This window comes from Ornithorhynchus anatinus, unplaced genomic scaffold (genome assembly GCF_004115215.2).
Source record: "Ornithorhynchus anatinus isolate Pmale09 unplaced genomic scaffold, mOrnAna1.pri.v4 scaffold_77_arrow_ctg1, whole genome shotgun sequence".
Lineage (NCBI taxonomy): Eukaryota > Metazoa > Chordata > Mammalia > Monotremata > Ornithorhynchidae > Ornithorhynchus > Ornithorhynchus anatinus.
Genome location: NW_024396934.1, coordinates 130217 through 201908, shown reverse-complemented (window position 1 = coordinate 201908; position 71692 = coordinate 130217). Strand labels below are relative to the sequence as shown.

Below are 71692 nucleotides of genomic sequence, written 5' to 3'. Positions count from 1 at the left end.
GGGCTAGGCTGGCTGGAGTTGGCTGGGCTGTGTGGCCTGGCTTGGGCTGCAATTACTGTGGTAGGCTGGGTTGAGACCAGGCTGGCTGGAATGGGGTGGTCTGGGTGGCTGGGCTGGCTGTACTGGGCTGGATTTGCTTCGCTTGCCTGGACTGGAGAAAGTGGGCTTGACTGGCTGGAATGGGTTGTGCAGGCTGAACTGGGCTATGCTGGGCTGGCTGGAGTGGGCTGGGCTGTGCGGCCTGGGCTGGGCTGGCTGGACTGTACTGAGCTGGATGGAGTGGTTAAGTTAGCTGGAGTGGGCATAGATGACTTGACAGGGCTGGTCTGGGCTGACTGTATGGGTATGGGTTTCGTGGCTTAGTGGAAAGAGCCCGGGCTTGGGAGTTGGAGGTCATGGGTTCTAATCCCGACTCCACCATTTGTCAACTGTGTGACTTTGGGCAAGTCATTCAACCTCTCTGTGCCTCAGTTACCTCCTCTGTAAAATGAGGATCAAGACTGTGAGCCCCAAATTGGACACCTGATAACCTTGTATCTATTGCAGTGCTTAGAACAGTGCTTGGCACATGGTAAGCACTTAACAAATGCCATAATTATTAGTATTATAATTAATAATGATAATGTTGGTATTTGTTAAGCACTTACTATGTGCAGAGCACTGTTCTAAGCACTGGGGTAGATACAGGGTAATCAGGTTGTCCCACTTGAGGTTCACAGTTAATCCCCATTTTACAGATGAGGTAACTGAGGCACAGAGAAGTTAAGTGACTTACCCACAGTCACCCAGCTGACAAGTGGCAGAGCCGGGATTCGAACCCATGACCTCTGACTCCCAAGCCCGGGGTCTTTCCACTGAGCCACGCTGCTTCTCTAATTATTATTTCTTGGACTCCACTGGGCTGGCTCAGTCAGTCAGTCAATCATACTTACTGAATGCTTACCATGTGTAGAGCACTGAACTAACTGCTTGGGAGAATACAATACACCAATAATCAGACCCATTTGCTGCCCACAACAAGGTTACAGTCTAAAAGGAGGGATCTGGACTGCCTGGAGTGGGGCAGGCTGGCTACAATGCACTGTGAAGGCTGGACTGAGCCATGCTATCTGGACTGGGTTGGGATGGGCTGGCTGGACTGTGTCAAACTGAGCTGGGCAGGCTGGGCTGACTGCAGTGTGCTGGGCTGGGTGGACTAGGCTGGGCTTGCTGCAGTGTTCTGGGATGGCTGGACTGAGCTGGACTGGCTGGAGGGGGCTGGGCTGGCTGGATTGGGCTAGGATGGCTAGTTGGTTTTAGGCTGGGCTGACTGGTGTGGTCTGGGCCTTCTGGAGTAGACTGGGCTGATTTGAGTATGCTGGGCTGGCTGGACTGGGCTGGGATTGTTTGACTGGTCTGGGTACCCTGGGCTGATATTTGCTGTCTGGAGTGGGCTGGGCTAGGTGGAGAGAGTTAAGTTGGGCTAAAATGGCTAAAATGAGCTGGGCTGGGTGGCCTGAGCTAGGCCTGGCTAGGTGGAGTGGGCTGGCTTTCCTGGAGTGGGTTTTTCTGGGTAGAGTGCATTGGCCTGGATTGATTGTGCTGCATTAGTAGTATTGGTTTGGGCTGTGCTGTGCTGGCTCAAGTGGGCTGGGCTAGCTGGAGTGGGCTGGGTTGTCAGAACTGAGCTGGGAGGGCTGTACTCCGCTGGCCTAGTGAGATTGGCCTGGACTGACTGGAGAGGGCTGAGCTGGCTGTACTGAGTTGGGCTGGCTGAGTTGGACTGGGCTGGCTGAACTGGGCTGTGCTGCCTGGATTGCGAAGCACTGGCTGCACTGGGTTGGGCTGAGGTGGGTGGAGGGGCTGGGCTGGCTGAACTGGGCTTGCCTGGGCTGGCTGGAGTGGGCTGGGCTGGCTGGATTTGGCTTTTGGCTTGACTGATCTGGGCAGCCTGGAGTGCGCAGGCCTGGCTGAAGTGGGCCTGGTTGGCTGGAGTGGGCTGAGTTGAGCTGAACTGGCTGGCATGGATTGGGCTGGATGGACTGTGTTGTGTTGGTAGCATTGGTCTGGGTTGGGCTGATAGGAATGGAATGGCCTGGTGGGACTGGCATGGGCTGAGCTAGACTGGAGCAGGCTGGACTGGCTGGATGGAATGGACTGGGCTGGGCTGGCTGCCCTAGGCGTGGCTGGCTGGAGAGGTCTGCTTCATTCAATCACATTTATTGAGGGCTTACTATGTGCAGAGCACTCTACTAAGCGCTTGGAAGAGTACAATGTAAAAATAGACACATTCCCTGACTACAATGAGCTCAGTGTGCTGGGCTGGCTGGACTGGGCTGGACTAGAGTTGCTGGAATGGGCTGGGCTGGCTGGACTCTCCTGGGATGGCAGAATTCAACTGGGATGGCTGGGCTGGGTTGACTGGATGAGGCTAAACTGTGTGCTGGACTGGCCTGGACTAGAGTTGCTGGAATGGGCTGGGCTGGCTGGACTCTCCTGGGATGGCAGAATTCAGCTGGGATGGCTGGGCTGGGTTGACTGGATGAGGCCAAACTGGACTGGATGGATGGGGCTAGGCTGGGCTGGAGTGGACTGGGTTTGAGCTGAGTTGGGTGTGTTGCACTGGGCTGGGCTGGAATGGCTGGAGTGGTTGGAATGGGCTGGGCTAGCTGAAGTGAGCTGGATTGGGCTGGCTCAGCTGAAGTGAATTGGCCTGGATGGGCTGCACTGCCTTAGCAGTGTTGGTCTGGGTTGGGCTCGATTAGGCTGTGTGCTGAAGTGGTTTAAGTGGGCTGGGCTGGGCTGGCTGTACTGGGCTGGGATAGTTGGGGTGGGTAGGTTGGATGGGGCTAGGCTGGTCTGGCTGGACTGGTCTGGCTTGCCTGGTTGAGTGGGGCTGGTTGGACTGCACTGGGATACCGATACTGGGCTGGGCTGGCTGGACTGGGCTAGAATGGTTGGAATGGCTTGCAGTGGCTGGATGGGGATGGGCTGGGTGGATTGGGCTGGGAAGATGGGTGGGGTCTGGGCTGGCTGGACTGGGATAGGCTGACTGGACTAGATGGGGCTAGCTGGATGGTGCTGTGCTGCCTGGACTGGGCTGGGTTGTCTGGAGTGGACTGGGCTGTCCAAACTGGGCTGTGCTGTCTGTACTGCACTGGGCTTCCCAGACTGGGCTGAGCTAGGCTGGACTGGCTGGGGTGGGCTAGGCTGTCTGGACTGGGATGGGCTGGGTGGACTGGATTGGGATGGCCGGTGGGGACTGGACTGGCTGGACTGGGGTGAGTTGACTGTATGGGACTGGTTGGACTGTGGTGGGCTGTGCTATTTGGAGTGTCTGTCAGTCAGTCAATCATATTTATTGAGCGATGACTGTGTGCAGAGCACCGTACTAAGCACCTGGGAGGCTACAAGATAACAATATGGCAAGCACATTCCCCGCCCACAGCGAGCTTACAGTCTTGGGGCGGGAAACAGACACTAATTTATATAAATAAATTACAGATATGTAGTTGCTGTAGGACTGGGAAGGGGGATCAATGAAGGGAAAAAGTCAGAGTGATGCAGAAGGGAGAGGGAGAGGGAGAAGAGAAAAGGAGGGCCCTCTCAGGGAAGACCTTTTGGAGATGTGTCTCCAATAAGACTTTGATGGTGGGAGAGTAATTGTCTGTTGGATGTGAGGAGGGAGGGCAGTCCAGGCCAAAGGCTGAAAGTGGGTGAGAGGTCGGCGGCAAGATGGATGCGACTGAGGTACAGTGAGAAGGTTAGTATTAGAAGAGCGAAGTGTACAGGCTGGGTTGTAGTAAGAGAGTAGCAAGGTGAGGTAGCAGGGGGCAAAGTGAATGAGTGCTTTAAAGCCGGTGGTCAGGAGTTTCTGTTTCATGCTGAGGTGGACAGGCAACCACTGGAGGTTTCTGAGGAGAGGAGAAACATGGCCTGAACCTCTTTGTAGAAAAATGTTCTGGGCAGCGAAGGGAAGTATGGAAGTATGCAGTGGGGAGAGACAGGAGGCAAGGAGGTCAGCAAGGAGGCTAATGCAGTAATCAAGGCGAGTTAGGGTAAATGATTGGATTAACGTGGTAGCAGTTTGGATGGACAAGAAAGGATGGATGCTGTGAAAGTCGAACTGGCAGGATTTAGTGATGGATTGAATATGTGGGTTGAATGAGAGAGAGGAGTCAAGGATAAAGCCAAGGTTATGGGCTTGTGAGATGGGAAAGATGGTCTACAGTGATGGAAAAATCAGGAGTAGAACAGGTGTTTGGGTGGGAAGATAAGAAGTTTTGTTTTAGACATGTTAAGTTTGAGGTGATGGGAGGACATCCAAGTAGAGACGTTTTGAAGGCAGGAGGAAATGTGAGACTGCAGAGAGGGAAAGAGATCAGAGCTGGAGACGTAGATTTGGGTATAATCTGCATAGAACAAATGAGTTCTCCAAGGGAGTTGGTATAGATGGAGAATAGAAGGGGGCCAAAGGACTAAACCCTGAGGGACACCTATAGTTGAGGGGTGGAAGCTAGACGAGGAAGCCGAGAAAGAGACTAAGAATGAGCAGCCAGAGAGATAGAAGGAGAACCAGGATGGGACGGTGTCATTGAAGCTGAGGTTGTGTAATGTTTCCAGTAGAAGGGGCTGGTTGACAGTGTCAAAGGTAGCTGTGAGGTTGAGGAGGTTTAGGATGGAGTAGAGGCCATTGGATTTTGCAAGAAGGAGATCATTGGTGACCTTTGGAGGATGGTTTCTGTGGAGTGAAGGGGGTGGAAGCCAGATTGGAAGGTGTCAAGGAGAGATTTGGAGGAGAGGAACTTGAAACAGCAGGTGTAGACAACTCGCTCAAGGAGTTTGGAGAGGAACGGTAGGAGGGAGATGGGGTGATAGCTGAAGCGAACCGTGGGGTCAAAAGAGAGTTAGTTTTTAATTTTGGACAGGGGAGACATGGGCATGCTTGAAAGCAGTGGGGAAGAAGCCAATGGAGAATGAACAGTTGAAGATGGCAGTTAGGGAGGGAAGAAAGGAAGGGGCAAGAGTTTTTATAAGGTGTGAAGGAATGAGGTTGGATGCACAGGTGGAGGGGGTGGATTTTGAGAGAAATCAAAAGATATTCTCTAGAGATATTGCTAGGAAAGATGGGAGAGTTGAAGAAGGGGCAGGAGGGGAGAGTGCCTGGGGAAGGGCAGGGGAGATTTTAGGGAGATCGTGCCTGATAGTGTCAATTTTCTCAGTAAAGTAGGTGGCCAGGTCATTAGGGGCAAGGAACTGGGGAGGCGGAGGGACGGGTTTTGAGGAGGGAGTTAAACACCTGGAACAACAGGTGAGGGCAATGGGCATGGGTGTCAATAAAGTCGGACTAAGGGTAGAATAAGGAGTGGCTAAACTGGCTGGACTGGGCTAGGCCACCTGGAGAAATCTGGGCTGGGTGGATTAAGATGAGCTGGCTGCACTGTTATGGGCTTGCTGGGCTGGATAGAGTGGGCTGGGTGGGCTGGAATGGGCTGGAATGACTAGATGGGTTTAGGCTGGGTGGATTGGAGTGGGCTGGGCTGGCTGGAGAGTGCCTTGATGGGCTGGCGGGACTGGGCTGGGCTTGGCTGGGCTCGGTTGAGCTGGCTTGAGTGGGTGGAGCTGGCTGATTTACTGAGAGCTCACCTCCTCCAGGAGGCCTTCCCGGACTGAGCCCCACCTTTCCCTCTGCTCCCCCTTCCCCTCCCCTCAGCACTATGCTCATTTGTATATATTATTTATTACCCTATTTATTTTATTAATGAGGTGTATATCTCCTTGATTCTATTCATCTTGATGATGTTGCCTCGTTTTTGTTTAGTTCTTTTTTGGTTTGCTGTCTGTCTCCCCCGTTTAGACTGTGAGCCCGTCATTGAGCAGAGATTGTCTCTATCTGTTGCCGAATTGTACATTCCAAGTACTTAGTACAGTGCTCCGCACATAGTAAGCAGTCAGTCAATACTATTGAATGAATGAATGAATGAATGAATGAATGAATGAATGAATGACTTAGGCTGGGCTGGCTGGAGTGGGCAGGGCTGGCTGGACTGCTCCTGACTGCAATTGCTGAACTGGGCTGTAAATACTGGGCTGGTTTGGGCTGTGCTGGCTAGATTGGGCTATGTTAGTTGGAGAGGGCTAAACTGGCTGGACTGAGCTGGACAGGTTGGAATGTGCTGGGCTGGCTGAACTAGTCTGGGCTGTGCCGGTCGGAGTGGGCTGGAATGACTGGGCTGGATTGGGTTAGGTTGGACTGGCTGGATTGGGCTAGGCTGGCTTGAATGGGCTGGGCTGTCTGAACTGGGCTTTAATGGCTGGACTGGGAAGCCCTGGCTGGAGTGGTAAGGGCTGGGGTGTATTAAGTGGGCTGCGCTAGCTGGAATGGGTTTGGCTGGGCTGGCTGTAGTGGGCTGGGTTGGTTCATTCATTCATTCACTCAATCATATTCATTAAGTGCTTACTGTGTGCAGATCACTGTACTAAGTGCTTGGGAAAGTACAGTACAACAATAAAAAACAGTGACATTCCCTGACCACAGTGAGCTCACAGTCTGGAGTGGGGGAAAACAGACATCAATACAAATAAATTAAACTACAGATGTAGAGAAAAGTGCTGTGGGACTGGGAGGTGGGGGAAAAGCAAAGTGAGCAAGTCAGGGTGACGCAGAAGGGAGTGAGAGTTGAGGAAAGGTGGGGCTTAGTCTAGAAAGGACTCTTGGAGGAGATGTGCCTTCAATAAGGCTTTGAAGGGGGAGGGACCGTAATTGTCTGTCAGATTCGAAGAGGGAGGGCATTCCAGGACAGAGGCAAGACATGGGCCAGGGTTCGGCAGTGAGACGGGCGAGATGGAGGCACAGTGAGGTTAGCACTAGAGGAGCGAAGTATGCGGCCTGGGTTGTAGAAGAAGAGAAGTGAGGTAGGAGAGGGCAAGGTGATGGAGTGCTTTAAAGCCAATGGTGAGGAGTTTTTGTTTGATACAGAGGTGATTGGGCAATCACTGGAGATTTTTGAGGGGGGCGGGGTGACATATCCTGAATGCTTTTGTAGAAAGATGATCTGTTGCCCTGACTTGTTCCCTTTGTTTGTTCCCCCTCCCCAGTCCCACAGCACTTAAGTACATATCTGTAAGATATTCATTTATTTATATTAATGTCAGTCTCCTCCCCTAGGCTGTAAGCTCATGGTGGGCAGGGCATGTGTCTGTTTATTGTTGTATTGTACTCTCCCAAGTGCTTAACACAGTGCTCTGCACACAATAAGTGCTCAATAAATATGATTGAATGAATGAATGGCTGGACTGTTGTGGATTAGGCTGTGTGGAGAGGGTCGGGATGCCTGGACTGGGCCAGGCTGGCTGGAGTGTGCTGGGCTGGATGGACTAGGCTGGGCTGAGCGCCCTGTTCTGTGGTGGATGGACTAAACTGGGCTGGCTGGATTGTGCTGGGTTTGCTGGATGTGTTTGGCCTGGGCTAGCTGGAGTAGCGTGGGCTGCTGGAGTGGGCTGGCTGCCTGGGGTAGGCTGGGCTGGCTCGAGTGGGCTAGGCTGGCTGGACTGCTCTGGGCTGAAATTGCAGGAAAAGGCTGCAATTGCTGGGCTGGGGTGGGCTGGAATGGCTGGAGTGGGCTGGAAAAGACTGGGCTGGGTGTTTGTTTTATTGTACTTGTTAGGCGCTTACTATGTGTCAAACACCATTCCATGTGCTCAGGTCAATTAGGTCAGACACAGTCCCTGTCCCACATGGGGCTCACAGTCTTGGATGGGAGGGAGAACAGGTATTGAATCCTCATTTTACAGTTGAGGAAACAGGCACAGAGTAGTTAAGTGACTTGCCTAAGGTCCCACAGCTAGCAACTGGCAGAGCAATTGGCAGAGCCAGAATGAGAACCCAGGTCCTCTGATTCCCAAGCCCCTGCTCCTTCCACTGGGCCATGCTTCTTTTCCACTAGTCATACTAAAGATAACATGTGCTCTGTGGCATTTTGTCTTGAAGTCACTTTCTGGTTCAGGTAGCCTGTTAGGAAAGATCCTAGCTAGAATCGTGCTGTCAGTGAAAAGCAGTGAGATGTCTTTGTGGTTTCTCACCTTTCTTTCTCTAGGGATGATTTGGGCAGTGTCTCTATCATCTTACATAAAAACCTGCCCCAACTTCACATCTGCAAAGCACTCACCCAAACCTACCCTGAACCTCATCACCCACACACAAAAATAAAACAAACAGAAAAACAAAAAAAAAAAACATATTACCCTACTTGTCCAGCCCAACTTGAACTTTGGCAGTCAGTGCTCATGGGCAGGGCCAGCTGCATTTCAGGTATTGGAGGTTCTACCAATAAGGCGGTCATCTTTGCAACCCATTCTTTCCTTCAGCCAGAATACAGACAGCCACCCTGACCTCCTCTCCACAGGGCAGTCATGCTGAGGCCAAGGCCTATTGAGGAAGGGGTCATCAGGAGAAGAGAGGGTGAAGGGGGGATAAAAAAGAAGGGCAGACTTGGTAGAGCCACAGGAAAGCCCAGCAATGACTTACCCTGGGCATTTTACTAGTGGTGGGAGTAACTCTATTCATTCAACACAGCTCCAGTACTCAGGCCATAACCATGTTCTCCCTGCAGCTTTACTACAAGTAGGTCAGGTAACGTTGGGTGCTCAGGTAAACGGTGGGTGTCCAGTCTTGTGGCATTTCCTGAATGTTCCAGAGGTTGAGGAAGAGCTCATGCAAATATACGAGGATTAGATATTCTCCTTGCTTGTAGATTTTGGTAAGTAATGGGTGCTTTACTAAAGTTCCAGAGAAGATCACACCACCATTTGATTGTTTTTTTTCTATTGGGAAGTGCCTCCTCCTTGATGGTGAAAGGCAAGTTCAGAATCTGTACAGAATACGGTACTAAGTGCTTGGGAGAGTCAAACACAATTAGCAAAAGGGAAAAGCATTCTTACCATATGTGCAAGTTTCATTTTTGTTTGTGATGATGGTTCCATCTACATTTTCCCAGGGTAAGGTGGTAGTATATATCAGGGTATACTGCTTCTTTAGTGATGAGGACAAGTCGTTATTTTTGGTGGGGGCTGGCATAATTTTGGATATCTTTACCTTTGTCATCCCACTTTGCGGCATGCATGTTTCTTGCCTTGCTCTGTACACCCCGTCATAAGTCTCCATTGTGTTATAATCAGGAGTAGCTACAAGGTACTGTTGGAGTACAGGGAATGTGCTTACACTTCTTCATTCAATCATTCAAACATATTTATTGAGCACTTACTCTGTGCAGAACACTGTACAAAGTGCTTGGCAAAGTACAATTCAACAAGAAACAGTGACATACCCTGTCCACAACGAGCTCATAGTCTAGAGTTGGGGAGATAGACGGCAAGATAAATAAAATTACAAATATATACATAAGTGCTTGGGGACTGGGGGAGGGGCAAGTGGGAAATACAGATATGTACATAAGTGATTTGGGGCTGGAAAGGGGGAGAATGAAGGGAGCAAGACAGGGTGATGCAGAAGGGAGTTGGAGATAAGGAAAAGTGGGGCTTAGTCTGAGAAGACCTCTTCATTCATTCAATAGTATTTATTGAGCGCTTACTATGTGCAGAGCACTGTAATAAGTGCTTGGAATGTACAACTCAGCAACAGATAGAGACAATCCCTGCCCAATGACGGGCTCACAGTCTAAACGGGGGCGACAGCAAACCAAAACAGAACAAAACAAAAACAAGACAACATCATCAAGATAAATAGAATCAAGGGGATTTGCACCTCATTAACAAAATAAATAGGGTAATAAATAATATTCAACATTATTCAACAACATATAATTAACAATATATGTATATAATACATATGTATACATATATCCTCTTGGACGAGTTGTGCCTTCAATAAGGCTTTGAAACAGGGGAGAGTGGTTGTCTGTCAGATTAGAGGAGGAAGGGTGTTCCAGGCCAAAGACAGGAGGTGGTCTAGGATTTGGTGGTGAGACAGGTGAAATCGAGATATAGTGAGAAGGTTAGCACTGGAGGAACCAAGTGTGTTGGGCTGGGTTGTAGAAAGAGAGAAGAGAGGTGAGGTAGGAAGGGGCAAGGTGATGGAGTGCTTTAAAGCCAATGGAGAGGAGTTTTTGTTTGATACAGTGGTGGAAGAGAAACCACTGGAGTTTTTTGCAGAGTGGGGTGACATGTCCAGAACGTTTTCATAGAAAAATGATCTGGGCAGCAGAATGAAGTATGGACTGGAGTGAGGAAAAACGGGAGGCTGGAAGATCAGCAAGGAGGCTGATCTCCCTCCTGGAGATCATCCAGGAGGGATAGAATGAGTGATTGTATTAACGTGGTAACAGTATGGATGGAGAGGAAAGGGAGGATTTTAGCGATGTTGAGTAGTGGGACCGACAGGATTTGGTGACGGATTAAATATGTGGGTTGACAGAGAGGAGTCAAGCATAATGCCCAGGTCATGGGCTTGTGAGACAGGAAAGATGGTGGTGCCATATACAGCGATGGGAAGGTCATGAGGAGGACATGGTTTGGTTGGGAAGATAAGGACCTCTGTTTGGGACTTGTTAAGTTTGAGGTGATGGGAGGATATCCAAGTAGAGATGTCTTGAAGGCAAGGAGGAGATGCGAGACTGGAGAGAGGGAGAGAGATAAAGGGCTGGAGATATAGATTTGGGTGTCATCTGCATAGACATAGTAGTTGAAGCCATGGGAGCGAATTAGCTCTCCAAGGAAGTGGGTGTAGATGGAGAATAATAGAAGGGGACCCAGAACTGAACCTTGAGGGACCCCCACAGTTAGGGGGTGGGAGGCAGAGGAGCCTGCAAAGGAGACTGAGAATGAATGGCCAGAGAGATAAAAGTAGAACCAGGAGAGGACAGTGTCAGTGAAGCCAAGGTTGGATAATGTTTCCAGGAGAAGGGGGTGGTTGACAGTGCCGAAGGCATCTGAGAGGTTGAAGAGGATTAGGATGGAGCAGAGGCCATTGGATTTGTCAAGCAGGAGATTGTTGGTGACCTTTGAGAGAGTGTTTCTGTGGAGTGAAAGGCACGGAAGCAAGATTGGATGAGGTCAAAGAGAGAATTGGAAGAGAAGAATTTGAAACGGCAGGTGTAGACAACTCGTTCAAGGAATTTGGAAAGGAATGGTAGGAGGGAGGGGGGCGTTATCTGGAGGGATCCGTGGGGTCAAGGGAGGGGTTTTTTAGGGTGGGGAGACATGGGCAGGTTTGAAAGCAATGGGGAAGAAGCCATTGGAGAGCGGTCTTCCTGCCAGCCCTCCGGGGCCTGTCACAAAGACAGAGTTGGGCTGGCCAGGGCCTGACCAGTCACTTTCCACCTCTTGGATCTTGTCTTCCAAGCCTTACCCTCAGGAAACCATGTCTTCCCGACTTCTCTTCCAATAACACCAGCCTTGTAGTGGGAGGGGAGCAGTGCCATGGTGACATGACTGTAGGTGAGCAAGTTGGTCAGAGCACTGATGGAGGGAAGAGAATCGAGGTGGTGGGTGATGACCATGAACCAGGATGGAACATCTGTGGGAGAGGAAAGGGGGCATTTTAGCAAAGAACGGTCTGCAAAGCTCTGAGCTGAGCTCATTTTCCTGTTTGTCCTTCTTCATTTGTGCTTGGACCCAAGCGCACAAGCTTCCCAGGAAAAGAAAACTTATATACAAGTATAGCAGGATAACAATGATTTGGACCACAACTCAGAGGGTACCCTTTACTCACCCACCGATTCCTGGGATCAAGGATAAAAACAACTCCCCCAAGTCCCATTCCCAGTCCCTGGGGACCTGTGAGGCAGAGTTTTCAGGTTGTTCCTTAATTTTGTGGATGTCGGTTTCAATCTTTCCGGTCTGATTGGTGTAGGTATGTCCCAAGGTGACTCTGGGGTACTGACCATATCAAGGTCAAATGCTATCACGTGACCTCTTGAGCCAGCAGGCGGAACTCAAAAGCGAGGGTGTAATACTGCCCCCCAAACCGAAACTGCCATATTGACAGCCCAAGCTGGGAATACAGAAGAGTTTCATGCCAATCAAATTAGGGATGGAGGAGGGGGGGAGGGCAGAGATTGGATAAACTGAGGCCAGAAACTGGAATGGCCTAAGAGCACAGGTGATAAATACCTGCTGCCTCTAACTTTCTGTGCAGAGGAACGGGATTTGCAGCAGCTGGCTGCAGGTCGCCTCTGTCCAGGGTGTGAGAAGGCCGCTCTGCCTGCACCAAGTGAGGAGCCGTGGGATGGATGAGTGTCCCGTCCTGCTGAACGCTCGTGGTGTTGGAAGCCAGACGTTTCGCCATGGGTATGTAACATTCAAGTGGATTTGATGTCTAAGTGGGTGCCTCCCGAGTGGGACGTGAACATGGTGGGAGCTAGCTACCTCACCAAGTGCGAGAAGCACATAAGTGCATTTGATGCCTAGGTGGGTGCCTCCCGAGTGGGACATGAATATGGTGGGAGTTAGCCGCCTCATCACGTGTGAGTAGCACATAAGGGGATTTAACGCGTAAGTGGATGCCTCCCGAGTGGCACGTGAACTTGGTAGGAGCTAGCCACCTCACCATATGTGGGTTTAACACATAAGTGGGTTTAACGCATAAGTGGATTCCTCCTGAGTGGGACTAGCACATGGTGGGAGATAGCTGCCTCCCCAAGTGCGAGTAAACCTTAAGTGGGTTCTGCTTGGGTGGGCCCGGTGATCTGCCATGCGCGGGTAACATTCGCGCGGTGTATATTCCTCCCGTTGGGGAAGCCCTAACACCATGTTCCTCCTGAAAGGGAAGGTGGATTTGTTGTGCCTAAATAACCAAATAATTAAATTTGCCTCGCAGAATAAATTTTATACAAAACTCAGGCTTTCCATCATTGGCCTCTCTCTTTCTCACCAAGCCGATTCCAAACGAATCTGTCCCTGGTGACGGGTGACATAAATAATAATAATAATAATAATGTTGGTATTTGTTAAGGGCTTACTATGAGCAGAACACGGTTCTAAGCGCTGGGGTAGATACAGGGTAATCAGGTTGTCCCACGTGAGGCTCACAGTCTTCATCCCCATTTTACAGATGAGGTAACTGAGGCCCAGAGCAGTTAAGTGACTTGCCCACAGTCACACAGCTGACAAGTGGCAGAGCCTGGATTCAAACCCATGACCAAATAATAACGATGGCATTTGTTAAGCGCTTACTATGTGCCAAGCACTGTTCTAAGCGCTGGGGTAGATACAGGGCAATCAGTTTGTCCTACTTGAGGCTCACAGTCTTCATCCCCAATTTACAGATGAGGAAACTGAGGCACAGAGAAGTGAAGTGACTTGCCCAAGGTCACACAGCTGGCAATCAGCGGAGCCGGGATTAGAACCCATGACCTCTGACTCCCAAGCCCAGGCTCTTTCCGTTGAGCCACGCTGCTTCTCGGTAGTATTTGTTAAGTGCTTATTATGTGCCAAGTACTGTTCTAAATGCTCGGATAGATACAAGCTAATATATTCAATAGTATTTATTGAGCGCTTACTATGTGCAGAGCACTGTACTAAGCGCTTGGGATGAACAAGTCGGCAACAGATAGAGACAGTCCCTGCCGTTTGACGGGCTTACAGTCTAATCGGGGGAGACAGACAGACAAGAACAATGGCAATAAACAGCGTCAAGGGGAAGAACATCTCGTAAAAACAATGGCAACTAAATAGAATCAAGGCGATGTACAGTTCATTAACAAAATAAATAGGGTAACGAAAATATATACAGTTGAGCGGACGAGTACAGTGCTGTGGGGATGGGAAGGGAGAGGTGGAGGAGCAGAGGGAAAAGGGGAAAACGAGGCTTAAGCTGCGGAGAGGTAAAGGGGGGATGGCAGAGGGAGTAGAGGGGGAAGAGGAGCTCAGTCTGGGAATGCCTCTTGGAGGAGGTGATTTTTAAGTAAGGTTTTGAAGAGGGAAAGAGAATCAGTTTGGCGGAGGTGAGGAGGGAGGGCGTTCCAGGACCGCGGGAGGACGTGACCCAGGGGTCGACGGCGGGATAGGCGAGACCGAGGGACGGTAAGGAGGTGGGCGGCAGAGGAGCGGAGCGTGCGGGGTGGGCGGTAGAAAGAGAGAAGGGAGGAGAGGTAGGAAGGGGCAAGGTGATGGAGAGCCTTGAAGCCTAGAGTGAGGAGTTTTTGTTTGGAGCGGAGGTCGATAGGCAACCACTGGAGTTGTTTAAGAAGGGGAGTGACATGCCCAGATCGTTTCTGCAGGAAGATGAGCTGGGCAGCGGAGTGAAGAATAGACCGGAGCGGGGCGAGAGAGGAGGAAGGGAGGTCAGAGAGAAGGCTGACACAGTAGTCTAGCCGGGATATAACGAGAGCCCGTAACAGTAAGGTAGCCGTTTGGGTGGAGAGGAAAGGGCGGATCTTGGCGATATTGTAGAGGTGAAACCGGCAGGTCTTGGTAACGGTTGGTTGGACACAGTCCACGGTTGGACACAGTCCCTGTCCCACATGGGGGTCACAGTCTCAATCCCCATTTTACAGATGAGGTAATTGAGGCCTAGAGAAGTGAAGTGAGTTGACCATGGTCACACAGCTGACAAGTGAAGGAGCTGGGATTAGAACCCGGCGATGAGGGTGGGATCGGCCATAGGCGACAGAGAGCTGGGAGCCTGTTTGAATTCCTTGCGGATCAGGGATGAACAACCTCGAGGTTGGCCAGTCGGTCTGGAGGACGTGAGTCCACAAGAAAGCAGCTGCCTAGACTTGGGCCAAGGGGTGGACCTGACCCATACGCAGGGTCAAGATGGTGACGTCTGGACCTCGTGGCACACTTGTCTCCACCGGAGCCAGCAGGGAAGGATTAGTGCCCTCCGATGGACTAACCCCACTACATTAAACCAACGCTAACCAAGTTTATCTATTTTTAAGTTTCAGGCACCAAACTATTCTATGAATAATTCATTGAGAGATCAGCGTGTGCTGAAATCTGATTCTTAATGCCCTTGATGAAGAAGTTTCTGATGATGACCAGAAAACATCTCCGTTCTGTTTTAAAGTACCGAAAACATTGTGTGAATGTGGGATTGGGCACACCCTCCTCTTTGAGTAAGGATGTGAACGTGCAGAGTGTTCTGCATTAAGAGTTGAGATGATTGCATGAATGTGTCCCCCTCGTGTTTTGCGTGCATTGAATGGAGGATGTTCTGGAAAAGCCAAGTAGTTGGGATTTGAGATGATGCCTATGTATATGGATGTAGGTGAACAGGAACAAAGAAAGATTTAGGCGTTTTGTCCTGAAGTGGATGGAAATTGACATCTTGTTTGATATGGAGGAATTGGCTTTACCCCTGTGTCGGTGTGAATGTGTGTTTAGGATGAGTTATGTTTGATTGAATTGGCCAGTGTTGGGAAAACGTGTATTGTTCATTACAGAGAAATTCCTAGCTGCATATGGGTAGCTCCGCAGATTGAGAATCATCTTGTTGGCCTGGGGTTTTCATTCTTCTCCCTTCCCTCAGCTATCCATGAAGTCACCCAGTTACTTGCAAGAAAGTTGCAGTTAAGGCATGGGGGTAGTAAACTTAACCAATTTGCCTTCAGGGCCAGAGCTATCAGTTTAGAAGATCAAAAGGGAATTTCTTTGAGAAAGGACACCTCCCTCTAGCAAAGGGTTGCCTCCCTCAAATGAATGGTTGCCCTCCTCAATCTGAGGCACCTCCCTCTAGAAATTACAATAGCGGTAATTGGGTGTGAATTTGCCATTGTTCTCCCAGCCTAGGAATAACTGTAGGGGTGGTGATTTAAACATTATTTCTGAAATTTTACTGCATTAAACTTTGCTAAATTTGTAAAAGGTAAATAAGCAAATCAAATACAAAAAGTCATCTTGACATATTTGGAATATGTCTGGCAGGTATAAAGGAATATTGTTGGAGTAAAGGTAGTAAAGATTATAAGGGAAAACTTGGAATTAATGAATCTGGAGTTCCCTCTCCTTAAATGGATTTTTAAGAAGTTAACTAAAATAGGGTTAGGCTGAGAAACTTTGTCAGCCACTGATTTTAAGGAGTCTAATAAGGGGACAGCTGCATGCAAAGTACAGATTTAATTGCTGAATATTACAAATTGGATGTATTAAAAATAGGGTTTACTTGTTCATCCTTGCTCATTAAATTGCTTCAAGTGTCTTTAATGTAAAATCTCCGTTATGTTAAGGGTTAACAACGCAAGCTCTTTGTGTTGTCTCTGCTATAGCCTAGCTAAGGGGGCTAAAACAGATGTATGTTATTTGGTAGCATACCTATGTACAGATCTGAATGTCTACTTTGTCATTACGATTGTTTCCTTTTAAGGGATTGGGAAGGTTTAGTCATATCCCAAGGATTTGGAAAACAACAGAAGAATAATAATTGGAAAAATTGTTAAATTGTTATTAATATTTTTACAAATGAGTTAAGAATAATTGTTAATGTTAGGGAAAGCTATTATTTCAAACTTTATCAATCATACCAGCTATATGATGCTCCTGGGTACTTCTCTGCCTCCCAATTCTACGGTTAGGATTGCCTGACTTTCAGACAGGTATAGCAAAGGATTCATCGCTGAACTGCCTCCCAGAGATCCTGTCTTCAGCCTTAGCCATGACATGAGAGCATCAGGGAGGGGAACCTGTTTCTACCAGACCACCTGTTTCAACCTGACCGGTGACCCTCGCCCCTTCATCCCGGTGATTCTGGGCAATTGGACGGGATCATCTATGGCACTGTCCCATGCGGCTGACGAGGAGGCCACACCAAGGAAGGAATTTGGGACTGGTTTAAGGCCTCCTTTGAGAACTGAGTCACCTCCCTAATCCATGGGTTGCAAAACCCTTTTGCTATTAACTAAAGGCGTGCTAGTGGGGAAGGGGGTTTGTTTTCTGTCCCACTGGTGCACCGCTCAATCTGCATGCAGCGGACACTTCAACCATCCCTGGCCCCTTACCTCAGTGCAGTGCCTCAAACCCATGGTAGCCTACTAGTGACATTCCTTAACTCCATACCTCCTATTCGCCAGCCTTAATGGGGGCGGGGGAGCCACCTTCTGTTGGCCCTGGCCATGGGATAGGAACCGTCCTCTGCCCCGACCCATGGATTTGCTTTCCTGGTTCCTGTGGCAAGGCTGGGAAGTTATCAGTGTATGTGGTCAGGGGAGGGACAGCGCCGGAAGGCACGGCTTCCCGTGCCACCCCACCACCATGCGACCCGGAGAGGATGCAGGAAGGAGTGGGGTCAGGTGGGCACGTATAGTGAAAGCCAAGGGGTGGTATGTCCCTAGGTGACTCTGGGGTACCGACCATATCAAGGTCAAATGCTAACTCGTAACCTCCTGAGCGCCAGCAGGCGGAACTCGAAAGTGAAGGTGTAATACTGCCCCCACAACTGAAACTGACAGATTGACAACCCAAGCTGGGAATACAGGAGGTGCCCTTCACCCCCGTGCCAATCAAATTAGGGATGGAGGAAAGGGGGAGGACAGAGATTGGATAAACTGAGGCCAGAAGCTGGAATGGCCTAAGAGCACAGCTGATAAATACCTACCACCTCTAACCTTCTGTGCAGAGGAACGGGACTTGCAGCAGCCGGCTGCAGGTCGCCTCTGTCCAGAGCGTGAGAAGGCCGCTCTGCCTGCACCAAGAGAAGCCGTGGGGTGGGTGAGTGTCCTGTCCTGCTGAACGCTCGTGGGGTTGGAAGCCAGACGTTTTGCCATGGGTATGTAACGTTCAAGTGCATTTGATGTCTAAGTGGGTGCCTCCCGAGTGGGACGTGAACATGGTGGGAGCTAGCCACCTCACCAAGTGCAAGAAGCACATGAGTGGATTTGATGCCTAAGTGGGTGCCTCCCGAGTGAGACATGAATATGGTGGGAGCTAGCCACCTCACTACATGTGGGTTTAATGCATAAGTGGGTTTAACGTATAAGTGGATTCCTCCTAAGTGGGACTTGCATATGGTGAGAGCTAGCCGCCTCACCACGTGTGAGCAAACCAACCATAAGTGGGTTCCGCCTGAGGGGACCCGGGTGTTCTGCCACGTGAGAGTAACATACGAATATCTTCTTACCGTTAGGGAAGCCCTAGCACCATTGTCCTCCCTAAAGGGAAGGTCGATTTGTTGCGTCTAAATAACCAAATAATTCAATTCGCCCCGCGGAATAGATTTTGTACAAAACAATACAAAACTCAGGCATTGCGTCCCTGGCCTCTCTCTCTCTTGCCGCACCGATTCCCGAACAAACCCCTTCTTGGCGACGGGGGTGACAGGGTACAAACATGTTTGGTTTAGAATTACACATACTTCTCTCTGAGAGGCTAAGAGCACATCAAGGCCTATTTGGTTTTCAAGGATACTTGACGATTCTGTTGTAATACCTCAAGGGCATCTGCAGTGAGATTGACTATTTTTTCAGTAGTCCCTAGTAGATTCTAGACAGCCTTCTGCAATTCACTGACTCCCAGCAACGGGAACATGGCCCATACGAAGGCATGAAAGTCAGTGTTTGGGGAAGACAGGGGTTCCCTATCTCCCTCCTGCATCTCCAAACTCTAACATTACTGATGAGGGATACTCCTGTGTTTCTATATGCCTCCACACCTCCCCTTCCACTGGTATTAGAAGAACTCATATGTGTCCCTTCTGCATAGCCAGAAAAGTCCACTTTCCTTTCCCAGTGTGGTGGGGATGTGATTATTCCAAACTGGGTCATAGCCAGCCAATAGAAGGGAAAGGAAAAGTTCCCCTAGTCCAGGCTGTCAGTTATCCAGACCACAGTTTTGACAGACTATACCTGTCTCTTGAATTCTATAATCCCCAACCTCTGATGCAACACTGAATGCTGTTCCCAACAATAATAATTATGGTATTTGTTCAGCACTTACTATGTGCTGAGCCCTGTTCTAAGCGCTGGGGTAGATACCGGGTAATCAGATTGTCCCACGTGGGGCTCACATTTTTTAATCCCCATTTTTACAGATGAGGTAACTGAGGCACAGAGAAGTTAAGTGACTTGCCCAAGGTCACACAGCAGACAAGTGGTGGAGTCAGGATTAGAACCCACGACCTCTGACTCCCAAGCCCGTGCTCTTTCCACTAAGCCTTGCTGCTTCTCTAAGATGTCGTCATAACTCCCACCTGTTGATGGGTATAATTGAAGGTGATTTGACACTTGGGATAAATCCCCAGGTCTGGCCCCTGGTCCTCTGACTCATGGTGACATAGAGGGGCGGTCAATCTGGAAGTCTGGAAGTTTCCCTCTGAGGCTTCCTAAGGTTAGTGATTTCCTCAGTGCTGTGAGATGATAGATAGATAGATAGATAGATAGATAGATAGATAGATAGATAGATAGATAGATAGATAGATAGATAGATAGATAGATAAAAAGCCCTTCCGGGACCAGGGAGCCAAGAGCAAGGGGACAGAAATTACAGGGATTTCTTGCTCATGGCGGGCCAATCAGATGCGCATAGACCCAACAATAACTGTCCTTCCCCACCGTGATCACTTGCTAAGACACGTTAAAGTAGAGGTTCTGGTTTCAGAGCCCAGATGCAGAATTGGGAAACAAAATGCAAATTAACATCAGTTTTACCATCCTAAACTCTATATGTGTTCCTCCAGCAAGGAATGGCATTAATGGCAAAAGGGGGTAGCACTACAGAAATATAAATCAGATTAAGGGCAAGAAGGCCAGGGAGTATGAGTCCTTATGGGGCTTCCAGGAGGGTCAGCAATGGGACATCGGTCCAAGGCTGTCATGGGAAGTTTGGAACAGGAACGGATTTTCTCTCAGTGTTCCACGTTCCGGGGTGATTGATTTCTGTCAGGAGGTTCCTCTGTTATGTTTCAAATCCCTGGGATATGATGCCTAAGACTCCTCCCAGGCCCCTTAAAAGGAAACACAATTACAAAGACAAATTAACAAACATCTGGACCTTTCCCTTTTACATATGGTTGTTCGCTATGCAAAGTGACATATATCTGCTCCTAACCCATTCACCAAGCTAATCATAGAGACAGAATGCACGGTTTGTATTGTTTTAACCCTCAACATAGCAGACATTTCATATTAAAGACCATTTGAACCAAAGATCATTGTATACAAGCAAAGATGAATGGATAAACCCTGTTTAATGTACATAATTTGTAATGTTCAGCAATGAAATTTTTCCCTTGTGTGCCAATGCCTCCTTAGCACTGTCCTCTCCCTGACTTGCTGGTCACTGTAGATGGCACTACCATCCTTTCCGTCACTCAAGCCCGCCACCTTGGTGTCATCCTTGACTCTGCTCTCTCATTCATCCCATATATCCAATCTGTCATAAACCTGCTGGTCTCACCTTCACAACATCGCCAAGATCCGCCCTTTCCTCTCCATCCAAACAGTTACCATGTTAGTACCATCACTCATCCTATCCCAACTGAATTACTTCATCAGCATCCTTTCTGATCTCCCAACTTCCTGTCTCTCCGCATTTCAGTCTACACTTCACTCTGCTGCCTGGATTATCTTTCTTCAGAAACGCTCTGGACATGCCACCGCACCGCCCCCCCTCCCCCCAAAAAAATCTCCAGTGGTTGCCTATCAACCTTCGTATCAGGCAAAAACTGCTCACCACCGGCTTCAAAGCTCTCCATCACCTTGCCCTCACCTACCTCACCTACATTCTCTCCTTCTACAGCTCAGCCTGCACACTCTACTCCTTTGCCGCTTACCTTCTCACTGTGCTTTGTTCTTGCTTATCCCGCCATCGACGTCTGGCCTGGAATGCCCTCCCTCCTCACATCCACCAAACTAGCAAATTTCCCCCCTTGAAAGCCCTCCTGAAAGCTCACCTCCTCCAGGAGGCTTTCCCAGAGTAAGCCCCCCTTTTCCTCTGCACCTCCTCTCCTCCCCTTTGCCTCGATTCCCTCCCTCTGCTCTACCCTCTCCTCCTCCCCGCCCCACAGCACTTGTGTATATATATATATACACACATTTATTTCTTTATATGTACATATACATATATATATATACACATTTATTATTCTACTTACTTTATTATTGATGTGTATATACCTATAATTCTTTTTATTTATATTGATGTTATTGATGCCTGTCTACTTGTTTTGCTTTCTCTTCTTGTCTGTCTCCCCCTAAAACTAACTCTAACCCCAACCTTAAACCTAAATCTACCCTTTGCCTTAAACCCTAAGCCTAAACCTAATCCTGACACTAGCCCTGGCTGTAGCCCTAACCCTAATTTTAACCCTAAACCTAATGCTAACCCTAATCTTAACCCTAGTCAAAGGTATAGCACTAAACTGAAGCCTTAACCCAAACCCCAGTCTGAGTCCTAGCCATAACCACCCTATCCCTTAACGTAACCTAGTCCTAACCCTAACCCTTGGACTAGCCCTAGGCCTAACCCAACCCTAAAACTAACACTATCCCTAACTTTAGCCCTAGCCCTAGGCTCATCCCTAGCCCTAACCCTAACACTAGCCTTGTCTCAATAACTCCCCTGGGCTGTGGAAGCATGTCGGGGAGCCCATGTTCTTCTACCTCAGAAGTTTGTTCACCTGGAAACTCTAACTGAGCAATAAATTGTCCTAATACTAATGCTAGCCCTAACTCTAACCTTAACCTTAACCTTAACCCTAAATGTATTCGTAAACCTCACCATAAATCTAACCTTAGCCCTAACTATAACCCTAATCCTAAACCTATGCTTATCCTCAAACCTAATCCTAACCCTAGCCTTAGAACCAGGCTTAAGTCTACCACTAACCCTAACCTTAAGCCTAAACCTAAATCTAGCCCTAGCTGTAACCTTAACCTTAGCCCTAAACCTAACCACAACCCTAACCTTAATCGTAGCCCCAAACCTAGACATAAACATACTCCTAGCCATAGGCCTAAACCTTAAATTTACCACTAACCTTAAAACTAAGCCTAAACCTAATCCTTAGTCCTAACTCTAACCTTACCCCTAACCCAAACCCTACACCTACACTTACCCCAACCTTAACCCTGATTAGCCTAATGCTAACCCTAAACCTAACATTAAACCAGGCTCTAGGTTTGGTCTATCCCTAAACCTAACCTTTTCAAACCTACCACTAACCCTAAGATCAACCCTAACCCTAACCCCTCCCTGAAACCTAGCTCTAACCCTAACCTAAATCCTTATCCTAGACTAACACTAACCATAACACTAAACCTCACATTAAAGTTATTCATAACTTTAAACCTATCTCTAACTTTAATCATAAACCCAGCCCTTGGTCTAGTCCTAATGTTAACCATAACCCTAACCCTAGGATTAGCGTTAAGCCTAAAGCCAACCCTAACCCTAATCCTAACACTGGCCATAACCCTAGCAATTAGCCTAACTGTAACCTAACCCAAATCCTAACCTTAACCCTAACTCTAGCTATAAACCTAACCCAGTCCTAATCGTTAACAATAGCCCTATCCCTATCCCTAACACTAACCATAATCCTAAAGTTAACCCTAGTGCTTGCAATATCTCAAGTGTTAAACCTAACCATAAAACTAACCCAAACCCTAACCTGAACCCTAACCATAACCCTCACCAAGCCTTAAACCTAAAACTAACTCTAACCCTAATCCTAACCCATGGATTAACCCTGGGCCTAACCCAAAAATGAAACCTAAACCAAACCCTAACCCAAACACTAAACCCTTACAGGAACCCTAGCCCTAACACTAGCCCTAACCCTGAACCTAAAGCTAATTCTAACTCTAAACCTAGGTCTAGTCCTAGCACTAACCCTAACACTAACCCTAACTCTAACCAGAATTCTAATCCCCACCCTAGGCCTAAATTTAGACCTTCCCTTTGACCTTCCCCTAACCCAACTTTCATCCTAACCCTAACCCTCACCTTAACCCTAACCCTAACCTTAACCATATCCCTATCCCTACAACTTACCACAACCCCAATGCTAAACCTAACCTTTGCCATAGCCAAAGTGCTAAATCTAATGCTAAACTTAACCCTACCCTAAACTCAAACCCTTAACCCTAACCTTAATCCTAATTAGAGTTAACTCTAATTTAACCCTAATTTTAACCCTAGCCCTATTCTTATCACCAACCCTAAGCTTAAACCTAACCTTACCCCTAATCTTAGCCATAATCCTAACCATAACACAAATCCTAACTCTAACCTAACCCTAGACCTAGTTCTAGCCCTCATACTAACGCTAACCTCAAGCCTGGGCCTAACCCTACCCCTAGCCATAAGCTTGACAACCCTATCTCTAACCCTAAAATTAATTCTAACCCTAACCCTAGGCCTAGCCCTAGCCCTAACACTAACCTAACCCTAACCATAAACCTAACCGTAACCCTTACTCTAATGCGAACCCTAGCCTTAAACCTAACCCTTGTCCTAAACCTAACTATAATCCTAACCCTAACTCTAACCTTAAACCCAACATTAGCCCTAGCCCTAGGCCAGGCCTTAACCCTAACCCTAACCTTAACCCTAATGCTCATTCTCATTCATTTTCAATCTCCTTCAAGGGCTTCTCCTCCCCCTCCCATCCCCTAACTGTAGGGGTTCCTCAAGGGTAAGTTCTTGGTCTCCTTCTGTTCGCCATCTGTACTCACTCTCTTGGTGAACTCATTCGCTTCCACGGCTTCAACTATCATCTCTACGCAGATGATACCCAAATCTACATCTCCTCCCCTGTTCTCTCTCCCTCCCTCCAGGCTCGCATCTCCTCCTGACTTCAGGACATCTCCACCTGGATGTCCTCCTGCCACCTAATACTCAACATGTTCAAGACTGAGCTCCTTATCTTCCCTCCCAAACCCTGTCATCCACCTGACTTTTTCGTCACTGTGGACGTCACTACCATCCTCCTGTCACACAAGCCTGCAACTTCTCCCAAATATCCAATCTGTCCCCAAAGCCTGCTGATCTTACCTTCACAACATCGGCAAGATCTGCCCTTTCTTCTCCATCCAAACCACTACCCTGTTAGTACAACCACTCATCCTATCCCGAGTGGATCACTGCAACAGCATCCTTTCTGATCTCCCTTTCCCACTTCAGTCTCTACTTCACTCTGCTGCCCGGATTATCTTTCTACAGAAACGTTCTGGGCATGTCACCACCCTCTTCAAAAATCTCTAGTGGTTGCATATCAAGTGTCAAGCAAAAAACTGCTCACTATTGGCTTCAAAGCTCTCCATCACCTTACCCTTTCTTGCCTTCTACAGCCCAGCCCACACCCTCCGTCCTCTGGTGTTAACCTTCTCACTGTGCCTCATTCTCGCCTGTCATGCTGTCGACCTCTGACCCACATCCTACCTCTGGCCTGGAATGCCTTACCTCCTCACATCCACCAAACTAGCACACTTCCCTGCTTCAAAGCCCTACTGAAATCTCACCTCCTCCTGGAGGCCTTCCTAGACTAAGCCCCCCTTTTCTCTGCTCCTCTTCCCCTCCCCATCACCCCATCTCCCTCCCTCTGCTCTATCCCCTCCTCGCCCCATAGCACTTGTGTATATATGCACATATTCATTACTCTATTTTATTAATGTAGTGTATATACCTATAATTCTATGTATTCATACTGATGTTATTGATGCCTGCTTACTTGTTTTGTTGTTTGTCTCCCCCCTTCTAGACTGTGAGCCCATTGTTGGTTTGTTGCTGAGTTGTACTTTCCAAGTGCTTAGTACAGTGCTCTGCATAAAGTGAGCGCTCAATAAATACAATTGAATGAATGAATGAATGAATGAGTGCTAACCTTAACCCTAGGTCTAAGTTCAAACCCTAAACAAAAACTAAAACCACACCTTAACCATAACCCTAACTCTTAACCTCAACATAATCCTAACCCTAGACCTAACCCTAGCCCTACTCTTTCCCTACCTCTAACCCTAATTCTAACCCTAACCTAAACCCTAACCCTAACCTTAACCTAGGCCCAACTCAGCCCTAACCCTAGCCCTAATTATAACCCTAAGCCTCACAATAATCTGAACCTGAAGCCTAACCCTTACCCTGAACCTAAACCCAACTCTAAATCCCTAGGGCTGCCAAAGCATTCCTGGATGCCTGGGTGGGGTCTCTTCACATAGCAGCATGGCTTAGTGGAGAGAGCATGGGCTTGGGAGTCAGAGGTCGTGGGTTCTAATCCTGGCTCTGCCACTTACCAGCTTTATGACTTTGGGCAAGTCACTTATCTTCTCTGTGCCCTAGTTACCTCATCTGTAAAATGGGGATTAAGACAGTGAGCTCCACGTCACAGTCACAGGGAGATAGAAGGTAATCTACCCCAGCATTTAGAACAGTGCTTAGCACATAGCAAGCGCTTAACAAATGCCATCATTTCTTTTTCCTACCCGCAAAATGCCATTCACACTGCAACCCTCCCAGATTAACAAATTGCGCTAATCAGAAAACTAGTCATTCATTCATTCAATAGTATTTATTGAGCACTTACTATGTGCAGAGCACTGTACTAAGCGCTTGGAATGTACAAATGGGTAACAGATAGAGACAGTCCCTGCCCTTTGCCGGGCTTACAGTCTAATCAGGGGAGATAGACAGACAAGAACAATGGCAATAAATAGAATCGAGGGGAAGAGCATCTCATTAAAACAATAGCAAATAAATAGAATCAGGGTGATGTACATTTCATTAACAAAATAAATAGGGTAATGAAGATATATACAGTTGAGTAGATGAGTACAGTGCTGAGGGGATGGGATGGGAGAGGGGGAGGAGAAGAGGGAAAGGGAGGAGAAGAGGGTTTAGCTGTGGAGAGGTGAAGCGGGGGGTAGAGAAGCAGCGTGGCTCAGTGGAAAGAGCACGGGCTTTGGAGTCAGAGGTCATGGGTTCGAATCCCGGCTCAGCCACTTGTCAGTTGCGTGACTTTGGGCAAGTCACTTAACTTCTCAGTGCCTCAGTTACCTCATCTGTAAAATGGGGATTAAGACTGTGAGCCCCACGTGGGACAACCTGATTCCCCTGTGTCTACCCCAGTGCTTAGAACAGTATCCTTTCCTGCCTTAACTCTGCCCTCTCCTCCGCCAGGCAAAGCTTCTTCTCCTACCTCATCGACACCCATGCCCGTCACCCCCGCCGATTGTTCCGGACCTTTAACTCTCTCCTTAGGCCCCCTGTTCCTCCCCCTCCCCCATCTCTCACCCCTAATGATCTGGCCACCTATTTCCTCACGAAAATCAACACGATCAGGTCTGAGCTCCCAAAGTCACCCCTCCGCCTCTCCCCTCCCCCCAACAACCCCCTCCCCTACTTTCCCATCCTTCCCTGCAGTATCCTCAGAGGAGATCTCCTCCCTCCTCGCAAGTGCCACCCCCTCCACCTGCGCCTCGGACCCCATTCCCTCTCACCTTCTTAAAACCATCGCCCCTGCCCTCCTCCCTTCCTTAACGTCTATTTTCAACCACTCAATCTCCAAGGGCTCCTTCCCCTCTGCCTTCAAACATGCCCACGTCTCCCCCATCCTAAAAAAACCCGCTCTTGACCCCACTACCCCCTCCAGTTATCGTCCTATCTCCCTACTACCCTTCCTTTCCAAAATCTTAGAACGAGTCGTCTACAATCGATGCCTAGAATTCCTTAACTCCCATTCTCTCCTAGACCCCCTCCAATCTGGCTTCCGTCCCCTCCACTCTACCGAGACTGCTCTCTCTAAGGTCACCCATGACCTCCTTCTTGCCAAATCCAATGGCTCCTACTCCATTCTGATCCTCCTTGACCTCTCTGCTGCCTTTGACACTGTCGACCATCCCCTCCTCCTCCATACCTTATCTCACCTTGGCTTCACGGACTCTGTCCTCTCCTGGTTCTCCTCTTACCTCTCTGGCCGATCATTCTCGGTCTCCTACGCTGGAGCCTCCTCCCCCTCCCATCCTTTAACTGTTGGAGTTCCTCAAGGGTCAGTTCTTGGCCCTCTTCTGTTCTCCATTTACACTCACTCCCTCGGTGAACTCATCCGCTCTCACGGCTTTGACTACCATCTCTACGCAGATGACACGCAGATCTACATCTCCGCCCCTGTCCTCTCCCCCTCCCTTCAGGCTCGCATCTCCTCCTGCCTCCGGGACGTCTCCACCTGGATGTCGGCCCGCCACCTAAAACTCAACATGAGCAAGACTGAGCTCCTCATCTTCCCTCCCAAGCCCGGTCCGCTCCCAGACCGTGGATGGCACGACCATCCTTCCCGTCCTGCAGGCCCGCAATCTCGGTGTCACCCTTGACTCGTCCCTCTCGTTCACCCCACACATCCTATCCGTTACCAAGACCTGCCGGTTTCACCTCTACAATATCGCCAAGATCCGCCCTTTCCTCTCCACCCAAACGGCTACCTTACTATTACGGGCTCTCGTTATATCCCGGCTAGACTACTGTGTCAGCCTTCTCTCTGACCTCCCTTCCTCCTCTCTCGCCCCGCTCCGGTCTATTATTCACTCCGCTGCCCGGCTCATCTTCCTGCAGAAACGATCTGGGCATGTCACTCCCCTTCTTAAACAACTCCAGTGGTTGCCTATCGACCTCCGCTCCAAACAAAAAACTCCTCACTCTAGGCTTCAAGGCTCTCCATCACCTTGCCCCTTCCTACCTCTCCTCCCTTCTCTCTTTCTACCGCCCACCCCGCACGCTCCGCTCCTCTGCCGCCCACCTCCTCACTGTCCCTCGGTCTCGCCTATCCCGCCGTCGACCCCTGGGTCACGTCCTCCCGCGGTCCTGGAACGCCCTCCCTCCTCACCTCCGCCAAACTGATTCTCTTTCCCTCTTCAAAACCTTACTTAAAAATCACCTCCTCCAAGAGGCCTTCCCAGACTGAGCTCCTCTTCCCCCTCTACTCCCTCTACCATCCCCCCTTTACCTCTCCGCAGCTAAAGCCTCATTTTCCCCTTTTCCCTCTGCTCCTCCACCTCTCCCTTCCCATCCCCACAGCACTGTACTCGTCCGCTCAACTGTATATATTTTCGTTACCCTATTTATTTTGTTAATGAATTGTACATCGCCTTGATTCTATTTAGTTGCCATTGTTTTTACGAGATGTTCTTCCCCTTGACGCTGTTTAGTGCCATTGTTCTTGTCTGTCCGTCTCCCCCGATTAGACTGTAAGCCCGTCAAACGGCAGGGACTGTCTCTATCTGTTGCCGACCTGTTCATCCCAAGCGCTTAGTACAGTGCTCTGCACATAGTAAGCGCTCAATAAATACTATTGAATGAATGAATGAATGAATGAACAGTGCTCGGCACATAGTAAGTGCTTAACAAATACCAATATTATTATTATTATTAGAGGGAGCAGAGGGAAATGGGGACCTCATTCTGGGAAGGCCTCTTGGAGGAAGTGAGCTTTAAGTAGGGTTTTGAAGAGGGGAGGAGAATTAGTTTGGCGGAGGTGAGGAGGGAGGGCGTTCCAGGACCGTGGGAGGACGTGGCCCAGGGGTCAATGGCGGCGTAGGCGAGAACGGGGGATGGTGAGGAGGTGGGCGGCAGAGGAACGGAGTGTGTGGGGTGGGCAGTAGAAAGAGAGAAGGGAGGAGAGGTAGGAAGGAGCAAGGTGATGGAGGGCCTTGAAGCCTAGAGTGAGAAGTTTTTGTTTTGTGCGGAGGTTGATAGGCAACCACTGGAGGTTTTTAAGAAGGGGAGTGACATGCCCAGAGCGTTTCTGCAGGAAGATCAACCAGGCAGTGGAGTGAAGAATAGACTGGAGTGGGGAGAGAGAGGAGGAAGGGAGATCAGAGAAAAGGCTGACACAGTAATCTAGCCGGGATATTACTAGAGCCTGTAGCAGTAGGGTAGCCATTTTTGTGGAGAGTAAAGGGCACATCTTGGCTATATTATAAAGGTTAGACCGGCAGGTTTGGGTAACGGATTGGATGTGTGGGGTGAACGAGAGAGCTGAGTCAAAGATGACACCGTGGTTGCGGGCCTGAGAGACAAGAAGGATGGTCGTACCATCCACGGTGATAGGGAAGTCAGGGAGAGGACCGGGCTTGGGAGGGAAGATGAGGAGCTCAGTTTTGGTCACGTTGAGTTTTAGGTGGTGGGCAGACATCCAGGTAGAGACGCCCTGGAGGCAGGAGGAAATACGAGCCTGAAGGGAGGGGGAGAGGACAGGGGCAGAGATGTAAATCTGTGTGTCATCTGCGAAGAGATGATAGTTGAAGCCGTGAGAGCAGATGAGTTCACCGAGGGAATGAGTGTATATGGAGAACAGAAAAGGGCCAAGAACTGACCCTTGAGGAACTCCAACAGTTAGAGGATGGGAGGGGGAGGAGGAGCCTGCGAAGGAGACCGAGAATGAATGGCCAGAGAGATAAGAGGAGAACCAGGAGAGGACGGAGTCCATGAAGCCAAGGTGAGATGAGGTGTGGAGGAGAAGGGGATGGTCGACAGTGTCAAAGGCAGCTGAGCGGTCAAGGAGGATTAGAATAGAGTAGGAGCCATTGGATTTGGCAAGAAGGAAGTCAGGGGTGACCTTAGAGAGAGCAGTCTCGGTAGAGTGGAGGGGATGGAAGCCAGATTGGAGGGGGTCCAGGAGAGAATGGGAGTTAAGGAATTCTAAGCAGCGAGTGCAGACGACTCCTTCTAGGATCTTGGAAAGGAAGGGTAGGAGGGAGATAGGGCGATAACTGGAAGGGGAAGTGGGGTCGAGAGAGGATTCCCTAACCATAATTCAAACCTTAACTCTAGCCCTAACCCTAACCTGAGGCCTAGCCCTAACTCAAAGTTTAACCTCAAACCTAATCCTAACCTAACCATAAACATCTCACTAATCCTAACCCAAATAATACCCCTAGGCCTCTCCCTAGATCTTAACCTAGCACTAAGCCTTTATCCTTAACTTCCCAGGGCTGTGGAAGTGTGTCTGGGAGTCCATGTGGGTAGACTCTTCTAGCCCTGAGAATATCGTTCACCCTGCCACCCTCCCAGATCAACTAATTAACCTAACACTAAACCTAGCCCTAACTCTAACTGTAAACCACATACTAACCGTAACCCGAGCCCTACTCTAACAGAAACCATAATCCTAGCCTAGACCTAGCCCAAGCCCTACCCATAACCCTAACACTAACCCTAAACTTAATCCTACCCCTAACCCTAAACCTTGCCCTAACCCTCATCTTAATCCTAAACCTCACCATAAATCTAACAATAACCATATCTCTAAACCTAATTCTAACCCTAGCCCAAAGCCTAGCTTTAAGCCTACCACTAACCCTAAGCCCCAAACCTAAAACTAGCCATAACCATAACCCTCCACCCAAACCTAGCCCTAATGCTAACCTTAACCCTAAACCTAAGTCTAACCCTCCCTCTAATCCTAGCCCTAGCTCTAGTGCTAAACCTAACCGTAACACTAAACTTCAGTATAATCCTAAACCTAACCTTACCCTATCTCTAACCCTAAATCTAATCCCAGCACTAGGAATAGCCCTTACCCTAACCTAACTCTAACCCTAGCCCTAGGCCTACCCTTAAACCTCCCACTAACCCTAACCCAAACCCTAAATTTAGCGTTTACTCTAACCCTAAAAGTAAACCAGAGCCTAACTCTAACCTTAGATATAGCCCTAAGCCTCACCCTAACCCTAACCCTAGTTATAGTGCTAACCCTAACCCTATGCCTAACCCAAACCTTAACCCTAATCCTAACCTTAAATTTTACCCTAACTCTAACCCTAATACTAACCCTAAAATTAACCCAAATCCTGTCACTAAATTTAACCTTAACCCTATCCCTAGACCAGCCCTAGATCCACCTTTAATCTTAACTCTACTCCTATCCCTAACCCTTACAGGAGCTCTAGACCTAAACCTAACACTAACCCTAAACTTAACCCTAAACCCAACCCCAACCCTAATCATAATTCTAACCCTAACTCTAACCCTAACCCTAAAATGAAACCCTAGCCCTAGCCATAGTTATTCATTTATTCAATCGTATTGAGTTGTTACTATGTGCAAAGCACTGTACTAAGCACTTGGAAAGTACAATTCAGCAATAAGGAGAGACAATCCCTGCCCACAGTGGGATTACAGTCTGGAGGGGGGGCGAGGCGGAAAAAGACATCACAACAAGTAAACAGGCATCATCAAAAATAAACATAATTATATATATATATATACATATATATATATATACGTACATACATGTACGTATATGATGGGGGTGGGGAGTGGGGGAAGGAGGAAAGGGTGTCGAGGTGATGTGGAAGGGAGGGGAATCTGAGGAAAAGGGGGCTTAGTCTGGAAAGGCCTCTTGGAGGAGGTGTGCCTTCAGTAGGGCTTTGAAGGGGGGTAAGAGTGATTGGAGGATTTGAGGAGGGAGGATGTTCCAGGACAGAGGCAGGACATGGGCCAGAGGTCGGTGGCGAGACAAATGAGATCGAGGCACAGTGAGAAGGTTAGCACCAGGGGAGTTGAGTGTGCAGACTGGGATGTAGGAGGAGAGAAGGGAGCTGAGGTAAGAAGGGGCAAAGTGATGGAGAGTTTCGAGCTAATAGTGAGGAGTTTTTGCTTGATACGGAGGTTGATAGGCAATCACTTGGGATTTTTGAGGAGGGGGGTGACATGCCCAGAACTTTTAGGTAGAAAGATAACCTGGGCAGCAGAGAGAAGTATAGACTGAAGTGGAGAGAGGCAGGAGGTCGGGTGGTCAGAAATGATGCTGATGCAATTATCCAGTCAGGATAGGATGAGTGAATATACTAACATAGTAGTGATTTGATTGGAGAGGAAAGGGTGGATCTTGGTGATGTTGTGAAGGTGAGACCAGCAGGCTTTGGTGATGGAAAGGGTAAGTGGGGTGAATGAGAGAGGGGAGTCAGGATGACACCAAGGTTGCGGGATTGTGAGACAGGAAGGATGCTAGTGCTGTCCACAGTGACAGGAAAGTTTGGGAGAGGACAGGGTTTGGGAGGGAAGATAAGGAGCTCTGTCTAATACATGTTGAGTTTTAGGTGATGGGAGGACATCCACATGGAGATGTCCTGAAGGCAGGAGGAGATGTGAGCCTGGAGGAAGAGACAGAGAACAGGGGAGGTGATATAGATTTGGGTGTCATCTGCATAGAGATGATAGTTGAAGCCGTGGGAGCAAATGAGTTCTCCAAGGGCGTGAGTGTAGATGGAGAATAGAAAGGGACCAAGGACTGAATCTTGAGGGACTCCTACAGATCGGAGGAGGAGGAGGAGCCTGTGAAGGAGACTGAGAATCAACAGCCAGAGAGATGAGGATAATCAGGAGAGGATGGAATCAGTGCAGCGAAGGTTGGTTAATGTATTGAGGAGAAGGGGATGGTCGACAGAGTCAGAGGCAGCTGAGAGGTCAAGGAGGATTAAGATGGAGCAGGAGCTGTTGGTTTTGGCAAGAAGGAAGTCATTGGTGACCTTTGAGAGGGTGGTTTAAGCAGACTGAAGGAGATGGAAGACAGATTGGAGGGGGTCTAGGAGAGAATAGAGGAGAGGAATTCGAGGCAGCAAGTGTAGATGACTTGCTCAAGAAGTTTGGAGAGGAAGGGTAGGGGGGAGATGGGGTGATAACTGGAGGGGGCTGTGGGGTTATCTCAAGGTGACCCTGGGGTACCAACCATCTCAAGGTCAAATGCTATCTCGTGACCTCCTGAGCCAGCAGGCGGAACTCGGAAGTGAGGGTGGAACACTGCCCCCACAACCGAAACTGCCAGATTGACAGCCCAAACTGGGAATACCGCAGCTATTAGTTATTTAGACGCTACAAATCAGCCTTCCCTTTTGGGAGAAATATGGTGTTAAAGCTTCCCTAACAGGAGGAATACACTGGTATGTTACTTGTGTGTGGCCAGACACCCGAGCCCACTTGTCATTTACTCACAATGTGGTGAGGCGGCTGGCTCCCACCATGTGCTCGCCCCACCCACGAGGAATCCACCTTTGCGTTAAATACACTTATGCATTGAACACTAATGGGTTACATACACTTATGAGTTACATACACTTATGCGTTAAACCCAGTTATGCGTACCCACTTATGTGCTACTCGCACTTGGTGAGGTGGCTAACTCCCACCCTGTTCACGTCCCCCTGGGGAGGCACTCATAACTAATGAGAAGCAGCGTGGCTCAATGGAAAGAGCCCGGGCTTGGGAGTCAGAGGTCATGTGTTTGAATCCCAGCTCTGCCACTTGTCAGCTGTGTTACTGTGGGCAAGTCACTTAACTTATCGGTGCCTCAGTTACCTCATCTGTAAAAGGGGGACTAAGACTGTGAGCCTCACGTGGGACAACCTAATTACCCTGTATCTACCTCAGCGCTTAGAACAGTGCTCTGCACATAGTAAGTGCTTAACAAATACCAACATTATTCTTAACACAGAAGGTGTCCCTCTCCCCCATGCCAATCAAATTAGGAATGGAGGAGGGGGGAGGGCAGAGATTGGATAAACTGAGGCCGGAAGCTGCAATGGCCTAAGGGCACAGGTGATAAATACCTGCTGCCTCTAACTTTCTGTGCAGAGGAATGGGATTTGCAGCAGCTGGCTGCAGGTTGCCTCTGTCCAGAGCGTGAGAAGGCCCCTCTGCTTGCACCAAGTGAGGAGCTGTGGGATGGGTGAGTGTCCCATCTTGCTGAGCGCTCGTGGAGTTGGAAGCCAGATGCTTCATCATGGGTATGTAACATTTAAATGGATTTGATGTCTAAGTGGTGCCTCCCCAGTAGGACGTGAACATGGTGGGAGCTAGCCTCCTCACCAAGTGCGAGTAGCACATAAGTGGATTTGATGTCTAAGTGGGTGCCTCCCCAGGGGCATCATCATCCACATTACCACATCCCTTCATAACGCCTTTGGAAATAAGAGAAAACCAGACCCAGAACAGCCCTTGAACAGCATCTGAATTTATTCAATTCCCCAATACCCTCATCTGCCTTGAGAAGACCATTAAGACCCTAATGCTACTCCCTAAAGAAATGGCTGGTCATGTCAAAGAGCCCTTTTCCCGTCACCAAAATTGTGAAGCAAGATTTTGAACAAGATCCGATCTATTCAATCTTTCTAGGTATAACTGCTTGAAGACAGTGATCTGGAGTCTGATGTTGCACTATAATCCTGATTCTCCAGGAAACTCTTTCAACTCCAAAAGTCTATAATTACCTTGTATCTAAGACCTCGGTGTTCAGTACAGTGCCTGGCACATAGTAAATAAATACTTAACAAATACCATAGTTAATATCACCAAAAATATTTCAAATCAATCATCTAGGAAGACTTTTCCACCAATGATTGTGCCTGGAGATGCACTAGAAGACCAAGAATTGCTTCCTAGCCTGCAACTGATAGGCCACATAGCAGACAAGTATGATTCTGTGGGAGGGAATATGTAAATGAGCAAAGCAATAAAAGCAGCTCAGATCTGCAGGGATCACATACTCTGAGTCCAGACATGTGGACTTGTGCTGTATCCTTCTAGGACTTGAGGGAAAAAAGTCCTTGGACTGGAATCAGCTAGTGTTGAAATAATGTTCCAGATATTCCTCACCGGAGAGAGACACAGAGAGGGAGAGAGAGAGAGAGAGAGAGAGAGAGAGAGAGTGCATGCATATCTGGGTGTGTGTCTGTCTCTCCTCGGCAGTTTTCAAAGCAAATTCCATTTCCAAAATGCAGTCTCTTTATCCTTACTGAGTGACTTTAAAAATGGCAGCTGTTAAGCCCTTACTATGTGACAAACACTGTACTAAGCGCTGGGGTAGATACCCGTTAATCAAGTGGGATACAGTCTATGTCCCAATGTGTAAAGATGGTAGTTCATTCAACAGTATTTATTGAGTGCTTACTATGTGCAGAGCACTGTACTAAGCACTTGGAATGTACAATTCGGCAACAGATAGAGACAATCCCTGCCCACTGACGGGCTGAAGTCTTGGGAGTGAATGAATTCTCCAGAGGAGTAGGTGTAGACAGAAAATAGAAGGGGAACCAGAAATGAGCTTTGAGGGACCCCTCACTATCAGAGGATGGGAGTCAGAGAAGGGGCCCGTGAAAGAAACTGACAGTGAGCAGCCAGAGAGATAGGAGGATAACCAGGAGAGGACGGTGTCAGTGAAGCCAAGGTTGGGTAGTGTTTCGAGGAGAAAGGGGTGGTCAACAGTTGAGAGGTTGAGGAGGATTAAGATGGAATAGGGGCTGGCAGATCTTTGGAGAAGAAGGTCACTGGTGACTTTGAAGAGCGCTGTTTTTATGGAGTGAAGGGGTTGGAAACCAAATTGGATCTTTCCCCTCCCAACACCGCCACATGGACCTGAGATCTCTTTTCCTAAGGAGCCGCGCCATCGGACCACCAGTCCCCCCGCTCCCAGTAGGATATTTCCCCTACGGATGCCGGCAAGGGAGCCCCTAGATATCTCTTCCTGAGAAGCCCGCTACCGCACTCTAATGGCCTGCCTCCGGGTTCATGGTCGTCTCCGCCTCCTCGACATCTGCACTCCAGCCTGAGAACTCCGAGGCCCGCTCCCCCAGCACACCCGCCTCCCGCCGCAGGCCCTACAGCAGGTTAAAACCTTGTGTATTTCCCAGATGATCCCTGAGAGTTGATCACTCTGCTGACCATCCAACTCCCTTGGACTGGGACTTCTCCCATGATCACTAGAACCACCCCTCGAAGCGAACTTTAGTCCATCCAGGTAGTCAACCAGGTCCGTGGTACACTGTGTCCCCCAGCTCCCCCACCCAGGGCCATGGGACACTGTGCTCCCCAGATCCCCGCTCGCGCCCTCCCACCAAGGCCATGGGACATTGTGTCCCCCCGATCACCACCCCCCCGGAAGAGACCATCTGTGGGGAGCCCCCACTCCCTCCTTCCCTGTGTTGGAGTGGAGGTGAATGATTTCCCCCCCGCCGCCCCGGCTCCCTCCTCGTGTAACAATGCCCTTGCTCTCACGGGGTTACTTTTAGCTACCACCTGCATTCGCACCTACTCAGCCCGCCCAGGTTGTTTGGTTATTCATTCAATAGTATTTATTGAACGCTTACTATGTGCAGAGCACTGTACTAAGCGCTTGGGATGAACAAGTCGGCAACTGATAGAGACAGTCCCTGCCGTTTGACGGGCTTACAGTCTAATCGGGGGAGACGGACAGACAAGAACAATGGCACTAAACAGCGTCAAGGGGAAGAACATCTCGTAAAAACAATGGCAACTAAATAGAATCAAGGCGATGTACAATTCATTAACAAAATAAATAGGGTGACGAAAATATATACAGTTGAGCGGGCGAGTACAGTGCTGTGGGGATGGGAAGGGAGAGGTGGAGGAGCAGAGGGAAAAGGGGAAAATGAGGCTTTAGCTGCGGAGAGGTAAAGGGGGGATGGCAGAGGGAGTAGAGGGGGAAGAGGAGCTCAGTCTGGGAAGGCCTCTTGGAGGAGGTGATTTTTAAGTAAGGTTTTGAAGAGGGAAAGAGAATCAGTTTGGCGGAGGTGAGGAGGGAGGGCGTTCCAGGACCGCGGGAGGACGTGACCCAGGGGTCGACGGCGGGATAGGCGAGACCGAGGGACGGCGAGGAGGTGGGCGGCGGAGGAGCGGAGCGTGCGGGGTGGGCGGTAGAAAGAGAGAAGGGAGGAGAGGTAGGAAGGGGCAAGGTGATGGAGAGCCTTGAAGCCTAGAGTGAGGAGTTTTTGTTTGGAGCGGAGGTCGATAGGCAACCACTGGAGTTGTTTAAGAAGGGGAGTGACATGCCCAGATCGTTTCTGCAGGAAGATGAGCCGGGCAGCGGAGTGAATAATAGACCGGAGCGGGGCGAGAGAGGAGGAAGGGAGGTCAGAGAGAAGGCTGACACAGTAGTCTAGCCGGGATATAACGAGAGCCCGTAATAGTAAGGTAGCCGTTTGGGTGGAGAGGAAAGGGCGGATCTTGGCGATATTGTAGAGGTGAAACCGGCAGGTCTTGGTAACGGATAGGATGTGTGGGGTGAACGAGAGAGACGAGTCAAGGATGACACCGAGATTGCGGGCCTGAGAGGCGGGAAGGGTGGTCGTGCCATCAACGGTGATAGAGAAGTCTGGGAGAGGACCGGGTTTGGGAGGGAAGATGAGGAGCTCAGTCTTGCTCATGTTGAGTTTTAGGTGGCGGGCCGACATCCAGGTGGAGACGTCCTGGAGGCAGGAGGAGATGGGAGCCTGAAGGGAGGGGGAGAGGACAGGGGTTATTTACTCCTCTCCCCAGCAGTTTCTTCTCCCATATCCCCCATAACAGCTCCAGTCTTCTCCAAATCGGCCATCCACAGGACTTCCTCTACCGCCTCAGGACTTCCTCTACCGCCTCAGAGACAACTGGGCCAAGAGCCACTGGACTCTCCTTGTCACTAGCCGTTTTGATCGACCCATGGACAATTCAACATTATACTCTGGGCATCACTCACTTATTATATTTTATTGTTGCTACTGCATATTAATTGTTAACTGATCTCAGTGCAGTCATTTACTTCCCTGACCTCAGGATGACCTTCCAATTCCCCTGATCCCATCTGCCCTTCCCTATCTTCACCTTCTCCTTCCCCACTCCCATCCAGCTCTTTCCCTCACTTTCCCCTGCTCCCTCCCCTACTCCCCGCCCCCTCCCTAGAATCCCACTGTACCAGCGCCAACCCTCATCCCCCTCCCCTTGCGCTGTTCCCCTCCAACCCCCTCCCTTCCAACCCTTCCACTCCCCCCCCCGCTCCCCCCTCGTCCCATCCCAGTTCTCCAGTATCATCGCCATCCCTCATCCCCCTCTCCCCGCCCAGGTCCTCGCCATCTCATTTCCATCCTAACCCTCCCCAACACCCACACCCTTCCCCCTCTCTCCCCTCCCTCCATAGCTGCTGCCAAGTGTGGCCTATGGAACCCCCACTCCATTATAGGTAGACTCCCTTTCATCCTTGACCTGTTCCTTTCCCACTCTCTCCTCGTTGCCCTCCCTTGAGACCTGGCTCATTCCAGATGACACAGTCTCTTCTGCTACTCTTTCCAGTGGAGATCTCTCCTTCTCCCACTCATCCAGACTCACCGGGAAAGGAGGAGGTGTCAGCTTCCTTCTCGCACCCCAGTGCTGCTTTTGCACTATCCCCACCCCTTTCCTCTCCTTCCCCTCCTTTGAAACCCATATTATTCCCCTCTACCACTCCCTCCAGATTCTTGTAGCTGTCACCTACCGCCCCCTGGTCCCACCTCCAACTTCTTTAACCACTTTGACCTCATTCTCACCTTTCTTCTCTCCTTTTCCATGCCCACTCTAATCCTTGGAGTCTTCAACATCCACATGGATGTACCTGGTGACTTCTCTCCCGCCCACCTTCTATCACTCCTTGACTCTGCCAAACTCCTGCTCCACCACACCTCACCCACTCACCAATTTAGTCACACCCTCAATCTCATCATCTCTTACCGCTGCACTATCTCCACCCTCACCCACTCTGAAATCATTATCTCTGACCACAGACCTCTGCTCTCTTGGTTCCCATCCATCTCTCTCAAAGTAGCACATCCCACCTTGCCTCCCTAACCTCTCTACCCACCCTTGATGACCAGATTACTGCTCTCAACTCCACCTTCTCTACTCAACTAGCTCACTTCCCTTTCTCTTCGTCGCTCTCACTCCACTAACCCACAACCCTTGATCACTTCCACTGTCTGCCTCCTTCGTTCTTCTGCTCAAGCTGCTGAACGCTACTGGCAAAAGTCTAAGCATCAAGCCAACCTTGTTCACTGCAAAATTATCCTTTCCTGCCTTAACTCTGCCCTTTCCTTTGCCATACAAAACTAATTTTCCTCCCTCATTGATGCCCACGCACATCACCCCCACCAACTGTTCCGGCCATTTAACTCCCTTCTCAGGCCCCCTGTTCCCCCCGCCCTCCTCCATCCCTCACTCCCAACGATCTGGCCACCTACTTCATTACGAAAATTAACACCATCAGGTCTGAGCTCCCCAAAGTCATCCCTCCTCCTTTTCCATCCCCCCAGCTCTTAACCCTCTCCTCTACTTTCCCATCCTTCCTAGCAGTATTTTCAGAGATCTCCTCCCTCCTTGCAAGTGCCACTCTCTGCATCTGTACTTCAGACCCCATTCCCGCTCATCTTATAAAAACTATTGCCCCTTCCCTCCTCCCCTCCTTAGCTTCTATCTTTAACCACTCACTCTCCAATGGCTTCTTCCCCTCTGCCTTCAAACATGCCCATGTTTCCCTCATCCTAAAAAAAAACCTCTCTTGACCCCAGTGCCTCTTCTAGTTATTGCCCTATCTTCCTCCTACCCTTCCTTTCCAGACTCCTAGAGCGAGTCGTCTACTCTTGCTGCCTTGAATTCCTCAACTCCAACTCTCTCCTGGAACCCCTCCAACCTGGTTTCTGTCCCTTCCACTCCACTGAAACTGCCCTCTCAAAGGCCACTAATGACCTCCTTCTTGCCATATCCAATGGCTCTGACTCTATCCTAATCCTCCTCGACATCTCAGCTGCCTTTGACACTCCCCGCCCCCTGCCTAGAATCCCACTGTACCAGCGCCAACCCTCATCCCCCTCCCCTTGCGCTGTTCTCCATCCCCTTCTCCTCAACACATTATCCAACCTTGACTTCACAGACTCTGTCCTCTCCTCATTCTCCTCATCTCTCTGGCCGTTCATTCTCAGCCTTCTTCACGCACTCCTCCTCCCCCTCCTATCCCCTAACTGTAGGGGTTCCTCAAGGGTCACTTCTTGGTCCCCTTCTGTTCTCCATCTATACTCACTCTCTTGGTGAATTCATTCACTCCCGTGGCTTCAACTATCATCTCTACGTGGATGATACCTGCATCTACATCTCTTCCCCTCTCTCTCTCCCTTACCCCAGACTCGTATCTCCTCCTGCCTTCAAGAAAACTCCACCTGGATGTCCTCCTGCTACCTAAAACTCAACATGTCTAAAATCGAGCTCCTTATCTTCCCTCCCAAATCCAGCCCTCTCCCTGACTTTCCCGTCACTGTGGACGGCACTACCATCCTTCCTGTCTCACCAGTCCACAACGTTGGTATCATCCTTGACTCTGCTCTCTCATTCACCCCAAATATCTAGTCTGTCACCAAAACCTGCCGATCTCACCTTCACAACAACGCCAAGATCCGCACTTTCTTCTCCATCCAAACTGCTCCGTTGCTGGTACAATCTTTCATAATATCTTGACTAGATTATTGCATCAGCCTCAACTATAAACAGACATATTCCCTGACTACAATGAGCTTACAGTCTAGAAGGGGGAGACAGACATCCAACAAGTAAACAGGCATCAATATAAGTAAATAGAATTATAGATAAATACACATCATTAATATAAATGAATAGAATTATAAATAATGCACAAGTGTTGTGGTGGGTAGAGCAAAGAGAGCCCCCCATGAGGCAGGTCCAGATCTACTTTTACCAAGATGGGGAGGGGGAGATTCTAATGCAGACAGAACTGGGGTGATGATGATGGTGGAATTTGTTGAATGCTTCCCATTTCTCAAGCACTGTTCAAGCGCTGAGGTACATACAAGCTAATCAGTTTGGATATGGTCCGTGTCCCATATGGGGCTCACAGTCCTAATCCCCAATTTACAGATGAAGTAACTGAAGCCCAGAGGAGTGAGGTGACTTGCCCAAGATCACACAGCAGACAAGTGGCAGAGATTAGAAGCCAGGTCCTTCTGACTCCCAGGCCCGTGCTCTATCCACAAGGCCACACTGCTTCCCTAGGGTCGAGGCAGGCTGACATCTCAAGCCCCATCAGGAAGACAGATGCCTCTTTCTCTGCTAGGGAAGTTGCCTCAGCCACACCCATAACCACCTGAGCCTTGGGGGATGAGGGACAAGACCCCTTCATCACCAGTTCAGTGTCACCCTGTCTGGGATGTCAGATCACTCTAGTCTAGTGAAATGAGGTGGGCAGACAGGGGTCTGTCTGGGGCTTCTATCAGCGACCCATGTTGGCAATGGGAGATTCTGTCTTCCAGAACCTTCTCATCCACCTGTCCCCGGAAATTATCAGGAAGGGACTAATGACCAAGAATTTGAAGGACAACACCAGATGACTGTTCACCAGAAAAGCTGGCTTCTCTTTCACATTTATTAAAATGCTCAGTGTGATGGACTGTCGCCCATAGTGGAGGATGAAGAGGGTGACTAGGGCCATGACCCCTTTGGCTGCCCTGACCTCGGGCATCATCCGGGGGACCATCCAGCTGTGTGGAGGTGTTGGACCTGCCGGTGGTGCCTGTACAGGACCCAGACCATGTAGACACTGGCCACGCTCATGAGCTCCATGAAGAACAGATCCTGGAGGGAGATCATGGCTGAGATGACCAAGGCAGTTTTTGTGACACCAATGACCGGTGAGCAATATTTGAGATCCAGCGATATTGAAACCGTGCTGCTGTTCTGGGAGCTTCTCAGTCCTATTGGCACACTAACGTAAATCAGCAGATTGAGGACCCAGGCCAGAAGGCAGAAGGGGACGACACAGTTGGGGAATCTGGCCTTGATCCGGGCCCATTGGGGGGTTCTGGGGCTGATGGTGACAGCCTGGAAGATGCTCAGGAGGCAGGTGCTGGAGATTGTAAGGCCCTGGGCCACTTGGTAGAGGTGCAGAAGTGTTTTAAACTCCACATCACCCAGGAAAATTCTCCATCCACAACCTGAAAGTGTGTCCGGGATGCCCCTGGTGAGAAATATTGTTGTGTTTGCCAATGCTAGGTAGGCTAGGATTAAGTCTGAGGAGCTGAGCCAGGAGTTTCTGGAGGCCAGGTGGATATAAAACAGAAGGAGAAATACATTTCCTGAGATCCCAATGCTCATCTGCAATTGCATCATAATTGCCCCCCCTCCACATTTCTATGGCATTCATCCTCGTGAATTTCCAGTTAGACCTTGAAGTAACCTGCAGAGCAACGTAAGAAGAAGACAGGGAGAGAGACAGAGAAAGAGAATGAGGAAGAGAAAGGGTGAGGAAGGGGATAGAGAGAAAGAGCAATAAAGAGTGAAGAAGGGGAGAGAAAGAGCAAAGGTGATGAGAGTAAGGAAGAGGAGAGAGAGGAAGAGAGAAAGTGTGAAGAAGGGGAGAGAAAGAAAGAGAGTAAAGGTGAGAAATAGAACAAAGGTGAGAAAAAGTGAGGAAGGAGACAGAGAGTGAGCGGGAGAGAGCAAGGGTGAAAGTGAGGAAGGGGAATGAGAGAAAGAGACGGAGCAAGAAACGGTGAGGAAGGAGTGAGACCAAGGGAATGAGGAAGAAGAGAGCAAGGGTGATAAAGAATGAGGAAAGGGAGAGAACAATGGAAAAAAGGATGAGGAAGGGGACAAAGAGAAAGAGAAAGGGCTTCGATGAGCAAGAGTGACACCGTCTTATAATGCAGAAGCCATTTCCTAAAAGACTATTCTTTGCCCCCATGAGCAACAAGAACAAAGGAGGAATCAGAAGAGAGGCTGAATTATTTTACTGAAAAGTTTAAGGAAAACTTGAATTGCTGAGGAGAAACTAAATTACTTTGCTGAGAAGTTTGAGGAGGACTTGAATGGCTGAGGAGAAATGGAATTGTTTGTAGAGGGGTTTGAGGAGGAGCTAAATTGCTCTGCTGGGCAGGAGAAGACGGCCTGATGGGGTTAAGCCTGCAGGGATAAGCACAGGGGAAGGGTCCTCATCCCTCTTGGTTTACCCAGGAACAGAAAACAGCAGGCAATCCTGAATATCCCCTCTGCAACCACTCTGAACACGGGAAGCAGCGTGGCTCACTGGAAAGAGCACGGGCTTTGGAGTCAGAGGTCATGGGTTCGAACTCTGGCTCTATCACTTGTCAGCTGTGTGACTTTGGGCAAGTCACTTAACTTCTCGGTGCCTCAGTTACCTATTCTGTAAAATGGGAATTAAGACTGTGAGCCCCACGTGGGACAACCTGATTCCCCTATGTCTACCCCAGCGCTTAGAACAGTGCTCGGCACATAGTAAGCGCTTAACAAATACCAACATTATTATTATTAACTGATTAAAAGGGGAAAAAACTGCTCTCACATGAGGCGGCAAAACTGCCTAAGTCAAGACATCTACTGCGTGGCTGAGGCAAGAAATCATCTAAGACATGCACTGAGGCTCCTACTACTGCCACAAGCAAAGTAACTAAGATTTGAATCAGGACAACAAGTTACAGCCAGCCAGACTCCTTTAACTTCTCTGAACTGGGGCCATCTGCAAGACTTTTGGGAAAACCAGTTGGATGGGTAACTATTCTGTGTCTGTTTCCCTGTGCACCTATGTGTCTACTCGCTGTTTCTAGCAGGTTAAGTATGGAATAAAAAGATCAGCTGCACCGAAATGTGGTTTGGTTTCCCTCTGAACTTGTCAGCGAGTGCCCGACCTAGTAGGAGCTCCCAGTTAATTAGGGCTTCTTGGGGGTGGTAGGGAGAGGAAGTGGGGAGAGTTGAATCTAAGGATCTCGTCCCACGGGATCAGAAATTTGGGTGAGGGGTGTCCAACGATCTCATAGCAGGAATCTGGGTGAGGTGCATCCAGGGATCTCATCCAAGAGGAGTGGAAATCTGGATGAAGTGAATCTTTAGCAACCTGGGGGAGGACAGGCAAGGCAAAGATCTCAGTCAGGACTCATGACAAGGGCAAGAAACAGTGAGGAAAAGGAGAAAGAGAAAGAAAGGAAGAGAGAGAAAGAGTGAGGAAATGAAGAGAGAGAAAGAAAAGCAAGGATGAGAAAGAATGAGAGAAGAGAGAGAATGAGAGCAAGGATGAGAAAGAGTGAAGAAGAGGAGAGAGAGATAGTGCTAATTTGTAGCTTCTTCTGCTCCCTCATCGACACCCATGCCCGTCACCCCCGCCGATTGTTCCGGACCTTTAACTCTCTCCTTAGGCCCCCTGTTCCTCCCCCTCCCCCATCTCTCACCCCTAATGATCTGGCCACCTATTTCCTCACGAAAATCAACACGATCAGGTCTGAGCTCCCCAAAGTCACCCCTCCGCCTCTCCCCTCCCCCCCAACAACCCCCTCCCCTACTTTCCCATCCTTCCCTGCAGTATCCTCAGAGGAGATCTCCTCCCTCCTCGCAAGTGCCACCCCCTCCACCTGCGCCTCGGACCCCATTCCCTCTCACCTTCTTAAAACCATCGCCCCTGCCCTCCTCCCTTCCTTAACTTCTATTTTTAACCACTCAATCTCCAAGGGCTCCTTCCCCTCTGCCTTCAAACATGCCCACGTCTCCCCCATCCTAAAAAAAACCCGCTCTTGACCCCACTTCCCCCTCCAGTTATCGTCCTATCTCCCTACTACCCTTCCTTTCCAAAATCTTAGAACGAGTCGTCTACAAACGATGCCTAGAATTCCTTAACTCCCATTCTCTCCTAGACCCCCTCCAATCTGGCTTCCGTCCCCTCCACTCTACCGAGACTGCTCTCTCTAAGGTCACCCATGACCTCCTTCTTGCCAAATCCAATGGCTCCTACTCCATTCTGATCCTCCTTGACCTCTCTGCTGCCTTTGACACTGTCGACCATCCCCTCCTCCTCCATACCTTATCTCACCTTGGCTTCACGGACTCTGTCCTCTCCTGGTTCTCCTCTTACCTCTCTGGCCGATCATTCTCGGTCTCCTACGCTGGAGCCTCCTCCCCCTCCCATCCTTTAACTGTTGGAGTTCCTCAAGGGTCAGTTCTTGGCCCTCTTCTGTTCTCCATTTACACTCACTCCCTCGGTGAACTCATCCGCTCTCACGGCTTTGACTACCATCTCTACGCAGATGACACGCAGATCTACATCTCCGCCCCTGTCCTCTCCCCCTCCCTTCAGGCTCGCATCTCCTCCTGCCTCCGGGACGTCTCCACCTGGATGTCGGCCCGCCACCTAAAACTCAACATGAGCAAGACTGAGCTCCTCATCTTCCCTCCCAAGCCCGGTCCGCTCCCAGACTTCTCCATCACCGTGGATGGCACGACCATCCTTCCCGTCCCGCAGGCCCGCAATCTCGGTGTCATCCTTGACTCGTCCCTCTCGTTCACCCCACACATCCTATCCGTTACCAAGACCTGCCGGTTTCACCTCTACAATATCGCCAAGATCCGCCCATTCCTCTCCACCCAAACGGCTACCTTACTATTACGGGCTCTCGTTATATCCCGGCTAGACTACTGTGTCAGCCTTCTCTCTGACCTCCCTTCCTCCTCTCTCGCCCCGCTCCGGTCTATTCTTCACTCCGCTGCCCGGCTCATCTTCCTGCAGAAACGATCTGGGCATGTCACTCCCCTTCTTAAACAACTCCAGTGGTTGCCTATCGACCTCCGCTCCAAACAAAAAACTCCTCACTCTAGGCTTCGAGGCTCTCCATCACCTTGCCCCTTCCTACCTCTCCTCCCTTCTCTCTTTCTACCGCCCACCCCGCACGCTCCGCTCCTCCGCCGCCCACCTCCTCGCCGTCCCTCGGTCTCACCTATCCCGCCGTCGACCCCTGGGTCACGTCCTCCCGCGGTCCTGGAACGCCCTCCCTCCTCACCTCCGCCAAACTGATTCTCTTTCCCTCTTCAAAACCTTACTTAAAAATCACCTCCTCCAAGAGGCCTTCCCAGACTGAGCTCCTCTTCCCCCTCTACTCCCTCTGCCATCCCCCCTTTACCTCTCCGCAGCTAAAGCCTCATTTTCCCCTTTTCCCTCTGCTCCTCCACCTCTCCCTTCCCATCCCCACAGTACTGTACTCTTCCGCTCAACTGTATATATTTTCGTTACCCTATTTATTTTGTTAATGAATTGTATATCGTCTTGATTCTATTTAGTTGCCATTGTTTTTACGAGATGTTCTTCCCCTTGACGCTGTTTAGTGCCATTGTTCTTGTCTGTCCGTCTCCCCCGATTAGACTGTAAGCCCGTCAAACGGCAGGGACTGTCTCTATCTGTTGCCGACTTGTTCATCCCAAGCGCTTAGTACAGTGCTCTGCACATAGTAAACGCTCAATAAATACTATTCAATATTCTCTCTCCTCAATTCCCTCATCTGTAAAGTGGGGATTAAGACTGTCACACCCATGTGGGACAGTGAACTGTGGCCAACGTGATTAGTTTTCAACTACCCCAGCTTTTAGTACAGTGTCCAACACATAGTAGTGCTTTAGAAAAACTACAAAAAAAAAAATATGAACAAGGCATCCTCGACATTTAGAATGAAGAACACAACTGACAACATAGCTAAATTTACACCGGATTTCACCTTTACAGTACATCAGTTTGGATTTTATAGCAATAGCCTCCTTTTGTGCACCAGATCTGAAGTCACAGTAATAGTGAGGGTGGGGACACCGGTAAGGAAAGTAAATAGAGAATTAATTCTCAGAAGCATAACGGGGTGAGGGAAACAGGGGAGAAAGCTTAAAGAGGTGGGGTAGTGGAATGGAAGAGGATGGGGGATAGGAGGAGAAGTTACCTGACTGGGGCAGGGAATGTCATGGTTTACTGTTGTATAAACAATTTCCCAATTCCCAAGGGCTTCCCAAGGGCTTAGTACAATGCTCTGAGCACAGCAGGTACTCAACAAATATGATTGAATGAATGATTGACTGCTGGGGGAGTGGCATTACCAGGAAGGGACAAGATCTCTATTTTACTTACAATGAAGTTGAAGTCAACACCCTTTTCTCTTTTGTAATGATATTTGTTAAGCACTTTCTAAGTGCCAGACACCATACCAAGCTCTGGTATACATACAAGCTAATCAGGTTGGACACAGTCCCTGTCCCACATGGGGCTCACAGTCTTAATCCCCAGTTTACCGATGAGGTAATGGAGGCACAGCGAAATGAAGTGACTTGCCCAAGATCACACAGCAGATAAGTGGCCGAGCCAGTATGAGAACCCTGCTCCTCTGACCCCCGAGCCTGGGATTTTTCCACTAGGCCACGCTGCTGTCCTTGACTCAGTATGAAAGCTGAATGTGATGGTGATAATAACTGTGGTACTTGTTAAATCCTTACCATGTACCAAGCACTGTACTAAGCGCTGTGGTAGGTACGCGATGATCAGATAGGAAAGAGTCCCTGTCCCATGTGGGGATCAGAGTTTAAGTAGGCAAGGAAAGCTCCCTCACTTTCATCTCATTGTCAGCAGCCTCATCTTCAAACTGAAGGAAAAGTCCAAACCCATCCTGACAGAACGTGCCCCTTATTCTTTTATTGACCCTGCCAGCCTCCTATGACTCACTGTAGCATTTGTTTATCAGCCACTTGCACAAGTTGTGAGAAGCAGCGTGACCTAATGGATAGACCACGGGCCTGGGAGTCAGAAGAACCTTGGGTTCTAATCCTGGCTTCTGGCTCCTCTCTGCTGTGTGACTTTGGACAAGCAATTTAATATCTCTGAACCTACCTCATCTGGATTAATGATAGATGACATTTTTTAAGCACATACTAGGTGTCAAGCACTGTTCTAAGCACTAAAGTAGATATGAGATAATCAGGTTGGACTGTGAGTCCATGAGCTCTATGTGGGTTGGGACTGTGTCCAACGTGATTAGCTGGTATCTAACCCAACACTTAGAACAGGGCTTGGCACATAGTAAATGTTTAACAATTAACATTGTTAATGCTGAACATTGTTATTGTTATTATTAATGTGCACCTGTCTGTCTCCCACATAATATTGTGAGCTCCCTGAGGGTCATGTTTTCTACTTTTATAGCATTCTCCCAAGTGCTTAGTCCAGTGCTCTGCATGCAGAGGTTCACTCTATAATCCTCATTGATTAATTCAACTGTCCCTGTCCTTTTTACTAATAATAATGATAATAAGAGTAATAATTGTGGTATTTGTTAAGTGCTTGCTATGTGCCAGGCACTGTTTTAACCGCTGGAGTGGATCCAAGCAAATCGGGTTGGACAGAATCCCTGTCCCATATGGGGCTCATCATCTTAATCCTCATTTTACAGATGAGGTAACTGAGGCACAGAGAAGTGAAGTGACTTGCTCAAGGTCATCCAGCAGACACATGGCAGAGTCAGGATTAGAACCCAGATCTTTCTGACTACCAGGCCTGTGCTCTATCTACTAGAACACACTGCTTTTTATGCCTACCAGTGGGGCTTGTTGGAGGTTGCAATTCTCCTTTCCTAGGAAGCTACTGCGGGTGTCAGTTTATTTGTTTATGGCATTTGTAATGCACTTACTATTTGCAAAGCAATGTTCTATGCCCTCATGGTAGATAAAGCTAATCAAATTTGGCACAGTCCCTGTCCCACAAGGGTCAAACCATTCAAGAGGAAGAACAGGTTTTGACTCTCCATTTTTCAGATGAAGAAACTGAAGCACAGTGAGATGAAGTGACTTGCCCAAAGTCCCACAACAGTCGATCAATCGTGTTTATTGAGCACTTACTGTGTGCAGAGCACTGTACTAAGCTCTTGGGAGAGTACAATATAACAATATAACAGACACATTCCCTGCCCAAAATGAACTTACGGTCTAGAGGGGAAGACAAACATTAATATAAATAAATAAAATTACAATGAAGGAATTGGGATTAGAACCCAGATCCTCTAACTCCCAGGCCCTTCCTCTTCTTTTTCCCTGAGGCCTCGATTACCTCATCTATAAAATGAGGATTAAATTCCCCTCCCTAATAGTTAGACTGCAAGTTCCATGTGGGACAGAGATTTGTGTCCTACCACAATGGTTAGAACAGTGCCGGCACTTCAAGGTGCAGCAGGACAAGCTGGTGGTCATTTTCGCGGAGAAGATCCTGAGGGATGGAGACACCCTGAAGCAGCATGGAGTCAAGGACGGGCTCACCGTCCACCTGGTCATCAAGACCCCACAGTACGCCCAGGACCCCATGGCCGTCGGCCCAGCTGACCCGACTGCCCCGGGCCTGGACGCCCCTTCTCGCCCGCGGCACCGTCCCAGCCCTCCACCTCGGGGGCCGCGCCCCTGGACGTGGGCGGCGGGGGCCGGAGGCCGGGGGTCGGGGTGGGGGACGGGGCCAGCTCCGCCTCGGCGGGCTCCTGGGACTTAGCAGCCTGGGCCTGGGCTCGGCCAACTTCATGAAGCTGCAGCAGCAGATGCAGCGGCAGCTGATGTCTGATCCGGAGCTGCTAACGCAGATAATGGAGAACCCCCTGGCTCCTTTATTACCCTATTTATTTTGTTAATGAGATGTACAACCCCTTGATTCTATTTATCGTGATTATGTTGTCTTGTTTTTGTCCATCTGTCTCCCCCGATTAGACTGTGAGCCTGTCATTGGGCAGAGATTGTCTCTATCTGTTGCCGAATTGTACATTCCAAGCGGTTTGTACAGTACTCTGCACATAGTAAGCGCTCAATAAACACTATTGAATGAATGAATAAACAGTGCTTGGCACAAAGTAAGCAATTAACAAATACCATTTAAAAGTAAACCAAAAAACTGACCCTTCTGACATTGCAGACAGGAGGTTATCCCATCTAATTTTGAGGGGCCCCTTCTCCAGAGGTTTTGAGGAATGAAGAAGTGAGAATAGTGTCAAAAGTCTAGTTCAGAAATGTCCACTGAGGCTCCCACTATGCTACTCCAGTCCTAAGCTCCAAATTCCCTATTCAAAAGCAATTCACAATTCAGAAATTCTGTGATGGAGAGGTTACTCACCCATCTCCATCACTCCCACAGACCAGAAGGGCAGGGGCCAGTGAGGCAGACTCTGGCAGGAATGGTCAGAGGTGGCATTTATCAGCTGCTTTTTTCATGCCTCCCCTCCCTCAGGGGTAGATTAGCACGTGCTGCAATTAGTGGATGACTTGAGCATTAATCCACTCTGACACTACACTTCATTAGGGAAATCCCTGAGTGTGCCTCCTGTCTCCTTCCCCATAATCTCTCCTGAGCTGTGGCAAGATGATCTCAGAGTCCTCCTCCTGTTAGACCCAAAGAGACGCTCTTGGAGACACATGGAAGCATTAGGGCTTTTTCATTCATTCATTCATTCATTCATTCATTCATTCATTCAATCATATTTATTGAGCACTTATTGTGTGCAGGGCACTGAACTAAGCACTTGGGAGAGTATGATATAGCAATAAACAGACACTTTCCCTAACTGCAGTGGGCTTACAGTCTAGAGGGGGAGACAGATAATATACATAAATAAATTACAGGTATGTATATAAGTGCTGTGAGCCTGGAGGGGGTGATGAATACAAGAAATAAATCAGGATGACACAGAAGGGAGTGAGAGAAGAGCAAAGAAGGGTTCAGTCAGGGAAGGCCTCTTGGAGGAGATGTGGATTCAATAAAGCTTTGAAGGGGAGCGTGAGTCATTATCTGTCAGATATGAGGAGGGAGGGTGTTCCAGGCCAGAGACAGGTTGTCGGCTAGAGGTCAGTAAGTAAGTAAGTAAGTGAGGTAGGAAGGTGTGCCAGTAGCCAAACCTGTGCCTCTGGGCCGTGCCTGACACTCTCAGCCCCAGCTCCCACAGAGGCACAGCCAACTTTGGACCATTGCCTCTACCTTGTTGGCATGTCTTGTTTTCATCACCCTTGTCTAGGAGAGGGAGGCAAAGATTGCAGGGGGAGGGGAGATTGGTGTGTAGATTTCTCATACCCCCCAGCCAACCCTATAATCTGGCAGAGACCTGGGGGAGGGGGCTCCTACTTACTAGACTGTAAACCCGTCAATCGGCAGGGATTGTCTCTATCTGTTGCCGAATTGTATATTCCAAGTGCTTAGTACCGTGCTCTGCACATAGTAAGCGTTCAATAAATACTATTGAATAAATGCAGAAGAAACATAGCCTCGTGATTAGAGCACGGGCCTGGAAATCAGAGGATTTAGACTCTAATCCCGGCTTTTTCAATTGCTTGCTGTGTGATCTTGGGCAACTTGCCTAACCTCTCTGTGCTGCAGTTTTCCTATCCTCCCTTCTACATACACTGTGAGGCCCCTGAACACCTCCTGCCTCCTGGTTCCTTTTCCTTCCAACCAGGTTATGGCCCACCATGATGATTCTCAAGACAAATCACCTCTTTGGGCAGCTGTCTGTGTCCCCAACATCATGGCCAAGCCCAGCTCCCTGCCCCCCTAGTGGAAAGTACTCGGGTCTAGGAGTTAGAGGGTTTGTGTTCTCATCCCAGATCTGATATTTACCTGCTGGGTGACCTAGGGGAAGTCACTTCACTTCTCTTTGCCTCAGTTCCCTCATGTGCTAAATGGGGATTTAATATGTGTTCTTTCTCCTACTTAAACTGTGAGCCCCTTGTGGGACCCGATTGGCTTATATCTACCGTGGTGCTTACTACAGTGCTTGACACAAAGTGAGCATTTAACCAATTCCATTAAAAAAAGGAAATCGTGGTTTTGTAAAGCAGCCTCTGAAATGATCAGTTTTGGGAAATCAATCTCTATCCACAGGGTTGATTGGTTTCATGGTTCCTTTTTCCTTCTCACAGAGATCATATATTTTAGTTCTATCATTAATCACCCTCTAGGGAAGGGGAAAAGATGAGAAAAGGGCCTGATAAAGGGTGGCCTCAGTCTTGACAAGGCAGAATGGGAGATGGGTGAGTGAGGACATAGCCTGGTCTCGGAAAGTGGGGTTTCACAGTGGAAAGATTTCTCCTGCAGTTCTGAGACTCTGATGTAGGGGCCATGTTCCATCAGCCCTGGACACATGCCTAGTGGAAAGAACACAGAGCTGGGAGTCAGAGGACCTGGTTTCTAATCCTGACTCTGCCCCTTGCCTGCTGCATAATTCTGGGTAGGTCACTTAATGTCTTGGTGCCTCCGTTTCCTGGGGCACATAGCAGTGAAGATAAGCATGCCCTGTCCAACCCGGCCGATGCCAGCTCCTCTCCAGCCTCTCACTCTTCCTCCTCATCCTTGTCCTCCTCTCTTCATCGTCATCCCCCTCCTCCTCCTTCTCCTCCTCCTTCACTCCTTTTCCTCATCCTTGTCCTCTCCCTCCTCCTTCTCGTACTCTGTCAACCTCTCTATCATCCTCCTCTTCAGGACCTGCTCTTATCCCTCTCCTCGTGGCTAGTTGTACATGATGGAATCAGCTCTCCCCATTAGTGTCTCTTCACGTCCCTGTCCAGGTGATTCTCATCTCTCAGAACTGGGCTCTTCTCTCAGAGTAGTGAAGAGTCGGCTGGGCGAATCACGGTCCTGAATGGTGGGGGGTAGGGGGAAGCAAGTTTCGTTCATTCATTCAATAGTATTTATTGAGCGCTTACTATGTACAGAGCACTGTACTAAGTGCTTGGAATGTACAATTCGGCAACAGAGACAATCCCTGTCCATTGACGGGCTTAGACAGACAGACAAAAACAATAGCAATAAATAGAATCAAGGGGATGTACATCTCATTAACAAAATGAATAGGGTAATAAAAATATATACAAATGAGTGGACGAGCACAGTGCTGAGGGGAGGGGAAGGGAGAGGGGGAGGAGCAGAGGGAAAGGCGGGGAAAAGGGGGCTTAACTGAAGGGAGGTGAAGGGGTCCAAGAGGGAGCAGAGGGAAAAGGGGAAGCTCAGCCTGGGAAGGCCTCTTGGAGGAGGTGAGTGAGCTCTCAGTAGGGCTTTGAAGAGGGGAAGAGAGTTAGTTTGGCGGAGGTGAGGAGGGAGAGCATTCCAGGACAGCGGGAGGATGTGGGCCGGGGGTCGACGGCTGGATAGGCGAGAACGGGGGACGGTGAGGAGGTGGGTGGCAGAGGAGCGGAGCCTACGGGGTGGGCAGTAGAAAGACAGAAGGGAGGAGAGGTAGGAGGGGGCAAGGTGATGGAGAGCCTTGAAGCCCAGAGTGAGAAGTGTTTGTTTCGTGCAGAGGTTGACAGGCAACCACCGGAGGTTTTTAAGAAGGGGAGTGACATGCCCAGAACATTTCTGCAGGAAGATGAGCAGGGCAGCAGAATGAAGAATAGACTGGAGCGGGGAGAAACAGGAGGAAGGGAGATCAGAGGGAAGGCTGACACAATAATCCAGCCGGGATATTATGAGAGCCTGTACCAGTAAAATAGCCGTTTGGGTGGAGAGGAAAGGGCGGATCTTGGCAATATTATAAAGGTGAGACCGGCAGGTCTTGGTGACGGATTGGATGTGTAGGGTGAATGAGAGAGCTGAATCAAGGATGACAGCAAGGTTGAGGGCTTGAGAGATGGGAAGGGTGGTCGTACCATCCGCAGTGATAGGGAAGTCAGGAAGAGGACGGGGCTTGGGAGAGAAAATAAGGAGTTCGGTTTTGAACATGTTGAGTTTTAGGTAGCGGGCAGACATCCAGGTAGAGACGTCCTGGAGGCAGGAGGAGATATGAGCCCAAAGAGAGGAGGAGAGGACAGGGGAAGAGATGTAGATTTGTTTGTCATCTGCATAGAGATGATAGTTAAAGCCATGAGAGCAGATGAGTTCACCAAGGGAATGAGTGTAAATGGAGAACAGAAGAGGACCAAGAACTGACCCTTGAGGAACTCTTACAGTTAGAGGATGGGAGGGGGAGGAGGAGCCTGCGAAGGAGACAGAGAATGAACGACCAGAAAGATAAGAGGAGAACCAGGAGAGGATGCAGTCTGTGAAGCCAAGGTGAGATAAGGTGTGGAGGAGGAGGGGATGGTCGACAGTGTCAAAGGCAGCTGAGAGGTCAAGGAGGATTAGGATAGAGTAGGAGCCATTGGATTTGGCAAGAAGGATGTCATGGGTGACCTTTGAGAGAGCAGTCTCGGTAGAGTGGAGGGGATGGAAGCCAGATTGGAGGGGGTCCAGGAGAGAATTGGAGTTAAGGAATTCTAGGCAGCGAGTGTAGACGACTCAGTCTAGGAGCTTGGAGAGGAAGGGTAGTAGGGAGATAGGGTGATAACTGGAAGGGGAAGTGAGGTCGAGAGAGGGTTTTTTTAGGATGGGAGAGACGGGGCATGTTTGAAGGCCGAGGGGAAGAATCCACTGGAGAGTGAGTGGTTAAAGATAGAAGTTAAGGAGGGGAGGAGGGAAGGGGTGATGGTTTTTATAAGGTGAGCAGGAATGGGGTCTTGAGAATTTTCTTGAGAGCCAAATGTACCTACCAACTCTGTTGTATTGTACTCTCTTAAGTGCTTACTACAGTGCTCTGCACACAGAAAGGGCTCAATAAATACCATTGATGGACTGATGGAGGTAAGGCAGGGGCTGGCCACAGAGGACTGAGCATGCTCAATGTGCTCCTTCCACTGTGATGTCACTTCCCAGTGACTGCTGGTCTCTGTTTGACCCTCCATGATGACTCTCCATAGGGACTAAAATGCAGCCCCTTGGAGAAGCAGTGTGTCCTAGTGGAAAGAGTATGGGTCCGGGAATCAGAGGACCTGGGTTCTAACCTCACTGCCAGTTATCTGTTGTGTCACTAGGGGCAAGTCACTTCACCTCTCTCTGCCCCAGATCCCTCATCTGTAAAATGGGGATTCAATACCTCTTGTTTGTTTTAATGTAAGTGCTTGCTAAGTGTCAAGCACTGTTCCAAGCTACTGACCTTGTACCTTCAGTACCTTCCAAGGTACTGACCTTGTATCTACCCCATCTATGGCTTAGAACAGTGCTTGGCACATAGAAAGCGCTTAACAAATACTAACCTTATTATTACTGTTATTATTATACAAAGTGATCAGGTTGGAAACAGTTCCTGTCCCACATAGGGCTCGCAGTTTAATTTTATAGGTGAGTTACCTGAGGCTCAGAGAAGTTCAGAGACTTGCCCTAGGTCCCACAGCAGACAGGTGGTGGAGTCAGGATTAGAACTCAGGTCCTCTGACCCCCAGGCTTGGGCTCTTTCCACTAAGCCACACCGGTTCCCTGTTTTCCCTCCTAATTAGATTGTGATCTCCATGTGGGACTTGATGATCTTGTAACTACCCCAGCACTTAGTACAGTGCTTGGCACATAGCAAATGCTTAACAAGCATAATACTACCACAAGCATGGAGACCTGGGCCCTTAAGAGCTGGGCCCTTAAACTAAGTCTCAGATAATAATAATAATAACAATGATAGTACTTGTTAAATACTTACTATGTGTCAATCACTGTTCCAAGTGCTGGGGTAGATGCAAGCTAATCAGGTTGGATACAGTCCCTGTCCCACTTTGGGCTCACAGTCTTAATCCCCATTTTACAGATGAGGTAACTGAGGCACAGAGCAGTGATGTGATTTACCCAAGGTCATCCAGCAGACAGGCATCTGAATTGGGATTAGAACCCACCTTTCCTTCACTCCCAGGCCTGTGCTCCTTCCACTAGGCCATGTTACTTCCTCTGGATCCATAATAGGGTGATTGAGGCAAAGCTTTGGATCACCAGAGTTGGAGATGCGCGTCAAAGGTTAAATCAAATCTCCACCTCTGTTCTTTCTTGGAAGAAAGTGTCTGGAAAAATGATCATAGGTTGACTACTGAGCTGGATAGGCCATTAGTGTGAGCTAGGGTGGAATTTCTCATGTTCTCATGTACCTCGGTGTCAGACAGTAGATAAGGCATAGAAGAGGGGATCAGAGGACCTGGGTTCTAATCCTGACTCTGACTGGACTCTTACCTGCTGAGTGTGGCTCCTTGGGCAATTTGCTTCACTTCTCTGGGGCTCAGGGTCCTCATCTATAAAATCCAAACTGCTACTACGTTAATACAATCACTCATTCTATCCCACCTGGATTACTGCATCAGCCTCCTTGGTGACCTCCCAGCCTCCTGTCTCTCCCCACTCCAGTCCATATTTCACTTAGCTGCCTGGATCATTTTTCTCCAAAAACATTCAGGATGTGTCGCCCCACTCCTCAAAAAATTTCAGTGGTTGCCTATCCACCTCCACATCAAACAAAAACTCCTCACCATTGGCTTTAAAGCACTCCACCACCTTGCCCCCTCTTACCTCACCTCACTTCTCTCCTTCTACCACCCAGCCTGCACACTTGGCTCCTCTAATGCTAACCTTCTCACTGTGCTGCATTCTCGCCTGTCTCGCCGTCGACCCCTGGTCCACGTCCTACTCCTGGCCTGGAATGCCCTCCCTTCGCAAATCTGCCACACAATTACTCTTGCCCCGTTCAAAACCTTGTTGAAGTCACATCTCTTCCAAGAGGCTGTCCCAGACTTAGTCTGATCTTTCCTCATCTCTCACTCCCTTCTGCGTCACTCTGACTTGCTCCTTTTGCTCTCCCAACCACCCAGCCCCATAGCACTTACGTACATATCTGTAATTTTATTTATTTGTATTGAAGTTTGACTGCCCTCCTCTAGACTGTAAGCTCATTGTGGGCAGGGAATGTGACTGTTTATTGTTGTATTGTATTTTCCCAAGCGCTTAGTACAGTGCAGACACAGTAAGCGCTTAATAAATATGATTGAATGAATGAATGAATGAATAAAATAGGGATTCAGGACCTGTCCTCCCTCCTGCTTATTGTACCTCAATCTCATCTATCTTGCCTCTGCCCTCTTGCCCCATCCTACCTCTGTCCTGAAATGCCCTCCCTCCTCACATCAGACAGATAATTGCTTTCCCCCACTTCAAAACCTTACTGATGGCACATTTCCTCCAAGAAGCCTTCCTTAACTAAGCCCTCCTTTCCTCTTCTCCCACTCCCTTCTGTGCCACTCTTACTTGCTCTTTCATTCATCCTCCCTTTCATCCCCATAGCGCGCACACACCCATATATATCTGCAATTTATTTATTCATGTATTTATTTATATTAATGTCTGTCTCCCCCTCTAGACTGAGAGCTTCCTGTGGGCAGGAATGTGTCTGTTGTTATATTATACTCTCTCAAGTGCTTAGTACAGTGCTTTGCACACAGTACGTGCTCAACAAATATGATTGAATGAATGAGTACTTAGACTGTGAGCCCCATGTGGGACAGGGACTCTCTGAGCTGATTATCTTGTATCTGCCCCAGTGCTTAGTACAGTGCTTTACACGTGGTAAGCTCTTAACAAGTACCATAATTATCACAAACTAAGCATTTGGTTCTACAGATTCTCTTTTTAACTCAGGGAGAAGGAGGGATTGAAACCCAAGTCACTTCCTCACTCAGTCCTATGCCTCACCGCCATTTCTACTCTAGCTCAATCCCAGGTATCCTCATCTCTCCCTGCTGATTCCTCTAAGAATTACAGATATTCATGATGAACTTCCCCAAAATTCTGAGCGTCTTTTGCATCCTGGATCCATTAGCAAAGGCAACAGTCTTTAAAGATTGCTCTCTTTTTTAAGAAATTTGTTAAGCACTTCCTATGTGTCAGGCACTGTACTAAGCTCTGGGGGTAGATAGAAGCTCACCAGGTTGGACCCAGTCCCTGTCCTACATGGGGTTCACGGTCTTTACCCTGACGAGAAGCAGCATAGCGAAGAGGATAGAGCACAGACCTAGGAGTCAAAAGGTCATGGGTTTTAATCCTGACTCTACCACTTGTCTGCTGTGTGACCTTGGGCAAGTCGCTTAACTTCTCTGTGCCTCAGCAACTTCATCTGTAAAATGGGAATTGAGACTGTGAGCCCCACGTGGGACAAGGGCCTGTGTCCAACCTGACTGTATCCACCCAGAGCTTAGTCCAGTGCCTAGCACATAGTAAGCCCTTAACAAATACCATTATCATTGTTATTTTACAGGTGAGGTAATTAAGGTACAGAGAAGGAAAATGACTTTCCCAAGGTCACACAGCAGACTAGTGGTGGAGCCGGGATGACAACCCAGGTTCTTCTGACTCCAGAGCCCATGTACTATCCACTAGACCATGCTGTTCTCTTCCACAGAGCATTAATCAGGGGGCTGTCTTTGGCTTGGACCAAAGAACTGACAAGAAATTTGGGGCTGATTTGGTTACTGTTAGTTTTTTAAGTAGCATGGATTAATGTCTAAAACTGAGCTCATCTTCCCTCCCAAACCCTGTCCTCTTCCTGGCTTCCCTGTCACTGTGGACGGCATTACCATCCTTCCCGTCTCAAAGGTCCACAACCTTGGTGTCATCCTTGGTCACCCCTCCCCCCCGCACCCCGCCAATTAGACTGTAAGCCCGTCATTGGGCAGGGATTGTCTCTATCTGTTGCTGAATTGTATATTCCAAGAGCGTAGTACAGTGCTCTGCACATAGTAAGTGCTAAATAAATACTATTGAATATTGAATCCTTGACTCTGCTCTCTCATTCACTCCACACATCCAATCCACCAACACCTGCCAGTCTCACCTTCACAGTATCACCAAGATCTCCCCTTTCCTCTCCATCCAAACTGCTACTGTGCTGGTACAAGCTCTCATAATATCCTGACTGGATTATTGTGTTAGCCTCCTCTCTGATCTCCCTTCCTCCTGTCTCTCCCCACTCCAGTCTGTTCTTCATTCTGCTGCCCGGATCATCTTCCTATGCTCTGGGCATGTCACTCCCCTCCTCAAAAACCTCCACTGGTTGACTATCAACCTTTTCACGAAACAAAAACTCTTCACTCTTGGCTTCACAGCTCTCCATCACCTTGCCCCCTCCTACCTCACCTCCCTTCTCTCTTTCTACTGCCCACACCGTACACTCCGCTCCTCTGCCGCTCACCTCCTCACTGTGCCTCGTTCTCGCCTGTCCCACCACTGACCCCTGGTCCATGTCCTACTGCTATCCTGGAATGCCCTCCCTTCTCACATCCACCAAACTAACTCTCTTCCCCTCTTCAAAGCCCTACTGAGAACTTACCTCCTCCAGGAGGCCTTCCCAGACTGAGCCCCCCCATTTCCCTCTGCTTCCCTTCCCCTCCCCTCCCACCGACCTCTGCTCTTCCCCCTTCCCCTCCCCTCAGCACTGTGCTCATTTGTTTATATTATTTATTACCCTATTTATTTTGTTAATGAGGTGCATATTTCCTTGATTTCATTTAGCTTGATGATGTCTTGTTTTGTTTTGTTCTGTTTTGCTTTGCTGTCTGTCTCTCCTGCTTAGACTGTGAGCCTGTCATTGGGCAGGGATTGTCTCTATCTGTTGCCAAATTGTACATCCCAAGCTCTTAGTACAGTGATCTGCACATACTAAGCGCTCAATAAACACTATTGAATGAATGAATTAGTGGAAAGAGTGCGGGCCCGGGAGTCAGAGGACATGGGTTCTGATCCTGACACTACCACTTGTTCACCGGGTGAGCTTGGGTAAGTCACTTCACTTCTCTATGTCTCAACTACCTTGTCTGTAAAATGGGGATTAAGACTGTGACCCCTATGTGGGACAGGGACTGTGTCCACCTTAATAAGAATAATAATGATGGTATTTGTTAAGTGCTTACTATGTGCTAAGCACTGTTCTAAGCGCTGTGATAGATACAAGGTTAACAGATTGTCCCACGTTGGGCTCATAGTCTTAATCCCCATTTTAAAGATGAGGTAACTGAGGCACAGAGAAGTTAAGTGACTTGCCCAAAGTCACACAGCTGACAAGTGGCAGAGTCAGGATTAGAACTCATGACCTCTGATTCCCAAGCCCGTGGTCTTTCCACTAAGCCATGCTGCTAGCTTAGTACAGTGCCTGGAACATAGTAAGTGCTTAACAAATTCCATAAAAAAGTGGCAGAGTTTTGTTATTGAAAAGTAAAAAATTACCTCTCTGACTCTTTCTCTCTGTCTCAGTGTCTCTTGTCACTCACTCACTCACTCACTCACTCAGTCTCTCTCTTTCTCTCTCTCTCTCACTTCTCCCCTCCCAGGTAGCCTTGCGGGTACCCTTCTTTTCTTTTAATTAGACATGTCCGACAATGGACACCACTGACCTTTCTATTGGTTTTATGCTGCTATTACAGATCAGCATTGGGTTCTCGGGAAATATTTCCTTCTTCTGTTCTATACCCACAGGTCTCTGCCAGCCCAAAGATCAGCTCCTCGAACTTGATTCTCTACCACGTGGCCCTATCCAATGTCACAGTACTTCTTACCACGGGATTGCTTGTGATCTTGTCAGCCTGGGGACTGAGGAATTTCCTGAACAATGTTGACTGTAAACTCCTCATGTACCTGGACTGTGTGCAAAGTCCTTTGGATCTCAAATATTGCTTGACCTTCAATCCCGGTGTGGATGTCATGCTAATAGCTAGGGTGATTTTTTCCCTGTGAGATCTGTTCTTTGTGGGGCACATGAGCATGGCAGGTGGCTACATGGTGTTTGCACTCCACAGACACCACCAGCTGGTCTGACACCTCCACATGCCCAGATGCCCCTCTGCGGTGATGTCCGAGGTCAGGACGGCCAAGAGAAGTCATGGCCCCGGTCACTCTCTACCTTCTCCTCTATGGGCAACATCCAGCAAGACTGAGTGTCTTACTAAACATAAGATAGAAGTCCTCTATACTAGTGGATATCAACACGGAGTTGGCATTCACCTTCTCAGCCATCAGCCCCTTCCTGATTATTCACAGTGATGGGAGAATGAAGACCTTCTGGAAAAGGGAATCTCTTAGTACCGACACAAATCCCTCCTAGAGTCAACAGATCAGTAGTATTTATTGAGTTCTTACTGACCACAGAGCATTTGGGAGAATACAGTTCAATAGAGGTGGTCTCAAACAATCAATCAGTGGTATTTGTTTAGTGATTACTGTGTTCAGAGCACTGAACTAAGCTCAGTTGAGGTCCTAACACTGACCCTGCCTGATATCCCTGAGGGATCTTGGCTGCTCTGTCAATTAGTCCTGGATCATTGTGGGAAAAACCTCTGGACTCATCTTGTTCACCAGGGAGGGGAGTCTGGATATTACTGGAGAGATTTCCCTTTTGGAGTGTCAGAGCAGAGTTGCATTAAGCAATGCTTGCATTTGTGAACCCGTTAATAACTCCCGAGGGAGAGTGGAGAGATATGGTTCAAGGCTCATAAATTCTGCCCCTGGATCTGCTCTCTTAGATGGCAGCTGCCCGTAGCTACACAGCAGCAGGACTGATGATATTGGGTGAGTAGGATGGAACTACCTCATGTTGGTTATGGAGTTCCAGAAGATTCAGGAGGAGATCATAATAATGATGATAAATGATTTGTTAAGTGCTTACCATGTACCAAGCAGTGTACTAAGCCCTGGGGGAGATAGAAGATGATCAGGTTCCATATGGGGTCACAGTCTAAGTAGGATGGAAAAGACAGATTGAATCCCCATTTTGTGGATGATGGAACTGAGGCATAGAGAAGTAAAGTGACTTGGTCAAGGTCACCTAGCAGGCAGGAGGCACATCAGGGATTAGAATCCAGGTCCTCTGACTCCTAGGTCTGGGCTCTATCCATTAGGCCATGCTGCTTCTCTGATGTGAGATGTGAGCTGGGAGCAAGCTCACTTTTGGGGTGGTGGGGATTTATCGACACTTGAATCATGATAATTAAATGGTGTAGCATTGGCTGAGCCTTGGGGTTGTGATGAAAATACATGGTCACATTAAAGGAATTCATGACGAATTTACAGTTTAGAGAGATCTAGGTCCTCTGACTCCCACACCCAAGTTCTTTCCACTAGGGCATTCTGCTTTTCACTAGGCATTCCTGCTTCTCCAAAACCTGTGTGTGTCCCAAACCACCCCTGGTCAGCCCCTCACCTGATCAAGTCCCTGAGGCCTCGATACCCTGAGAACCGAGGGAAGCAAATTGCCCAGTAGGATTGTCAAAGCTCTCTGGAGGGGGCGGGTGGAGGTCTCCTCTCTGGGCTGGGGAGGTCCTTTCAGAAGGAGGGAGGGCCAGTGCTGACTATGGTGACTTTGGGTCCTGAAGTCCTGGCTGTCTCTCAGCTTGGGCCGGGAGGGATCTCCTTGGCTCCAGAAGAGGACAGAATCAGAGATTTCTTACTTGGCCTATACCCCATCCTGTCAGTGGGATTTATTGAGCACCCACTATAGATTATAAATTATTTATTTACATTGATGTCTTACTTCCCATTTAGACTGTGATGTCACAGGGTCTAACACCGTTATATTGTATTCTCCTAAGCGCTTAGTACAGTGCTCTGCATAAAGTAAATGCTCAATAAATGTGATTGAATGATTGACTACCCACAGTAAGTGCTCAATAAATACCATTGATGACGATAATGATGCAGAGCACTTTACTAAACACCTGGCAGAGTACAATACTATGGATTAGATAGACACAATCCACAAGGAACTTCCAGTCTAGAGAGAGCTTACAATACCTTGTTATTAATAATAATAATGATAACAATAAAAATATTTGTTTAGCTATGACTATGCATCAAGCACTGTTCCATGCAGGGGTAGATACAAGTTCATCTGGTTGGCTCCAGAACATATTCCACATTGGGCTCACAATCTAAATAGGAGAGAGAACAGATTTCCAATGCCCATTTTACAGAGGAAGAAGCTGAGGCCCCGAGAAGTGAAGTGACTTGCCCAAGGTCACACAACAAGTAAATGGCAGAGGTGGAATTAGAACCCAGGTCCTCTGACTCCCACACTCCCTCTCCCCCATCCTGTCCACTGCCTTCCACTTTCTGACTCAAGCTGAGATGTATGAAGTCTCTGCTGGGTTTTGCCTTTTTAACATTTCTTGTTGGCTGTCTGGGTATGCCTGATTCACTAGGTACATTTTGCCTAGAGGAGGAGTTTTTGTTTGATGCAGCGGTGGATTGTCCACCACTGGAGTTTTTTGAGGGACAGGGTGACAAGTCCTGAATGTTTTTGTAGAAAAATGATCTGGGCAGTAGAGTGGAGTGGGGAGAGACAGGAGGCTGGGAGGTCAGCAAGGAGGGTGATGCAGTAATCCAGGCAGGTTAGGATGAGTAATTGTATTATTCATTCATTCATTCATTCATTCATTAGTATTTTTTGAGCGCTTACTGTGTGCAGAGCACTGTTCTAAGCACTTGGAAAGTGCAATTTGGCAACAGATAGAGACAATCTCTACTCTACAATGGGCTCACAGTCTAGAAGGGGGAGACAGACAACAAAACAAAACAAGTAGATTGACATCAATAGCATCTATTTTGATTAATAGAATTATAGATATGCACACATCATTAATAAAATGAATAGAATAATAAATGTGCACAAATATACACCAGTACTGTGGAGTGGGGAAGGGGGTAGAGCAGAGGAAGGGAGTCGGGGCGATGGGGAGGGGAGGAGGAGCAGATGAAAAGGGAGACTCAGTCTGGGAAGGGCTCCTGGAGGAGGTGAGCTCTCAGTAAGGCTTTGAAGGGGGAAAGAAAGCTGGTTTGGCGGATGTGAGGAGGGAGGGCATTCCAGGCCAGAGGTAGGATGTGGGCCAGGGGTCGATGGTGGGACAGGCTAGAACGAGGCCCTTTGAGGAGGTTAGTGGCAGAGGTGCAGAGGACTGGGCTGTAGAAGGAGAGAAGGGAGGTGAGGTAGGATGGGGCAAGGTGATGGAGAGCTTTGAAGGCATTAATGAGGAGTTTCTGCTTCATGTGAAGGTTCATAGGCAATCACTGGAGATTTTTTGGGGGGCGGGGGGTGATATGCCCAGAGTATTGCTGTAGAAAGTAACTTGCTACCAGTTTGGCTGGAAAGGAAAAGGGGTTGTTATGAAGGAGGGACCAACAGGATTTAGTGATGGATTGAATACGTGGGTTGAAAGAGAGAGAGGAACCCAGGATAAAGCCAAGTTTATGAGCTTGTGAGACAGGAAGAATGGTGGTGTAGTGATGGGAAAGTCCGAGAGAAGACAGGGTTTGTGTGTGATGATAACGAGTTCTGTTTCAGACATGTTTAACTTGAGGTGAGAGGAGGATATCCAAGTAGAGACGTCTTGGAGGCAAGATGAAATGCGAGACTGCAGGCTCTAATCCCTGTTCTGCCACTTGTCTTCTGTGTGACCTTGGGTAACCCTACCCTAACCTTTCCCCCGGCCTATCCTTTCCCCGACCTAACCTTCTCTCTGGCCTAACCTTATCCCCTAGCCTAACGGTTTCCCGTCACCTTAACTTTTCCCCTAGCCTAACCTTTCCCCTAGCCTACTCTTTCCCCTAGCCTAACCTCTTCACCTAGCCTAACTTTTTCCGCTAACCTAAACTTCATTCTGGCCTAAACTTTCCCCCTAGCCTAACCTTTTACTTTGGCCTAACCTTTTCCCCTGGCCTAACCTTTTCCCCTAGCCTAACGATTTCCCCTAGCCTAACGTTTTCCCCTAGCCTAACCTTTCCCCTAGCCTATTCTTTCCCCTAGTCTAACCTTTTCCCCTAGGCTTACCTTTTCCCTCTCCTAACCTTTCCCCTACCCCGACATTCTTTCCTAGCCTAAAACTTTCCTCTAACCTCACTTTTCCCCTAGCCTAACCTTTCTCCTAGCCTATTCTTTCCTCTAGTCTAACCTTTACCCCTAGGCTTACTTTTTCCCTCTCCTAACATTTCCTACCCTGCCATTCTTTCCTAGCCTAAAATTTTCCTTTAACCTCACTTTTCCCCTAGCCTAATCTTTCCCCTAGCCTAATCTTTTTCCCTCGCCTAACCTTTTTCCCTAGCTTATCCATTTCCCTCAGTCTATCCTTTTCCCACAGTCTAACCTATTCCCCTAGCCTAACCTTTCCTGTTGCCTAATCTTTAGCCCTATCCAAACCTTACCCCTACCCTAACCTTTGCCCTCGCCTAACCTTTCCATTCACCTAATCTTTCCCCTCTCCAAACCCTTTACTCTAGCCTAACGTTTTCCCTCATGTAACGTTTTCCCCTACCCTAAATTTTTCCCCAACCCTAAACTTTTCCCCAGCCCTAAACTTTTCCCCTGCCCTAATCTTTTGCGCTGGCCTAAGCTTTTCCCCAGCCTAAGCTTTTCCCCTAGTCTAAAGTTTTCCCCTAGCCTAAAGTTTTCCCCTAGCCTAAAGTTTTACCCTAGTCTAATCTTTCCCTGGCCTAACCTTTTCACCTAGGCTAACGCCTTTCCCCTAGCCTAACCTTTTCCCCCATCCTAACCATTTACCATAGCTTAACCTTTTCCCTGACTTAACCTTTTCCCCTAGCCTAAACATTTCCCCTAGCCTAAGGTTTTCCCCTAGCCTAACCTCTCCCTGGCCTAAACCTTTCCCCTAGCCTAACCTTTTCCACTAGCCTAACCATTTCCCATAGCCTAACCTTTTCCCTGGCTTAACCTTTTCCCCTAGCCTAAACATTTGCCCTAGCATAAACTTTCCCTGGCAAAATCTTTCCCCTGGCCTAAGCTTTTCCCCTTGCTTATCCATTTCCCATAGTCTTATCTTTTCCCTGGCCTAACCTTTTCCCCTAGCCTAAACATTTCGCAGAGACTAACCTTTTCCCCAAGACTAACTTTCTCCCTGGCCTAACTTTCTCCCTGGCCTAAACTTTTCCCCTACTGCAACCCTTTCCCCTAGCCTAACAATTTACCATAGCCTAACCTTTTCCCTGACCTAACCTTTTCCCCCAGACCAGCCATTTTCCATAGCCTATCCTTACACCGGCCTAACCTTTTACCCTAGTCTAACCTTATCTCCTGGCCTAAGCTTTTCCCCTACCCTATCCTTTTCCCCTAGCCTAACCTTTTCCATGACCTAAGCTTTTCCCGGCCTAACCTTTTCTCTGGTCTAACCTTTTCCCCTAGCCTAACACTATCCCCTAGCCTAAGCTTTTCCCTGAAATTAACCTTTACACTTAGCCTAACCTTTTCCCGGAGACTTACCTTTCCCTCTGGCTAACCTTTCCCCCTGGCCTAGCCTTTTCCCCTAGCATAACTCATTCCCCGACTTAAACTTAAGCCATGGCCTAACCTTTCCCCCGGCCTATCCCTTTCTATAGCGTAACATATCCCCTAACCTAAACTTTGTATCTTGCCTAAGCTATGCCATCCTGACCTGGCCCCAAGGCCTTTGCGTTTCAGGTTGGGCCCACCTGCCTTTGCCTTGCCGGTTGGACCCCTCCCCGCCTTTGCCTTCCAGGCCCCGGCCCCGAGCCCTTCTCATTCTGGGTTTGCTCCCCCCACCCTTGACTTCCCGGCTTGGCCCCAAAGCCTTAGCGTTCCAGGTTTGCCCCACCCCCCCAACCTTTGCCTTCCCGGCCTGGCCCCTAAGCCTACGTGTTCCAACTTTGGCCCCCCAGACTTTGCCTTACTGACCTATCCCCGATGCCTTCTCATTCCAGGTTGCCCCCCAACCTCCCCTTTGATTCCAGGCCTGGCCCCTAACATTTCTCGTTAAAGGTGCCCCCCCCCGCCGGTCATTACCTTCCATGCCTGGTCATGAACATTTCTCGTTCCAGGTTTTGCCCCCGCCTTTGCCTTTGAGGTTGGACACCCCTGCCGTTTCCTTCCAGGCCTGGCCCCAAACCCTTCTCGTTCCAGGTTGGGCCCCCCTGCCTTTGCCTTCCTGACCTGGCCCCGAAGCCTTCTCATTCCAGGTAGCTCCCACCCCTTTGATTCCAGGCTTGGCCCCGAACCTTTCTCATTCCAGTTGGGGCCGCCCCCGCCATTGCCTTCCATGCCTGACCATGAACCCTTCTCGTTCCAGATTTGGTCCCCCCGCCTATGCCTTCCATGCCTGGCCCCAAACACTTCTCCTGTCAGGATGGTTCTGCCTGCCTTTGCCTTCCATGCCTGGCCATGAACCCTTGTCATTCCTGGTTTGGTCCCCCCGCCTTTGCCATCGAGGCTTGTCCCTGAAACCTTCTCGTTCCAGGTTGGGCCCCCCCGCATTTGCCTTCCAGGTTGGACTCATCCTCCTTTGCCTTGCAGGCCTGGCCCTGAACCCTTCTTGTTTCAGGTTTGGCCCCCCGCCTTTGCCTTTGAGGTTGGATACCCCTGCCATTTCCTTCCAGGCCTGGCCCCGAACCCCTTTCATTCAAGGTTGTGGAGCTCCGCCTTTGCCTTCCAGGTCAGACCCCCCGGCCTTTGCATTCCAGGCCTGGCCCTGAACCCTTCTTGTTTCAGGTTTGGCCCCCTGCCTTTGCCTTTGAGGTTGGATACCCCCGCCATTTCCTTCCAGGCCTGGCCCTGAACCCCCTTCATTCAAGGTTGTGGCGCTCCACCTTTGCCTTCCAGGTCGGACCCCCCGGCCTTTGCCTTCCAGGCCTGGCCCTGAACACTTCTCGTTCCAGGTTTGGCACTCCCAGCCTTTGCGTTCATGGCCTGGCTCCAAAGCATTTGCTATCCAGGTTGGGCGCCTGTCCCTTCGAATTCCCGGCCTGCCCCCCGCCCCGCCTTTGCCTTCCAGGCCTTGCCCCTAACCCTTCGACTTCCATGTTGGGCCCCCACTCCTTTGCCTTCTAGACCTGGCCCCAAAGCCTTCTCGTTACAGGTTTGGCCCCCCTGCCTTTGCCTTCCTGGCCTGGGCCCGAACCCTTCTCATTCCAGGGTGGGGCCCCCAGCCTTCGCCTTGCAGGTTGGGCCACCCAGCCTTTGCTTTCCAGGTTGGACGCCCCCCCCCCCAGGCTTTCCAGGCCTGGGCCCAAAGCCTTCGTATTCCAGGATTGGCTTCCCTGCCTTTGCTTTCTGGCCTGGCCTCAAAGGCTACTCGTTCCAGGTTTGGCCCGCCTGCCTTTGACTTCCCGACCTGGCTCTGAAGCCTTCTCATTCCAGGTTAGGCCTCCCTGCCCCGCACCCTTTGGCTTCCAGGCCTGACCCCGAACCCTTTTTGTTCCAAGTTTGGCCCCCGCACTTTTGTCTGCGAGGTTGGACACCCCTGCCGTTTCTTTCCAGGCCTGGACCCCAACGTTTCTCATTCCGGGTGGGGCCCCCTGCCATTTCCTTCTAGGCTTGGCCCCGACGCCTTCTCATTCCAGGTTGCCCCCCCCACCTCCCCTTTGATTCCAGGCCTGGCCCCTAACATTTCTTGTTCAAGGTTCCCCCCCCCGCCCCGCCCCCAGCGCCATTACCTTCCATGCCTGGCCATGAACACTTCTCGTTCCAGGTTTGGTCCTCCCGCCTTTGCCTTCCACGCCTGGTCCCGAACACTTCTCATACCAAGTTGGGCCCTCCTCCCTTTGCTTTCAGGTTTGGTCCCACCGCCTTTGCCTTCCAGGTTGGGCCCTCTGACTTTTACCTTCCAGGCCTAGCCCCAGACCCTTCTCGTTCCAGGTTTGCCACCCCCCCGCCAAACACTTTTGCCTTCCCTGCCTGCCTGCCTGCCTTTGCCTTGCAGGCCTGGCCCCGAAACTTTCTCGTTCCAGGTTTGGCCCCCCAGCCTCTGCCTTCCCAGCCTGGCCCTGAAGTCTTCTATTTTCAGGTTGGGTCCCCTGGCCTTTGCCTTCCCGGCCTGGCCCCGAACCCTCTCTTTCCAGGTTGAACACCCCCGTCTTTGCCTTCTAGTTTTGGCCCCAAACCCTTCTCGTTCCAGGTTGGTCCCGCCCTCCTTCGTCTTCCAGGTTGGACTCCCCCATCATTTGCTTCCAGGCTTGGCCCCGAAGCCTTCTCGTACCAGGTTGGGCCCCCATGCCTTTGCACTCTAGGTTTGGGTCCCCCCACCTTTGCCTTCCAGGCCTAGCCCCGAAGCCTTCTCATTCCAAGTTTGGTCCCCCCACTTTTGCCTTGCGGGCCTGGCCCCGAACCACTTTGTTCCACTTTAGGTCCCCCAGTATTTGCCTTCTAGTTTTACCCTTCAGCCTTTCCCTTGCATGTTTAGCTCCAAACCCTTTTCGTTCCAATTTAACACTCCCAGCCCTGGCCTTGCAGGTTTGGCCCCGAACCCTTTTCGTTCCAGTTGGTTCCCTCCTGATTTGCCTTCCAAGACTGACCCCGAACCCTTCTTATTACATTTTGGGACCCCCAGCCTTTGTCTTCCAGATTGCCCCCCGCCCAGCCTTTGCCTTGCAGGTTTGGCCCCAACCCCTTTTCGTTCCTGTTTCCCTGCCCCCCCACCCCCACCCCAGTCTTTGTTTTGGAGCTTTGGCCGCAAAGCCTTTTCATTCCAGTTTGGGCTCCCTAGCCTTGCCTTGGAGGTATGGCCCCGAACCTTTTTCGTACCAGTTTTGGGCCCCCCGCTTTTGCCTTCCATGCCTGGACTCAAGACCTTCTTGTTCCATTTTAGGACCCCTAGCCTGTGTCTTCCAGATTTTCCCCTGAGCCTTTGCCTTGCAGGCCTGGCTCTGAACACTTTTCGTTCCACTTTTGCCCCTCCAGCCTTTGATTTGCAGGTTTGGCCCCGAACCCTTTTGGTTCCATATTGGGACGCCTAGCCTTTGCATTGCAGGTTTGGCCCCAGACCGGTCTCGTTCAATTTTGGGTCCACTAGCCTTCTCCTTGCAGGCCTGTTCCCAAACACTTCTTGTTCCAGTTTGGGTCCCCCAGTTTTTGCCTTCCAATTTTGCCCCCCAAACCTGTGTCTTGAAGATTTGGCCCCCAACTCTTTTCGTTCGTTGTGCCCCCCAGCCTTTGTCTTGCAAGTTTGGGCCCAAACCCTTTTCGTTCCAGGTAGGACCCCACAATTTTTGCCGTGCCGGTTTGGCCCCAAACGCTTTTTGTTCCAGGTTGGGCCCTGCAAACTTTGCTTTGCAGGATGGCTCCCCCCAGCCTTTGCCTTGCATGTTGGCTCCCCCAGCCTTTGCCTTGCAAGTTTGACCCTGAACCCTTTTCGTTCCAGTTAGGACCCCACAGCTTTTCCCTTGCAGGGCCCTGAATACTTTTCGTTCCAATTTTAGGCTCTGCAGCTTTTGCCTTGCATGTTTACCCCCCACAACCTTTGTCTTGCAGTTTTGGCCCTGGAACTTTTTCATTCCAGTTTCGGCCCCTCAGCCTTTGCCTTGCAGGTTTGACCCTGAACCATTTTGGTTCCAGTTTGGGCCCCGCAACCTTTGCCATACCGGTTTGGCTCCCAATCCTTAAAGTTCCAGTTTGGCCCCCTCAGAATTTGCCTTGCAGGTTTATCCCCCAAGATTTTGCCTTGCAGATTTGGCCCGAACCCTTTTTGTTCAGGTTAGGGGCCCCACAGCCTTTGCTTTGCAGGTTTGGCTCTCAACCCCTTTTTGTTCTTGTTTGGTCCCCTCAGGGATTGCCTTGCAGGTTTCTCCATGAACATTTTTCGTTTAAGTTTGGGTCCCTCAGCCTTTACCTTACAGCTTTGGCCCCGAACCCTTTTTGTTTCAGTTCGGGCCCCGCAGTCTTTGCCTTGCAGGTTGGTCCTCCCAGCCTTTGCTTTGTTTGGACCTGAACTCTTTTCGTTCAGGTTTGGGCCACTCAGCCTTTGCCTTGCAGGTTTGGGCCAAACTCTTTTAGTTCCTGTTTGGGCCCCGCAGCCTTTGCCTTACAGGATGGGACCTGAACCCTTTTGGTTCCAGTTTGGGCCTGGCAGCCTTTGCTTTGCAGGTTTGGCCCCAAATCCATTTGGTTCCAGTTTGGGCCCCACAGCCTTTGCCTTACAGGCTTGTCCCCAAATGCTTTTATTCCAGTTTGGGTCCCTTAGAGTTTGCCTTGCTGGTTTGGCCCCAAACTCTTTTCGTTCTGGTTTGGGCCCCACAGCCTTTGTCTTGCAGGTTTGACCCCAAACCTTTTAGGTTCCACATTGTATCCCCTAGAGTTTGCCTTGCAGGATTGGCCCGAAATGGTTTCATTTCAGTTTGGGTCCCTCAGCCTTTGCCTTGTAGGTTTGATTCCAAATGCTTTTGGTTCCAGTTTTGGCCCCACATTCTGTGCCTTGGAGGTTTGTCCCCCGAGCCTTTGCCTTGCAGGTTTGACCCCGACCCTTTTTCGTTCAGCTTTGGTCCCTGCAGCCTTTGCCTTGCAGGTTTGGCCTCGAAACTTTTAGGTTCCACTTTGAGTCCCCTAGAGTTTGCCTTGCAGGATTGGCCACAAAACGGTTTCATTTCAGTCTGTGTTCCACAGTCTTTATCTTGCAGGTGTGCCCCCGAATCCTTTTCCTTCAAGTTTGGGCCCCGTAGCCTTTGCCTTGCAGGTTTGGCCCAAAATGCTTTTCATTTCAGTTTGGCTCCCGCAGACTTTGACTTGCAGGTTGGGCCCCGAACACTTTTGTTTCCACATTGGGCCCCTCAGCCTTTGCTTTGCAGGTTTGGCACCGAACCCTTTTGGTACCAGTTTGGGCCCGGCAGCCTTTGCCTTGCAAGTTTGGCCCCGAGCCCTTTTGGTTCCAGTGTGGGCACCCTATAGTTTGCCTTACAGGTTTGGCCCAGAACCCTTTTCATTCAGGTTTGGGCCCTGCAGCCTTTGCCTTACAGGCTTGGCCCCAAACACTCTTCATTACATTTTGGACCCCCCAGAGTTTACCTTGCAGGTCTGCCCCCCCAACCTTTTCCAGTTTGGGACCCCTAGAGTTTGCCTTGCAGTTTTGGCCCCAAACCCTTTTTGTTCAGGTTTGGGTCCCGCAGTCTTTGTCTTGCAGGTTTGGCCTCAAATCCTTTTTGTTTCAGTTTTTGTCCCGCAGCCTTTGCCTTGCAGGTTTGCCCCCAAAGCCTTTGCCTTGCAGTTTGGGCCCTGAGCCCTTCTCGTGCCAGTTTGGGCCAGGCAGCCTTTGCCATGCAGGGTTGGCCCCGAGCCCTTTTTGTTCCATTTTGTCTTGCAGTTCTGGTTTGGTAACCAGATAATCAGTATCTGGTAACCTCACCAGAGCCTGAGGCTATTTAGAGTTGAGGGTGTTGGCTTTAATGGGAGGGACTGTGGGTTTTAGGAGGATAAGAGGAATGTTTTGTGGGTGAAGGAGGTGTGGAGTTTGGGGTAACTTTGAATCTGCTTTCTGACTTGCTTACTAGGGGCTCTTCTGGGCCAGGTAATTTCTTTAAAGGTGTCCTTGGCAGGCGATGTGGATGTATAATATTTCCTCTTTCCTGACCTTATTCATGCCTGTGAGGGACAAGGGTAGT

The 71692-nt window shown here is 49.3% G+C and overlaps 2 pseudogenes; one reads left to right on the top strand and one right to left on the bottom strand.

Moving 5' to 3' along the window:
* Positions 1-40933: 40933 nt before the first annotated feature.
* On the bottom strand, positions 40934-41863 carry ORNANAV1R-PS3715 (annotated as a pseudogene).
* ORNANAV1R-PS3585 (vomeronasal 1 receptor ornAnaV1R-ps3585 pseudogene) lies at positions 59695-60416 on the top strand (annotated as a pseudogene).